General features: G+C 39.5%; 2 protein-coding genes across 4 annotated transcripts; one reads left to right on the forward strand and one right to left on the reverse strand.

Annotated features, from left to right (window-relative positions):
* Window positions 1-8,476: 8,476 nt before the first annotated feature.
* LOC754128 (brefeldin A-inhibited guanine nucleotide-exchange protein 1) lies at window positions 8,477-46,633 on the reverse strand. Of its 3 annotated transcripts, none has more exons than XM_030983099.1 (36): window positions 46,361-46,633; window positions 42,830-42,860; window positions 40,777-40,933; window positions 38,049-38,195; window positions 36,360-36,539; window positions 35,579-35,621; window positions 35,127-35,234; window positions 34,647-34,766; window positions 33,186-33,426; window positions 32,110-32,344; window positions 31,481-31,580; window positions 30,509-30,757; window positions 29,708-29,921; window positions 28,829-28,943; window positions 28,021-28,055; window positions 27,209-27,464; window positions 26,490-26,649; window positions 26,016-26,167; window positions 25,285-25,572; window positions 24,584-24,755; window positions 23,869-24,009; window positions 23,536-23,705; window positions 21,994-22,145; window positions 20,913-21,085; window positions 20,187-20,347; window positions 19,180-19,313; window positions 17,647-17,776; window positions 16,849-16,987; window positions 14,300-14,438; window positions 13,563-13,647; window positions 12,824-12,965; window positions 11,792-11,934; window positions 11,214-11,397; window positions 10,376-10,514; window positions 9,446-9,563; window positions 8,477-8,816 (listed from the first exon to the last, which is right to left on the reverse strand). In XM_030983099.1, exons 1-36 carry the CDS (start codon window positions 46,482-46,484, stop codon window positions 8,682-8,684), a joined length of 5,412 nt encoding a protein of 1,803 aa, XP_030838959.1. In that variant the 5' UTR covers window positions 46,485-46,633; the 3' UTR covers window positions 8,477-8,681. The 3 variants fall into 3 exon arrangements, with proteins under 3 accessions (XP_030838959.1, XP_030838958.1, XP_030838957.1); XM_030983098.1 differs by having other exon boundaries at window positions 16,849-16,984; window positions 35,127-35,237; XM_030983097.1 differs by having other exon boundaries at window positions 35,127-35,237.
* Window positions 46,634-53,528: 6,895 nt separating this feature from the next.
* LOC589801 (minor histocompatibility antigen H13) lies at window positions 53,529-63,583 on the forward strand. The gene is made up of 9 exons (XM_030983100.1): window positions 53,529-53,758; window positions 54,479-54,577; window positions 56,967-57,049; window positions 58,609-58,697; window positions 59,332-59,417; window positions 60,182-60,365; window positions 60,862-60,982; window positions 61,796-61,984; window positions 62,663-63,583. The coding sequence occupies exons 1-9, from the start codon at window positions 53,564-53,566 to the stop codon at window positions 62,748-62,750; spliced, it is 1,134 nt and encodes a 377-aa protein (XP_030838960.1). The 5' UTR covers window positions 53,529-53,563; the 3' UTR covers window positions 62,751-63,583.
* The last annotated feature ends 8,506 nt before the right edge of the window (window positions 63,584-72,089 follow it).

Consider the following 72,089-nt stretch of genomic DNA (forward strand, 5'->3'; position numbering starts at 1 on the left):
AAGGGGGTTACCGGTCTTCATTACAATGACATTTTTTTTTGAATTCGGGATGGGGGCCTCGAGCTGTCCTAAGGATCCGGGATCCGCGATTCTAAAAACAACAACACCTATGTTTCAGAAAGATTTCGTTGAGAGAAGTTCAGATTTTGCCTATGCTTACTCTAAGCACGTCATGCTCCCCCCTCTCTCTCTCTCTCTCTCTCTCTCTCTCTCTCTCTCTCTCTCTCTCTCTCTCTCTCTCTCTCTCTCTATCTCTCTCTCTCCCTCGCTGTATCTATGTCGTGTCTGTCTCTATCCCTGTCCCTCATTTTCTCTCACTCCGTATCGGAAAAATTACTCCTGAACAATTACCCTGAAAATTACCCCCCGGAAAATTACCCCCAAAGACAATAACCCCCCGGAAAATTAGCCCCAGTGGACAATACCCCCCACCCTGAGGACAACTACCCTCCGGAAAATTACCCCCCCCCCCCGGAAAATTACTCCTCACCCCTAAAAATTACCCCCTATTGGACAATTACCGCCACCCTCCCGAAAATCCCCCTTCCCCCTGTTCATTAAAGGGGAAGTCTACTCTGAAAATTAGTTGGTTTTGACAAGAGCAGAATTTATTTAATTGTCGCGGGAGGGGGAGGGGGTAATTATTATGGGGGGGGGGGGGGGTTCAGGTGGTTAACTGTCTTTGCGGGTAATTTTTCCGCTGTTAATTGGCCGGGGTAATAGAACCCTCTCCCTCATTCTCTTTTCCTGTCTATTATGTCTGTCTGTCTCTGTCTCCCTCTCCCTCTCTGCATCGTAATAGCTGTCTACCTGTCTCTATGGCCCGAATTCACAAAGGAGGTTTGTCGATCGACAAACCTTTTGTTATTTACAAACCAGATTTGTAAAAAAACGCGTCAAAACGCGTCATATGACGTACATAAACCTCGGTTTGTCGACAAACCTCCTTTGTGAATTCGGGCCTATATGTCTTGTCTGTCTCTCTTTTACGTGTTTCTTGCACTCTTTCTCCCGCCGCCCTCTCTCTTTCTCATGCACTCCCTCTCTCTTTTTCTCTTTCCACTCTCCCTGAGCGAATGAATGCTTCAGTCGATTGCCCTATACATAATGGATAAAATGAAAATATAAAAATTAATTAAGGACGAACAGTTCCGATCCACCCTTTCATCCTTGCTCCGTTTTTTTGCGATCAATCCTACATTCTGCAAGCAGGTCGCCTTGATATTCTCTCAGTAAGACAGGATGGGGAGGGGGGGGGGGGGGAGGGGAAGGGGGTAAGGTTGACACTCTCCCCTGAAAATTCTATACCGGACACTTTCAATTTATACTTTTATGGACTCTTGGCAAATCTATTTCAATTTGTTTTCTTCTTCTATTTAAATAATGCCTTTCGGCAATTTTTGATATCTGAGGAACTTTTTGGTCTGCAGCCCCCCCCCCCCCCTCCCCTCCATTCAAAATAGCCTGGTAATACCCCCGGATTCTTAACAAGGAGAATAATGACGTCAATTAACTGGAAGTTTTACTGGAGAGCTATAGTAGTTTATATCAACCCTATTCACTGTTTGTTTGATTTTGTCGTAACTGGTCATTTCTCGCCCGTGCATGGAGATGGAAGGATATCTATTTTGATATTGGTATATACAAGGAGACTTTGCCATAGCTGAGAATACGTTGCCATGCCAACTCTGAATATGATAAAAGTTAATCTTCCGACTTGCGTCATCGGTAGGATAACTATAGGTGACTAACTCTGATGTTGTTTTCATCTTTTTTGTTTACTCGGACTGACCAGAGTATGTTTAAGACCATGCCGTTAACGATTGTAGCAAAATTGAAATTACAGGCTTCAATTGCTTTCTTCATGCTCTAAATGCTTCTCTGCACAGTCGCCTACTTGCCGCATGTGTAGTTTTGTACAAAAAATATATAGGCACCAATTATTGATAGAAGGATTGCTTTGTGCACCTAAATGCCTTGCAAAATCACAATTTCTAGTCTTGATAAGCTATACTAGTAAATGACAACCATATTAACATTGGTATAGATGAATCTGGAATTAGAAACAATTACAAATTAAAAATCGTTTGAAGCCAGAAGGGCGTTATAACTCTGTGCACAATGATACGAGTCAGTAATCTTGATGCCTTTTTAAAAATATCTATCCCATGATAAATACAATGTGGCGCATGGAGATTATTTGTGTGGTGAATGAAGGGTTAATGTTATCATAACCATCATCAGCAATATCACCATCATCTTCATCATCACCATCATCATCACCATCATCATCACCATCATCATCATCATCATCATCATCATCATCACCATCATCACCATTATCACCATTATCTTCATCATCATCATCATCATCATCATCATCATCATCATCATCATCATCATCATCATCATCAACATCATCCTCATCATCTTCGTTATTATTACTAACAGAACCACATGCTTACAAGGCAATTGGGGAGGAGGGAATCGTAGATTGCATCCCCTGACGATTCCAAAAAAAAATATGATACAACCATGGTGAACCGTCATCTCATAATTGCATGGTGCAGCGACGCGTGCGAATATCTTCATAGTCATCTTTATATTCATCTTCATCTTCATATTGGGCAGCGAGGCGCTCAAATTAAGTAGTGTCTCATATAATATCTCATTTTCATCTGGTACATTTTGATGACGTGAAAACATAGTTTACCATATTGAATTGTCCGTTTTACGATTGCAATCGTCAGCCCCTGCCCCCCCCCCCCCCAGTGGCTCATCAACATCACCACCACCACCATCACCACCACTAAACCCTTCATCGTCATTTGTAAGGTCTCCGTTATCAGTATAGTCCTGGTCGTCCACAATATAACCAGCATTGTTGTATAATTACCATCATCATTGTCATCTTCATCACTATCATCATCATCGTCATCATCATCGTCATAACCATTATGATGATCACCATCCTCGCCTTCATCATCTTCTATGCTGTCTAAAACTAAAACCATCACGTCATGCTGCTCTTTCAATACAATTCTCTTCTTGTAAATATTGACATTTTTTCGCTAATGAAATTAAGAGCTAATTGAAGTGCTTATAATTGATCAATTAGAAATTGCGCAAATATCAGCTTGGTGAACTTTGTTCATTCTTTTACCCCGTTTCCTACGGTAGCGTCTTCAACATAACCCATTTGCAAAACTTATCACATTTTTTTGGTCGATGAAAGTCCATCCGTAACAAGTAAACATTAACTTTTCTTTTTTTAATGATCTTGTACCTTTTTGGCTTTAAATAACATTCCCCCCCCCCCTACACCAGTCAACACGATTTATTTTTGAATGAAGATACATGTAATAGTTGGATGTAGGGAGTGAATGAAAAAGTGAACGAGAACCTCTACTTTAGAGATTTAGTTTTAGATATAGTTAGAGTAATTAGTTGCCTGGGCCCTTACATGAAAAAGTAATCCTGATTATTTTGTCTGATGCTGAAATAAAAGAACATTAAAAAAAAGAAGGAAAAGACAAGAAAGAGAGAACATTAAACACATTGAACAATTTGGTTTCCACAGTAACATATTTATTCAAATTTCATTCAGATTTCTACACAAAATAAACAAATATTGTGTTTTTCTATATCTTTTATATTCACAGTTTCTAATTCATCGCTAACATTTCTATAACCAATTGAGAGCACAATGTATTCTCGATGAAAGAAATAGAAAAGTGGTAACAACTTATCTGTTATTTCTCTCTTTTTTCTTGATTTGGCAGATTATTATGATGTGTGGTTGACAAACAACTTCACCAAAGCCGGACAAAAAAAGGATACAAAACTAAGACATTTAGTTAAACAATACATCCCCTTACAAATCGTCATAAAATCAAGTTATATAATTTTGAATGATGAAAAGTAACTAGCTATCTAGAAAATATATTTACAGATAAATAAGTATAATTCTTGTCACTATTAATTTAAAACGATACAATCAATTAAAGACATACTACAAGAATAATTCCCTCATTTTATGAGGTTTCTGAGTAAACAACATCAAATGTACAGTAGGCTTGCGGGTGCACCATGTGAAAGAGAGAGAGGGTTGAGGAGTCATGGTGCACCCGCAAGCCTACTGTATATCTACATCACCATGCAAGCCGACACTTACAAGCAGCATCTAACATGAAATGTATTTTCATACACACCAAATTTCTGATGTGCTTCTGAAAATCAGGCAGGCTTCGTGTGAGACAGGGAATTTTTAAATATTTTTTATAAATCGAACATTAATTGTTCTTTTATCTTGGTTAGAAATATCAACTGTTGCAAAAAAACAATTTTAAGCTCAAGTTCAAATTGTTGAAACTGGTTTATTCAACCGTTCTTGGATGAAAGATAATCCAATATATTTGATAATCATGTACTATTTATCTTGTTATAGTTACCTGGGGTTACAATTTATTTTTAATAATTTTAGTATACATGCCACATGGAATAATCTTTTCTATCTCACACTCCTATCATATTGAAGACAGGTCCTGTGAACATAGCAAAACAGCAAAGTTTGATGAAGAATTAAGATTCTATCTTCAAAGTGGGTTTTCCTTTCTGCTGTTAGAAACTTTTCAACAATTCTCTTCATTAAATATGATATTCTTAATATTTCCCTCATTGTATCTCTTGTGTGTAGTCATAATACTAAACAGTATACATTTCAAAATAAAATAACGTAATGGGACACAAACGCATAATATGCTAATAAGGATACAATGAAGCATTAAGGTCACAGGTTGCTTATTTGGTCTTAGCAACAAACATACCATAAAGGAATACATCAGGAAAACAGTCTCTTCCAAACTTCATCACAATCATGACATCAAAAATTCTTACAAGTGCACTGATCTTAAGGTCTAAAAATAATACACTTCAATATTTCAACGTTTGCTTATGTACAATGGGGTGGAATTTTCAACATGTGAAAGACAATTTGTACACCAGCTATTAATTAGTACATATATAATGATTTTAATTCCATATAATCCTTTGTATAATCTTCCTCTGTGGTTCTAGAAAGTAAAACTAAGCAAATCTGACTAAATTATATGCATTGCGCTGTTCTGCTGAATGGGGACTTGCAATATCGTGGGAAGCAAAAAGTTGTTACATTAAAATTCAAGTTTGTGTGTGCTTATTTGTTACAAAACTACTCAAATTGTTTTGCTACAATCGATTATTCACTCCTTCATTAGTGGATAAAGAAAGATATTGCTGTCATGTTTAAATACTAGTTTAATAATAATAATAACAATAGTGTAAACAAAACGTCTAGGGACGTTCATGGTGCTAGCTCAGCAATAGTTCTCTTTAATACAAGTAAAATAAATGTTTATTTGCAAATAAAGATTTAATAACATGTATAGAGGAGTCAAAACCTGAGAAGCGAGTTACCAGAAATTTGTTGTATGGCATAACGGTACACACGTGCTAACTCCATTCAGTCAACTACATGGTTTGCAAATTAAATAATCCTTTTATCAGTTATAACAACTTAAGATATTTACTCTAAAGTACACATATTCTAAAAGTGCAAAGCATAAATAAAAAGTAAAAAGTGAGAGAAAAGAAAGAAGTCTCTAAACAGGCGATATTGTTCCAGGCAGCTTGATATATGTCTATAAAATAACAAATCATGAATGAAAAAATGAACTAAAATAATAAGGAGTTAAATACATTCATGTACTTTTTAATTTCCATGAAATTCATGGGTGTATGTGGAATGCAACATTTGAATAATTACAATTTAGTACACAATAGGTAGTTAGTTATCTATATGTGGGTTTCTTTGTCAAACGGCTCACTCAAAAAGAACAACGATAAGTCCTGCATGTTTTCTAACATGACTTTACCTATCCTCTCAAAATGCAGTCTTCCATCACCATAGAAGTGCATGCTCTGGCAAAACATCATGGACACTTCCATTTTGCAAGCAGGGGTGTTTAAGCATGGTAAAATGATGCAGTCACATGACATATATAAAACAAAAAATGGTTTCATTTATTTTTGATGACATGCACACTGCAATTCTGATTGTTTCTTTGTTTGAGTCCATTGAAGAACAAAACAATTATTGAACAATACTGAGAGTTGTTATCATGAAGAAACACAGAAAGAAAATGGGAGGGGAAGGAAGAAAAACAGAGAAACAGAGGAAAGAGAAAGATTTGATGGATTGAAGGGCGAAAGAATACAATAATGTTTCTCAATACTGTTATTTTTTGTCTTACATCGGAAGCTATAATGATTGAGACGTAAACAGACTTCATTTGGGCAACTCTTTACTGAATCTTTTTACTATTTTCATCATTCACCCAATTCGGTCAACTCTTCGAAATCATTAAAAAAAGGAAAACTTGTCTCATATTATCTTATAAAATTTTGTTTTTCATACAATAAATTTAACAAAACATAACACTTGAAACATCTCAACACTATCATCTTAATACTAACATTAAAACAGGGGGCCATTTAAAGCCCCTCTTTTGTTTGAAGTCTTCAAAAATCACCCCTGAAACAAAATGGTACAGTCACACATGCACATGTCTGCTCCATGAAATTAGGGAGATTCCATTCTACAAGATGGGTGTGAGCAGCTTCATGTAACAAAACTAAAATCTACTACCACACCGAAGCAATCCAGTAAAACATTCATGATATAAATCTCTATGATTGCATGCTTCCCTGTTGCCAATTATCAAAATACTCTCTTCACAACACATTTATTACATGTAGTCCTAGGATATATGTATTCACGCTGGGTTCAAGTATTGCATCAGTGTAACTCCTACTAATAATGCTCCAGTCTCCAGTCTCTGGGCTGCATTGGTTCAGTGGTTAGTGTGGTGGTCTTAAAATCAGGAGATCCTGGGTTCAAACCACATATTTCTTCTTGTTTTAAACAAAAAATATGAAACTTTCCCCTCACGTTAAGATTTTGAATCACACTACACAACTTCCAGTTCAAAAGTGCACATAAACTATCACTATGCAGTAAGGATTCTGTACCTGGGTTCTTTTCATATTTTTTTTTTTAGGAGGCGATGATGATAATGACAGCTAGGACAAGGGGGAGGGGGATGGGGAGGAGGAGGAGGAGGAGGGGGGGGGGGGGGATACGAGGCTACCATCACAAGGAAAGTAACTGGACTGGTTTTGGAACTCACAGGATCACTTCACTACCTAAACCTTCAGCGTGTGACCATATAACAAGGAGCACGACGTACATGACCTATCACTACGCGGATTACCAACGTATCCATATTTTATTCAAAATTTTCCTTGCAACAGACAGTCTATTCTGTCCATGTACAGTCAGACCTGTCTATAGCCACCGCCAAAAGGAAACGCAAAAAGTGGTCTTCGTAGACATGTTCCTTTAATACAGGTTTCAATGAGACACCATTTTCAAGGGAAAACAAAAAATGTGGTCTTTGTAGACAGGTGGTCACTAAAGCAGGTTTGACTGTACATATAACTTGAATGTACACCTATCAAAATTGAGGTACAGATATAACATATAGGTAGGGAGTTGCTCCGGATACTGTCTGTTCAGAGTCAAAAGGGCATTCATCAACAGAGTTAACGCCCTTCTGGCTCCAAACAGATGATATAATGATTGCAGTCACTATATCAACTTCCATGATTCTGTAACGGGAGTAGATTTTTTTATCAGTGGATAACAGCTTCTTACATCTTGAAATTCGTTTTCCATTATGAATCAAAATGGTGGGAGCAGTCAAATTGGGAATCTTGTTGGACTTGGATTGCTTGTTAGCAACAGCCCATCAGACTGACAGCCCACAAGATCGATGATGTCAGTCCCATGGAACTTCTGAAGGGTTATCTGAGGGTTCACATGAGTGACGGCCCACTTAGCCGGCAGTCCATCATCACAGACTGAAGTTTGTCCTCGCCAATATGCAATTTCAACTGATCTTTAAATAAATGAGAGAAAAAACTTTGCTAATACAGCCCATTTAATACCTATCACAGTTCTTCTTCACCCTGTTCTAAAGAAAATTTATATTGAATGAAGGATATAGTGTTAGCTGCCTGCAAGAAGGTCACAACTGCCTTTGATAATACATAGCACTTGTGACCTTGCGGGTAGCCGATGCTAAAGAGAAGGTTGAGTTCTGGGAAGAAGTGAAAAATAATTTGTGAGCATTACTCATTCTTATTATGCAAGTGTGGAAGAACATCAGTTAAGACATGTTCCCTGAAAAGCATGGCTCTTCAAATGCCTTCATATTCTAAATATGGCATGTAACAGCATACAGGTCAGGACAGATTTTCATGCCAAATGTTTGTGTAGTCCCATATACATATTTCTGTGTACAGTGCTTGTAACTTTACCAAGACTGGGCCAAATTTCTAATTATTCTGACGATTCCAGAACCTTGCAGTACACACCAATACTTATATGCTAGATGATCAACCTTTCCTGATCGATTCCACACCGTTTCTTTCACAATGCAATCGCATGACCAGAACTCAACTTTATCTTTAAGTTCAACTGAATACATCTATCATGTCTCCTCTTTAACTCGAATAGGTCCGTTACACCCTGGATATTCAATGTGTTTTGTCGGTAGGTCGGTTGGGTTGTCCAGATTTTGTCACGTGAGGGCGATGTGGCAGACGGCACCAGTCCTCAGGAAGAACTTTCGGAGCATGGAGCGGATTTCCGGTCGTAGCTCAAACGTGATGATCTCGCACATGTGGTTATAGCAGTGGGCAGCGTGGGTCTTGAACTGAAGGATATAAAATGAGGAACATGAATAATTTACTTAGAGTTTTAAAGGGCAGATATATGTAAAGAGTATTCAGTACTCAACACTAACATGCTCCAGGGACACTTGGGCCCCTCAAAATCTAAGTCCAGACCACCCCCCCAAAAAAAAAAAAAAAAAAAAAAAAAATCTGAGATTTTGACACAGAGCTCATGCATACAGATTGTAAAGTAAGTGTGGAGCCCTAATGTAATTGAAGGTCTCCACACATCATACATGTATCCCAGGAATCATGCATCGTACATCTAACAAACAAAACTAATAAGTTTTACACTGAAGATCAAATACAATATCAGCTATTGACTAGTTCGAGTTGAAAGATACTGTTTAATGGCTGTTTGAGAGGATTTTGTGATTCCCCTGTCACAGACCAGCTTTGTTACAGATACTGAAGATTGAAATGTTTACAACTTGAATCTATGACTAAATATTGTCTTAGAATCATATTTTATTAACCAGTATTAACCTGTGAGGCATCCCTTAGTGAAAATGTATAAACTCATAAATAATGTGTCAGTGTTAAATTGTATACTGTGCCCAACAGCAGCCACGTAAAAGAGACTGAACCAGAAGCTGGACCAGGAACTCACCCTCTCATCTGACATCTTAAGGATCCTTGTTAGGACCAGGACTAGTAGAGACTTCCAGGCTGTACGGTGACTCTCTGAGTCCAGGGAGATGAAGTAGCCCAGGGCTTCTTTCACAAGACTGTAAGGAGACATCAACGAGAAACAGCAGATGTTCGTGAATTTGGCACAGAGCATTGCATGCTTGTTCATTAGTGAACATGGTATGGTATCAGACTCTCTAATCAAAGATATCTCTACACATCTAGATGCACATTGATCTCTTTTCAACAATCCATCCACAGGATGCTTTCAGAAAACAAATATTGACTGTCCATCCATCCATCTAATCACTCACTCACCGACCCACCCACTCAATCACTCATTCACCCACTCAATCACTACCTACCCACCCACCTACTCACTCACTCACCCATGCACCCACCCACCCACTCACTCACCCACCCACTCAATCACTTACTCACCCACCCACTCACTCAATCACCCACCCACTCACTCAATCACCCACTCACTCACCTCACCCACTGACCCACTCAATCACTCACCCACCCACCCACCTCACTCACCTATCCACTCACTCACTTACCGACCCTCCCACTCACCCACTCACTCACCCATCCAACCACCCACTCGCCCACCCACCCACTCACTCAATCACCGACCCACTCACTCACCCACCGTCCCACTCACCCACTCATTCTCCCACTCACTCACCCATCCAACCACTCAAGCACTCATTCACCCACTCACTCACTAACCGACCCACTCACTCACCCACCCGCCCGCCAATGTCTAAAACTACAGCCTTATGGTCTCTGTGACATTGAGACTGGACTACTAATACAATCTTGGGGCACAGTACAGCACAAGGAGAGAGATTGGATCCAAAATTTCACATTCAATGAATCACATTTCTCTTCCTCTCTTCCTTACCCTATCAGTCTCTCTTCTATGACAGGTAAGCTATCCATCCTATTTTCATCAGCGTACATCTTGAAGAGTAACCGGAAAGCACAGGCCAGACTTGAGGTTTCCTGGGTCGATAGGTTAGGCTTGTTCTTTCCTCTGAATCCTGGTTTAAAAAAAAGAATTAATCACAACAAATAAAAGGTGAATCTGTTCTGATCATTAAGTATGTGATGTATAGCAGTGTATGCAGAGCTACATGTAAGTAACAACCAATTATGCTTTCTTAGTAGTCAGGTAAAATAACCACCACTACATTATAGTATACTGTTTGTGGGCCTATACCGGCGTGTCACTGAGCGTAAATATGTATGGGAATGGTTATCTTTGTCTCAGATTCTGAAACAAAATCCTGGATTTAGCTCTTGCTGCAATGATAATTATAAACCTTTAGGTCAGTCAGGAACCCCATGACTTTTACAAGCTGATCGCTTATCTGATTATTAAGATATTTATGATTGGAGATCGAAATTTAAAAAAACATTAAGGAATAACACTATAGTCTACTGGGAAAATGAGTATGGTACAACTGGTCACTAAAAGATTTTTAATTCTTTGAGGCATTCATGATCATTTTGATGCGCAATTTTTGTAGTGCTTCAATATTACACCATATCACAGCCCCTGATAACACGTAGAGCCATGCATCTTTACTGGAAACATTGTTAAGAGGTCAAAGCCTTAGCACCAGCTGATTTCCATTTCAGTTTTTAGGCTGGTGTTAGTGTTTATTAAACACTAACACCAGCCGTAAACACCCAACTTGAAATCACTCAATGCCTTCAAAGAGTTAATGTACACCCACCTGCTTGTCTAAGTGTCTCTCTCTGCTCATTGTTGGTGTTAAACTCCTTGGCAAACCGGTGGGACTCCAGTAAGCAGTCTAGCAGTAGGAACAGTTGTGGGGTGGAGAGATACCGGTACATGCCGGGATCCTCACCGCTCGACGTGGATTCGGAGGCAAGGGAGGTGTCGTCTAACGTGGTCTCCTAGATGAAAGAAAATGAAGAGATGATACACAGTTCTTTATTTTCTCCTCATAATAGTGCTGTGAGAACACAATTTTGGGGAGAAATTCTAGTTCTCTGCATTGTCAAAGAAAACCCCACTTGTATTTTACTCATAAATTCTATACAAACCATGCATTTATCTGCAGAGATCTCAAATTTGTACCTTCCTATATAGTAAGGCTGTGACGAGTAGTCGAATACTCAAGTAATCGCACTGTTGACAACTACTCGAGTACGATTTGTCGTACTCGAAAACATGGCGTCCGAATATTCGAGTATTCGCCTGTAAGCCTGGGAGTGTACTCAAGTACCTCATTACACGGTTATGCACAGCCTTACTATATAGTACTCTAATATATTACATCAATCTTACCTGTGCAGCTTTCAAGTTGTCTGCGTCTTCATGCCGGCTGGTGGCAGGGAAGAAGACAATATTATCTATGGTCTGTATTAATTCCAACTGGACAACACACTTGATCAGTAGAGATGTGAATAGTCTATGGTCAGCTGCTGTTTCTGGTGAAAAAAAAAACCAGACATAAAATACATTAATTACTATCTCTATATCGAAGGTTCGGTGACACAAAGACGTAACTCCATATGTTGCCAAAATGAGTATTTGATATCAAAATGCTAAGAAAAATGTGGGCTTTCCAGGAAACACAAAGACTTAACTCCACCCAACACCCCATTGAAGTCAATGGCTAGTGAAACATAGACTTTACTCCTTAAGACCCAAGTGCTCAGTGACACATAAACCCCCTTTTTTTTTAATGGCGAAAATGGAGTTAAGTCTTTGTGTCACTGATTCCTCGATATGATACACCATCATCACCATCGTCATTTTGAAAAGACAGCATTGTCCCTTTTAGGAGGACTTACTGACTTTCGCACCATGAGGTCTTCCTTTCTTTCTTATGCCATCCACTTCCAGATCCCACACTCTTTTCACAGGTTCATCATCTTCCCTTCTCAACACATGACCCATCCATCTCAATCCACTTCTCTTAACCACTTCTTCCAGACCCAAACTTTATATATGCTCACTGCTCTTTCTATCACACAGTTTCACACTGCACATCTTCCTTATCGTGGCCCTTTCTGTTCTCCTCGAGATACCTTCTTCTATTGTCTACAAGCTTTATAGTAAATGTCAACACATTAAGGCCATTAATTAAAGGTGGGGTATCTCCTTTTCACATTCCTTTCTATCTGGTTTTCCCTTCTTAAACTGTTTGAAGGGGGATGGTCGTAGGCATGTACCCTCACCCCCCCCCCCCCCAAAAAAAAAGAACCTGCAGCTATGCCATTGGGTACAAAGAAATCATTGGGAATGTTCGGTAACTACAAAAACCGATTAAAGCTAATCAAAACTGCCTAGAACCAGATCTTGCTGCTTTCTTACTCTGGTATTCTAAGGTAACCTTGCTGGATTTACTGTCGGTGCTGTTCACACTCGCTACGCTATGTTGACTTCCCATCCTCTTCAGATTAGATTTCTTCTCCGATGGCGATGATGGCTCGGGCCCAACATCGCTCCCAGCAGGCTACAAAGATTAAAACAACGTATTTGAAAAAATTATTTTACTTGATTTGTCATACAAAATATGGGCATGTAATTACATAAATGACTTAAAGGGGTTATCGACATCATGCATAAAGAGAGAGAGAGGGAGAGGGAGAGAGTGGAATAAGAGACAGAGAGTGAGAGACAGAGAGAGACAGAGAGAGACAGAGAGAGACAGAGAGAGAGAGAGAGGGAGAGGGAGAGGGAGTAAGAGACAGAAAGACACACAGAGAGAAACTAATGAAAAAATATAAAGACATGCAATACACGATGACACACAAAGTGGAAGTTGTACAGGAAAATATATTAAAAAACAGAGCAGATTGAGAGTACATACAGAAAAGAGATACACAGAGAGAAAGAGACTAACAGTCAGTAAAGGGAGTGGGAGGCAAAGTTAAACATAGACAAAGTAAGAGAAAAGAATGGAGAGAGACCTAAGAAACAAGACAAAAATGACAAGTATGATGAAGAAAAAAAACCCACACTTCTACCATCAAATTGGGAAGGCTCTACCCATCAATACGGCTGCCAACGAACGGTTTCAAGGGAATAACCTGGTATTTGATCAACTTACCTCTACTCCATCTGTCTCTGACCTCTGACTGATTGCGTCTGTCTCCGCTGTTGACAGCTGATCCTCGGGTCTCCAGGATATCAACCTAGTCAAATAAATCCAATGATGATGAGCTATGAGATATGTACATCCTTGTAGATATAACAGAAGGCCTGCCTTCATTAGCTCGAGTTTGCCAAATGACCCGCTATTTTCAGACTCGGGATATTGTCCTGAAGCTCGAAATTGCGTCTTCCCCAGACCGATAATATTTTGGAAACGAGACCAAAATTTCTCGTCCAAGACTGATGAAGATACGATCGAGATAGTTAAAATAGCAGGTTATTTGGCAAACTTGAGCTGATGAAAACAGACCTAAACATCCAAGATGATTCTGTAAAATGACAGAAAATCATTCTTTCTCAGAATCACAAGATACTTACCGTGATTGTTCAAGACCACAAATACATGTCGATGATATCTGCCAAATTTTGGTAGAAATTTTAGAAGGATTAATGGGCAAAGAAGCCCCCCCACCCCCATCGAAAAATCACCTGAGGACAATTACCCCCCCCCCCCCCCCCGAGGACAAATACACCCCCCAAAAAAAAAATTACTTCCCATTCATTAAAGGGGAAGTCCACCCTGATATTAAGTTAGTTATAATAAAAGCAGAATTTTTTTTCAGGGGGGGGGGGATGATTGCCCTAGAATTGTCCACGCTTATGTGAAATATGAAACAATAAACTGAAACTTACGCTTGTGGAATAGTACTTCTGAAGATCTCCAGCATGCAAGCACAGATCCTATCCCAGAGTTCAGGTTGGAAGTCAGGTCCATTACAGATCACGAGCTGCTCCATGCAATTTGTCCCTGACCTTGCGAGCTGTTCATTATCTGCAAAAGCATGGAAAACAAAAATTGGGGTTGATTGTGGATTTTTCACAAAGTAAAACCAAGCAAGAACACCTACATGCTTGTAAGTAAACATAAGGGGAGTGTTTCACAAAGACTAAGATTGACTTTAAGTTGGACTTAACTATAGCAGGCCATTCATGACACTGGTTGCTCTTACCATTATGAACTTTAGATAATATTTTTTTCCTTCAAAAATGAACTATCAAAAAATATAAATTCTGTAGATTTGTGACCATGACTTGCACGTCCCTTGAGAGACCAATGCCAGTAAATGGTGAGAGAAAACAGTGGCATGAACTGCCAACTTAAAGTGGATCTTAGTCTTTGTGAAACACTCCCCAGGTTTTTTTTCTACAAATATTAAAGTCTGCTGTTGGGTATAGGTTTTGTCTAAAGTTAAACAGAGGTCTAATATTTTTGGAATAAATGGAACTTATACAGAATACCCCAGATCAAGCTTAAAGGTAAAGACCAGTATTGGTAACGCCCCAATTTCAAAAAATGAAATGGAAGCTCTCATTACCAATCATGTGAAATAATATGTTTTGACTAATACATGATGATAAAAAATTTGCCGGGAAACCGCCTACTAATTCATATATTTGGTAAATTTATTTCTCTCATGGTCGTGTGAGAGAGATAGGGTAGTCCCATATACATCTTTCTGTGTATAGTGCTTGTAACTTTACGAAGAATGGGCCAAATTTCTTATCATTTTGATGATTCCAGAACCTTGCAGATGCTAGATGCTAGATGATCAACCTTTTCTGATCGATTCCACAACGTTTCTTTCACAATGCAATCGCATGACCATTACTGGTCTTTACCTTTAACCCTTACTGTACTGGGCTATTTTGAGCACCTCCTGACTGGGGGGGGGGGGGGGGGGCCTGGGAGGCCCCCCCCTATGATCTCGGCCGTCGGATGTCCGATGAACACGAAAATTTGCATGTTTGTAGATATTTACGTAACGAACAAGATGGTGTAATTAGTTTTTTGCGAATATGCAAATTTTTGTCGTTATAGCCTAATTAATTATGCAAAATGCTAATTTTATGCATTTTACAGAAAACGTGTCACACTCCACTTTTTGAATGTTGAAACTCATTATTCATATGAAACTTCTTTTCCAACACAAAATATTTATTTTGATGTAATTAATAATGATAATTTATACAAATTTGATGCGATTTTCAAATATTTATTTTCTAATGTATTTTATTGTTTTTTTATTTCTTATTATATCTATTGTTTTTATTTCTTATGTATTCTTTTGTTTTGGAATACATCAAGTTACTTTGAGAAACATATAAAAGCAATTCGATATCAATTCATATCACCCACTCAGGAAGGAACACATCTAAACCTGTATTCACATTTCTGCTTGTACATGAACATATGCAATTATAGCATATTTTTGATGACATGCGCATACTAATTGTCATGTAACACCTCACAGGTATATCCGATTGCGACGAAAATGGTATCAAAACGTGCGTAAGACTTGAGGGAAAAAAGTCATGAAACGGCAATTCAAAATTTCAAGCGGTTGCGGCGCAATCTCCGAAAATGTCGAGGGGGGGGCCTCCCAGGCCCCCCCCAGTACAGTAAGGGTTAACTGAAGGACTACCTGGGACTATCAGAGGACTTAGGTTGGATGGTGATCCATATTTAAAGGTAAAAAGGCACACACCTGGCCTTATCTGTGATTTTGAAAAAGCCCACAATACAAAAAAAATTGATTGTTGCTATGTCAAGCAAGCCTTGGGAAACCTGTAGGTTGTTAAGAACAACCTTTCTTTTAACAGTATGCATACAATTTGAATATGTTAGTCAACCGGTCTATTCAGCAAAACGGAAGACCATGCATCCTTCATGAAGTTTTTACATTGTACCATCTTGCACACACCTGTAGCAGTTGCTGCAGAAGGGCTTCTAAGAGAATATCCTTGAGGACATTAACATTTTGTGGTGGTACAGATAGGGATTAAGGATCCAATTCAGCAAAGTGAATGGCAAGCACTCTTTGAGCACACTGGACACAGATTTCTTCAAGTTCTCCTATTTTCCACATACATGCAAGGACTGGAATAAGTTACCTGATAGTGTTATCAACACGAGATCAATTGATTCCTTTAGGTCCCATGCGCTAAAATTCATAAAAAGATTGTTCTATTCCATGACCACGTGCCTCGTTTCCGTGTCTTTATATGGACTAACAAGTCTGTCGACATGTATTGAAGAAGAAGAAGAAGAGGAAGAGGAAGAGGAAGAGGAAGAGGAAGAGGAAGAGGAAGAGGAAGAGGAAGAGGAAGAGGAAGAAGAGGAATAAAAGGAATAAGAGGAATAAGAAGAAGTAGAAGAAGAAGAAGAAGAAGTTTGAGCTTACCTTGTTGGACACACCAGAGCAGTTGCTGCAGAAGGTCTTCTAAGAGAATATCCTTGAGGACATCAAAGTACTGTGTGAAGACATCTACAATGGCAAAGAGTGCGTGGTTGCAGGTCGTCATCATCCATTCTACCTTCTGCTGGCAAAAATCCAAGGAGAAATATGAATTTTAAAGAGTTCTGACTTTTATCAGCACGTTCTACCCACAAATCCACCTGTGACATTTTTTGTGTGTGTGTTTGGGATTGGTTTGTTTTTGTTCGAAAGGAACATAAGGAAATATATTATATGCTGTGCATCATCTTCATCTTTAAATCACCATCATCATCATCATCACCAATCCAATAATAGCTCATACCGGTACTATTCAATATATTGCACTTATATTTTTCAACAAATTGTTCATCTCACACTGGTACATCCACAAAGGACAAAGCTACATGACACGAGTGTGGCCAGGTGACATGACTGATCACGTGACTCACCTTGGCCATCTGGACCCCACATTTTTTTGTTTTGTTATTGAAAATAAAACTCAATACAGTTTTTGTTATAAGCTAGTGAAATCCTTGTTTCTGATTTGTTATCAGCAGATTTGTCACAGATTTTTTTTCTCCATTTGTCAATGAAAAAGGCCTTGTGAAACAGGTCCCTGGTCAGGAGGCTTCATGTTGTCAAATAGCCAGAGAACTTTTTCTGGTATCATCTTGATATAAGGGGGGATTTTATTTTATATGCCATCACATGACAGTGTGTCACAGTCACATGACTGATCATCTGACTGGTCACCTGACTTACCTCTGCCATCTGGTCAGGGAGCTTCATATTGTCAAATATCCTGAAGACAATCTTGAAGAGATCTTTCCACCAGTGCTTCTGGAACGTGCTACCATAGCTCTTCATGATCTCAAACATCACAGTCAACCCTCTGCAAAAAAAAAAAGAAGGTTATTTTCATATATCATTCGGCAATTTCCTTTCATTAATTTAAAGGAGCATCCTTAACTGATCATATGAATTCTTTTTTAACCATCTAATGTTTTTTTAGTTGGATAGGAAATGCCAATGTTATCATGATGGCTTTTCTCTCTGTATAATGATACATGTACATTGAGAATATGCAGGTGTGCCATTTACTCTATGCCTTTTTACTCCATCCATTTCTTGAAACCAAGAGATTGTGGATCTCCTGTACATGGCAGACATTTAACAAGCTGTGAGGGATGACTGAGCAGTACTTCAAATGACTACCAAACACTTTCACTTAACCCGGGTTCAAAGATTTTGGCAAGACCAAAGGCAGACCAAGTTAAAGGAACTATGTCCCATTTGCAGGCCAAAAAAAATGAAAAAGTTAAATTCCAACTGCATTTGAAAGATAATACTAATTTAGAACTTCCCTAAACAAGGTGGGGCTTGAAAATGTCTTCAAGTGGGAAAATAACGACTATTAATTGTCAAATCGACTTTAGGGCTATAGAGCCCAAAAGTAATAGTCTTGATTTTCAGACAATTGTACCGAATGGTCATACGTTTTGTGCTGCGCAAAGATTCAATCAGTTTAATCTTGGCCATCACAAGAAGTGGGTTATTGATGTAGACAAATGCTCATGTACCCTTTACAACTCTTTTCATGTATGTTATTACCAAGGAAGAAAAAAAGCCAGTCAGTCACTCAATAGTGTCTGACAGTGAAGTCTAGCAAGTAAACAGGTTTCCTTGCATAATTTGAATATGAGGACACTGCCAACGTTTAAATTTCACAGATAGGACATACATGACATATTCATACTTCCTGCAAAGTTCTACAGAATTTGAGGTTGGCTGCAAAAGGGACATAGTACCTTTAAACCCGGTTGAACTTAGTCCATCAATTTATGGAGCATCAACTGTCAACATCTCTAGTCTGTATCATTACTGTGATTCTAATAAAACAAATTATTTAATCAATTAACAAAATGAACCCATTCATGAAATAAAAATGAAAAAGTTGATTTCACAGAGACGTGATTTTTTTGTTAGTTTATTAAGTTTAAGTGGGACTGCACTACTTGTAGCTACTTGCGCCATCTATATAGCAAACAATGCCTAAGCGGTATTTGTTGGTCCCCCATGATACTCTTTTTCTTATGTTGAATTGAGAGCTGAGTTGATGAGATAGCCTCCTGTCAGTGACCGTGCAGGGAGGTCTAATCTCTCCTGGCCAAACTAGTGCAGATAGGCTTTAAGAGAGTTTTAGTTATTTTTACAGGGAGAAGTTGATGTTTGGTACTAACTCAATAGAGTCTATATATCTTATTTTTATATTTTCACTTCATCAACGTAACACACCTTGTTCTGACATCCAGCTTACACCTGTTGATGACCCTGGAGAGTTCAAAGAGAACCGGGAACCAACCTTTGACCCAGATCCTATCATCCTCCGTCACCTGGAGTTCTTGGTCTCCTATATGGTCATGGAACATCTAGAGAAAGACAGAGGCAGAGGCAGAGAAATGGACAGAAACATTACTATCAAAAGCTACTATCATGAGCTATGTACATAATGCAAATAAAGAATAGGATCTACTATTTGAAGTTAAATTACGTTCCAAATTTGAAGGGAAGAGAGTTTTTTTTTGTTTTTTTTCAGTCTCGATACATTATGCCCCTTCACAAAGCACTTTGCCGGCCGAAGCTCTCCTGTATCTTCAGCTCACTCACACAGGGGATATTGACTTACCACTCAAAATCTAGCCTGTCCAACTTTCTGTTTGGACTGGGAGGAAAATTTCTCTGTCATCTTTAGTTTTAAAAAAACATTGTTACTATTATTTGTGACAAGTTCACAAGCAACTCCAACTGTGCTTCGTAATAAATAAAAGTCCTTCCCAATTCCCTGCATGGCTTGGGTTTCCAAACGGGACCGAACGCTGAAATAAGACGGGATCTGATCTGGCTTGCTGCCTTCGGTGTCGGCAAAAAACCAAAACCAAAAGCAAAGCAACAAACATTTTTTTTTTGGGGGGGGGGGGGGGGGTTCTTGGTCCCATACATAGGGTGCGTCTTATACACAGAGATTTACGGTATTACAGTATCTTTGGTAAATAAACGTATAGCATATGGGTGATTCTTTAGGTTTTTGGTCATCTACCATAAAGAAAGACAAATAATACCCGACATATTCAGCAACATTTCTAGACAAGGCCCAGTTATGATATCAACTTTGACGATGTCAGTAACATAATGGGACAAAATACATTTGACTTGCCCAAGGACTTCTAACACTTCAGTAGTTATACTTGCATCATCCTTGGAACTCTTAGATCTGTACCCTCACCGTATGGTCATTGACTTACTTGGGGTTTTTCCATGACGTATTTGGCACAATTCCTGATGAGTCTTATCGCTTCCATGCTGGTGTCCGGGAAGGCAGCGTTGCAGGCAAACTCCGACAGACACTTGACCGCGTCTTGGAAGGAATCCAATGTTGCTGAGAAGTACTTCTCAAATACTGATGCTGTGAGGAGATAGAAGAGGAGAAAAAGGGTTTTACTAATACTTGAGCAATAGTTAAAACCTCCGAAAAATCTTAGGTGTAACCAGACTAGATAAAATACGAAATACAACAATTCGGGAGACTCTAGGACTGGACATATTAGCAAAAAAAAAAGGCTGCGAGTCTTTGGCCACGTTAACAGGATGAGACCATTACGCTAACAAAAGATACTCCTAACTTCTAATATTCATGGTGATAGACCCGGGGCAGACCAGCCAAGAAATGGTTAGATTGTGTGAAGGCTGATTGTGCTACTAGATGTCTGGGCTCCCTCACAGAAGCGACCAGAACATCACAAGACAGGAAGATCTGGCTTGAGGTCATGAAGCAGAAGCCATCACACATCTCCCAGATGGTGTGGAAGGCTGAGGTCAAGGTCACGTTAGAACTTGTGTTCTTGAACATGTACTTGTAAAATTCTTAGCCCCAACTTATAAAGGGTTGCAAATTGACTGCAATCGACTTTGTTTAGCCTGGTTTCATCGATTCTGTTTGTGGGCCTTGATGTCCGTTGTGCAATACTTACAGATGATATTGCCTGTAGTTTGGAATGCTAGTTCAACGATGCCTTCCTCCTGGTCCGACGCAGCCAGATGGAACGCTGAGAAGACGTTCTTCCAACCCGATCGGATGTTACCTGCTTGGGAGTTGACCATCTGAGCGATGCAGCGCACCACCATATCACGGATGGTGGGAGATCTAAAGATAATGAGACAGAGTTAACATGTAATCTTGAGTTATGGTAATGATGAAGAAAAAAATTCTTAGAAAATCGATTGGAACCTTCATTGAAGGTCCAAGATAACAAATAAATATCATTCTGCAAAATGATTAAGGACCTTTCATCATGCCTCCTCGAAGAGTCATCTTTGTTGCTCAGTGGTAGATATGTGGTCTTTTAACCGGGAGGTCTCAGGTTTAAAACCAAATTGATGTGCTTTTTGGTAAGACATTCATCCTCATTACAAAGTCCCTCGGATAGGAATTACAGCTGTACGTCTGTCTGGTTGCTTACTTACAAGCATACACATGTTTTCTTTAAAATCCTGTCTGTACTACTTTGGCCAGGAGGGATTAGACCACCCAGGGTGGTCACTGACAGGTGGCTATCTCATCAACTCAGCTCTCAATTAACATAAGAAAAAGAGGATCATTGGGGAACAATGGCATTGTTTTCTATATAGAGGGAGCAAGTAGCTACAAGTAGTACAGTGGGGCTTTAAAGCAGTCCAGTAAATTGAATCATGAAATATATCATCTACGGTTAAAATACCACATTTTTGCATCATTTTATATGTCTACCGGTAGTTACAATCTAAGCATAGGTCAAATAGAATGTGCTGCCACCAAACAATACTTCCTGAATTCCTAAATGGCTATGGTCAGTGTCAACAGACTTAGCCCTACTGCACTACTTATAGCTACTTGCGCCCTCTATATAGCAAACAATGCCTATAAAGCAGTGACCGTTGGTCCCCCATGGTCCCCTTTTTCTTTTGTTAATTGAGAGCTGATTTGATAAATTAACCACTTGTGACCACGCAGGGAAGTCTAATACCTCCTGGCCAAACTAGTGCAGATAGGCTTTAATGCAATTACTGACTTACTTATTCCTCTTCATGATGTACTCAAAAGGCCTTAGGAAATCTTTCTGGAATTTGAAGTTTGGCAGTTCACCTTTCTCCAAGAACTTCATGGAGAGTTGGCGGAGGGAGTCGATTGCAAAGAAGGCCACGTCCTCATTGGGGTTACATCCAACCTATACAAAGAGAGTAAAACAGATTAAACATATGATTGAAAGGTTGCGTAACTCCTGCTTTGGCACCAAATGTACCCTGGTTAAGTTCCTACCCTAACGATTTCCTTCAATTCAACCCTGTCCCCAACACTACAGCTACATGTAACAATTAACTCTTATGACTTTTTATCAATATTGCTTCTTAAAGACACATAGTAGAAGGCTCTCATAGGGAATTTGACACCGTTCAGGTGTTTACCCAATAACAGGTGTTGTCAATCACCAGGATCAGCCTTCAGTTTTATAACCAACAGGCCTTATGTAATGTTCTGCATTTTCCACCCATTCCCCCACATGGTAAAGTCATTATCTTACATTTCACTCAACCAAAGACTCTCCTAGAGACTAGGGGAATTTCTTGATAGGACTATGGGTTTGCTGTGTGCAGACTTGTACACACATTAATGGTATTTCCACCAAGTCTGGTGTCAGCGAATTATGGCCTTCTGCTAATGGAAACTGACGACCCTCTCCCTTTAAGATCATTGGATCCTCTCACCTTGTTGAAATGGGTTCCAAGGACTTTCTACAAGTACATTCTGCATTAATGGTTCCCAATAATTATGGGAACCGGATTGATTCTGTATCATGTCTCAGGGAATAACAGCATTTGATGGTCAATAGGTTGTTTACCAGGGGGGTGTTTCACAAATATCTGAAGTCTATATTAACTCTTAGTTGGCCTTAAACATTATGGAGAGCCATTTGTAGCCTTAAAATAAAATATATTCAAAAGCAAATATTCAAGTATTTTATACTTTCCATAAATTCCACATCACGAACATGAAATCTCCTTGATAATATAAAATATGAATGCTTTGAATCAACGTTTTATGCCTTTTAAAATTAATTTTTCTAAAATATTATTGTTATATAATTGTTAAGTCAAACTTAGAGTCAAGTTAGACTTAGGATCTTTGTGAAACACCCCCCAGGAGTTCAAAGAACAGAAGACCTCACCTTGATGAAATGGGTTCTAAAGACCTTTACAAGTACATTCTGCATTACTGGTTCCCAATATATGGGAACCAGATGGATTCTATATCATGTCAATGGGAATATCAGCATTTGATGGTTAACTCATATCCTGCCATCAGGCCGCATGTATGCATGCTCACATTCGTAATAGCAGTTATTGTTTATGCTCATTGTGCTGTGCTGAGTGCTTTGCACACGCTATTGATCGCACCATCAGATTATCAGAATATCTCAAAATAAACTTGGCACAGGGGGGATTTGTGGCTTGGAACAATTGGGATTAGCCCTGTGGCACTGGGCTGTATTCATTATGACAGGATAAGAGTTAATAGGTTGATTACCATGAGTTCAAAGAACAGTAGACCCTTCTCACCTTGTTGAAATGGTTACCCAGGACAGACCATATCCTGGACCACTGCATCCTGACACGTCCCATGTTGTAGTATGAGATCTCGACGATCTTAGTCAGACTGAACATCCTTGGACCGTTCGGTGACTGAAGCTCCTCCATGGAAACTTGACACAGCGCCTCAACAAAGTCAACTGCAAGCAAGCATACAAAGAAACATATGCTATTTCAGCTGGCTAAAATTGGTGAGAAACTTTTTTGATATTTTTTAATCTCCTTCAATTGCCAGGACCAGTTATTGGGTGACATAAACGCATTCAAAATTTTGTGTGTGTTTCATCAAGGTGCAGAACTTACCTATGGCATCTCCGTCTAGCCTCGTTGAGCTGGTGAAGATCCTGTCCACGGCCACAACGAACCTCTGGGTAGACGTCTTGTTCATGGCTTCCTGCAGGCTGGCTATCTGCTTCTGATCTAGGTTGGCCATTCGAGATGGAACTATAAAAACAAAACAAGATTTTTCAACATGCTTTTAAAACGACCATTTTCTTGGTTTCCTTTTGAACCATGTAATGACAACCAAATCATCAGACAAATGAGCATGTACACTGTGCATCAATGGAATACGACAAAATATAACACTATTTTAATGCTGATTATCTGTGCTGGAAAAGAAACCCAAAAATTGAAAAAAGTAATTTAATTCTTGTCTATCATTGAAATAATTTTTCATATAAAAATTTCAGACAATCAGGTTTCAATCGAGAACTTCAGGCAATAATAATTTCCAAAGCTCTTTTGAAGTGCATAGAGATGTCATTTCATGATGTATTATGCGCTATACAAGAACTGAATATTATTATTATTTATCGAATATCCCTTTTACAATAGTATCTACTTACATCATGGTGAAGTCCCTTTCACATTCAAAGAGAGAGGGAAAGTAAGAAATATAGATGACAACGTGAATGAAGAATACACGAGCATAAATACGATGAATAGGAAGATTATGAAAAGGAGTGAAATGAGGAAGTAACTTTCCATCCTACGCAAATAGCAAATATAAACTTACTGTCTCCTGACTCCAGCATGTCATTCTGGTGACCTGGACTTGACCCCACCATGACAGAGCTACCTTGACCCCCTGACCCCGCTGACCCTGATGAGGTCGTTGACAGGAACTTTGTCTTGACCCCCGTGCCTATGAGTTGAGCTAGCTCCAGCTGAGAGATGCATTTCAACATCTAGGAATAACAAGAAAAACAAACAAAAAGGGATTTAACATGAAATATTAATCTTGAATAGAATGATACTAAACAGATTCTGTTTTTTTTTAAATAAAACAAAAACCTCCACACATGATCACTAGCAAGTATACACAAATATTGTTCTTACAAAAAAATGGTTAATAATACACTCATACAGGGTGAATATTTTGGCTTAAATTCACAAAGTAGGTTTATATTCAAATCAAGGTCTAAACTATAATTTAAAAAATCCACAGTGAACTAAATGATTTGTAATAGTGAATCAGTGAAGTGTTTTTAAAACATATCTGTTTCATTCAGCATAAAACCAATTGTTCTGTCATTTTTGTATGTTCTATCTTACTTCTGTTACTTGTGTTCATAATGCAGATGCTTTTTCATGATCTCTTTTTCCCATTCTTTTTCTTCTTCACAAGTACACCTCGAGGTTTTCAAGCGGATTCGGCACCTTAAAAATCTCACATATTATCATATTTTTTACCCAGAAAAAAATCAGGTCACATACCTCAAGCCACGACTTCCCGAGATAGTTGCCGTCCGTGTGCGCCACGGTGATCAATGTCTTGATGGTCTCGATGTTCTTGGTCTTCATCTCGACGATGGAGGAGTTGGTGGTTAGGAGGGTGAACCTGGAGAGGGCCTGGACGTAGGCGTTGCGCTCCATCTCCATGTGGAAGATGCAGGAGATGCGGATGGCACAGCAGATGCCGTTGAGGCAGTTGTTGGCGATCTCGGGGTCGTCGCAGTCCTGGAGACCCACGCTGAAGGCCGCCAAGAAGGGCGTCCATGCCTCCTGCAATATTTGTAGGAGTGGATTTGAAGAGTTGAATTATCAAGAATTATCAATATTCAAAACCATGCTTTCTCCACTAAATCAATTCTTCTGGTCTCACTTTTTGTACTGCACTCAAACATCTCTTCAAAAAGGATTCCATGTACTATATTCATTCGTGACCAAAGATTGTATACTTCTCTTTAGAAATCTAGCCATCTGATTGGTTGAAATTGAAGTCGTGATTTTAGCCATACCCGCCTACCAGTCAATAGTCTTTTGAAAAGTGCCTTCATACCCGCCTACCAGTCAATAGTCTTTTGAAAAAGGCCCTCATGCTGCGATCCCTATTGGTTTACGTGTTAAAATTGTCTTTGCTAGAACTCTCCATCAAACTCTTCTCTGTGAATATGGGCTAACTTCATCCATCCATTCATCCCCCATCCATCCATCATATCTCTTACCTTAAACATTGGCCTGACATGCTCTAAATGTGTAGCACAAGTGAAACTTGACGGCACATGGCTAACACTCTCCATCAAACTCTTTGCTGTGGAGGAGATTGCATCCATCTCAATGTTGTAAAACAGTTTCCTCTGCTTCTCGCTCGTCACAGCTACAATCAGATCAAAACAAAAGAAAGCACTAATGACCAAAAAATGTACATGTATGCATTTAACAGCGATTTAATGAATTCTTTGAAAGGTTGCTATCTGCAAATACAATTTCTCTAAAAAAGGCCAATGCTGAAAGTTTGCAAAAATATCCCATTTTACACCTGGGTGGAGAGTGGCAAATGTAGATCAGTGTCTTGCCAAAGGACATTAGTGCCGCGGCGGGACTTGAACCGCGGACCTTGTGATCCACAGTCCGGTGACATATCCACTCGACCACGATACCTCTAGTTATGATTATCACCATCTAACTGGACGACTCACCTGCTTGGTTTGGCTTGCTGCTTGGAGTCTGTTTCATCTTGATCTCGTTACCAGCTATCTCATCATAGACATCGGACAGGTAATCTGTCGGTAGATCCTTACTGTCGTTTATACCACGGTTCATCCTGATGTACTCCTCTTTGGACATCTTCTTTTTCACCTGGATAATAGCAAGACATAAACAACGGCACTATTAAAGCCCCACTGCACTACTTACAGCTACTTTCGCCCTCTATATATCAAACAATGCCTAATCGGTGATCATTGGTCCCCATTGTCCCCTTTTTCTTACATGTATGTTAATTGGAGCTGATTTGATGAGATGCCCAGCTGTAAGTGACCGTGCAGGGAGGTTCTAATACAAGTGACAGTGATCTTATCACAGATATCTGAGGGGCACTCAGTTGGTAGATCCTTTCTGTCGTTAATACCACGATAATCTGATGTACTCCTCTTTAGACATCTTCTTCTTAATAATAATAATAATATAGGATATTTATAAAGCACACATATCTACCATGCATGGTGCTCAAGGCGCTCCAACTATTACCCCGGCTCTGCTAGGCAGCCGATTTTGGCGCTCACAGCATTCAAGGAATTCCTTCCTACCGGTACCCATTTAACACCTTGGTGGAGAGTGGCAAATGTAGATTAACATCTTGCCAATGGACATCAATTGTAATTGTAAACTTAATGAAGAAAAGGGACACATCTCTTACTTGAGCACTGTGAAGATCTGTGGTGAGGAGGATGATAGAATAGGCCAGCACGTAGGCTGCGTCGGCACTGGCAAAGACCCTCTGTGTCGGGTTGTATTCAAAGTACCGTGAAGCAAACTTCTCCATCATACGATCGATCTTCTGTGCCTCCCCGGGCAGACGGAAGCCTGCTAGAAACATGCGTAGCGCCCCCACGAAATCAACCCCGCTGAAGTCGAATTCATCCACGTATGCGTACATGCATTCTTTATTGAACCTGGACGAGATAAAACAATTTATCAGAGTATGAAACGAGCATACATGATAGTGGAATTTTTAAATACGTACAAGTAACATTGACAATGAAAAGGCACATTAGTGCATGGTGAAATAAACCAAACCTTTAAAGGCATCGTTTAATCTGTTAAATCTGAGATGCATGGCCCTACGTGTTAACAGCGTCCGCGATATGGTATAATATTGAAGCCCTAAAGAAATTGCGCTTCAAAATGACCATGAAGTGCCTCAAAAAAGTAAAATCTTTGAGTGACTGGTTTTACCATACTAATTTCTCCCAATAAACTGTTGTGTTACACTATTAAACCGTTAGGAAAACGGTATTTAAAATTTCGATATCCAGTTATAAATGTCTTGATAATCAGACAGGCGATCGGCTCGTAAAAGTCATGGGGTTCCTGACTGACCAAAAGGTGTAATTATGATTGCAGCATGAGCTTAAACCAGGATTTTGTTTAAAATCTGAGACAAAAATACCTGATCCCTTTAAAAGTGCTTCCTATGTGTAAAGTATTTGTATTTTTGTGTATACTTACATATCTCTCTCGCCCATGAACTCTCCAATCATCGTCTGTATAAGAAAATAGAAAAATTATAACTATTTGTAATAAAACAATAGGTACATAATACATTTACATGTACTTGTAAGAAATCAAAACATTAGGTACGTGTATTCTTAGGAAAATACAAGCTATTACCCTTGTAAAGTGCAATGGGCAAAATTTAACAAAAACATTAAAGTTCTACATGAATAAGCAAAACAATTGCATGCATACAACATAACGTGCACTGTATATTACAACAAATTGTGAGTCATTTTGAGGATATACTGTGTAAATATATAGGAACAGTTCTTCAGAAACAGTCACTGAAGTAGTGAAAGAGAGTACATCTTTTCCAGCTATGTTATGATTCAAAAGATGTAAACTTGACGCATTCTTACAAAGAGATTCACAGCTTTTTTCATCACGTTTCAGACCAAACTTTCAAAGCATGCAATGATTCCCATTGCTCCTATTCCTTCAGAAAAATATCAAACATAAGTTTCTCTGGTCTTGATATACTCTCATCTTATCCCAATTTCATATTTTCAGTTTAAGTTTTTGTGTAGGTGGCACCACTAATAAGGCATTTCCTTTCTAGCTGTCTCCTCATTCTCATAAATACTCACTTTCCCCTATATTTTGTCTAGATTACCTTTATGATGCATATTGTGTTGTATGATTATCTTTGTAATGTATGTTATTTTGTATTTATATGTATGCGATACTGTATGTTATTTTATCTAAATGTTTTTATGATGAATAAAATAAGTTTGACTATCTATCTATTTATATTTCTAACCTTTTCTAATCTCTCATCTTTGTGGAAGAACCTTGCAATGTCTTCGGGCCTCTTCCCCAGTAAACCGTGCTCTTGGAGATAATGGATGCCTTTGCCGGGTTTCTTCTTGTTGAAGCTGCAAGCGAAGAAAACAAAACGAAAAAATAATAAAATTAAATGAAGCAAACAATGAGTGTATCATTTCCTTAATTTCTTGTTGAATTTGGTACTTGGTTGGGTAATCCCTTTGGCAGCTCACTCAGGAAGCTATACTGGGATGGTAGGTGAGGTGAGTAACTACAAGGAGTGTCACAAAGTGCAGGAATGGTGTGTGAAAAAAGCACTTGTTAATTAACAGTAAAATATGCTAAGTCCAGTGAAAGTAAAAACCAAGCTAGTAGGCTTATATGATGTGAGATCCTACAGGGGGCTGCATCATTCTGATGGAGGGTAAAGCAGCCTCCTTGAAGTGGGTTATTCCTTGTGCATTGACTGCATTGCTCCTTTAGAATCTGCAAAGTGGAACTTAGCAGCACTGCAAGGTGTGGAGCAGATGAAGAGTGACTCATTGATTGAGGAGGCGAGTTGGCTCAGTCGGTAAAGCGTCTGCCTGTGGAACCAAAGATCGTGGGTTCAAATCCAACCCAGGAGGATGACTAAAGCCTGCTTTGTTAGTTAATGTACATGTACCATTGGACATGAGAACTACAACATCCAAGTTGAAAGCTTTCTCTTACATGTATTTTTAGCAAAGCTTGACATGAGGACTCTATTGGACTCTTTTTTCACCTCTTTTTACTTGAAGTGTGCCTCAGAACAAAAGTTCTAGGTAGGCAGCGCAATACAAGTGCTTATCATCATCATTTTCTGAGGGACTAAGTAGCGCCTTCACCAACTTACATTTCAATTCCCTGTTCCATGATTTCCTTCTGCTGTTTGATTGTCTCAAACTGCTCGGGACTGTCCGAGGGTAGGGTCTGGCTTGAGTTGAGGTTGACGGCACCCAGTGAGCCGGACGGGGTGGAGACAAGAGAGTTCTGGCTACCGGAGCTGGTCATGGTGCCCTTGCCGCTGTCAGCATCGGTCTGGTCCATTCCAACAGCTTTCTCTTGACCTACAAGTATAATCATATGCTTATGTAAATATATTATGTTTATTCAGATACCCTAATTTATATACAAACCTATTAACTCATCATGGCATGAAACTTGACAGATCTAGGAGTTTCTGGATTTAAATGAACATGAATATTTTCGTTACCCAGATCAGCTTGAGGATTTGAATTAACCTAAATGAAAAGAATAATGTTCATTGTTCACTGGCCTTAGGATGAATTAGAGGTCTTTTCTCATTAAAATCAGCTTTGAGATTAGGATTAATGTGGATTAATGTGGAGGTCTTTGGTGCACCTAGATCAGCTTCAAGATTAGGATTAATGTGGAGGTCTTTGGTGCACCTAGGCCAGCTTGGAGATTAGGATTAATTAGGATTAATGTGGAGGTCTTTGGTGCACCTAGGTCAGCTTGGAGATACAGATCAGGGATTAAGATTAATTAAGCAGCAGACTTTGCTCACCTAGATTAGCTTGTAGATGAGGATTATTTAGGATTAATGTGGAGGTCTTTGGTCTACCTAGGTCAGCTTGGAGATTCAGATAAATTTTCAGGGATTAGGATTAATTAAGAAGCAGACTTTGCTCACCTAGATTAGCTTGTAGATTAGGATTAACATAGAGGTCCTTGCTCCACTCCACCATGCACTTGAGGATGGATACCAGACAATCTAATCCCTTCACCCTCATCCTCTTCTCCTGCTGGGGCGTGGCTCCGAGCTCGATGGCGTGACGACCCTGAGCGATCTTGGACAGGTCGTTGACCAGCCGCTCGAAGATGTTGGCGCTTGAAAGGTCGCAGTCGTAGTTGAGGTATATGTCGACAACGCACTGGGCATCTGACGAGGGGAGGAATGATAGAGATATTGTGATCGATTTCGAAGAGTGTAACACCAATATGCTTCAAACTAGCATGTAATCATGATTTTTTAAAGACCAATTTTGATTTTCAGAATAAATATGATAACTGAAAGGCTAAGAATGTAGGGCCATTGCCTTTCAGATTGATCACTTCACCAGGAATTGAACCCTGGTACGAAACTAATGTCCTCAGCGAGGCATCTATTACGTTGCTTCTCTACACCCAGTGTTAAATGGGTACCCCGTAGAATGGAAACATCACTGTGGGTGGATTGACATGTGCATGCCTGTGAAATAGCAACTGGCAGGAATTCTCCCCATTGGGGGTTTAAGTGTGTATTGCAAAGTGCAGGATCATAACTGTTATAATAATAATCTTTTAGTCTACTCCAAATTTTATCAAACCGAAATGAAAATTCTTTTTGCCCAATTGATCGTGAGCCCGGCAGCCACTGAGCAGCGCCAGATCGACGTTGCTCTATCCCTTATTGTTGAATGCCAAACAAGGTAGCAGCAACTCCCAGCTTTTAACAACTTTTGGTATGACGCGGCCGGGGATCGAACCCACGACCTCCCGGTTGTGAGGCGGACGCTCTACTGACTGAGCCAACACTCCGGGTGCTTTGAAGAGTTGAACCCTTCTCAAATTTGAAAGCACTGTATCTGAACAGATCAATATCATAACTGCTAAGGCAACTAACCTGCACATATCCTTGTAAGTGCTTGAACCACCATCCACTTCTGCTCAAAGCTGCTAGTTGGAGTCTCCAGAATATTCAGGAAGATTTCCTTGAAAAATACCTGATAAAACACCAAAGAGTAGAACATTATCAAAGAGTTCTTGTATATGTAAAGCAGATAGAGTACTGTAGGACCATATTCATCATTAAGACAATTGAAGAAAAACAGAAAAGAAGCCACTGTAAATATGTCATTTCTAGATGGAATTTAAAACACATATTGCTTCTCTGAAGGAGACAATACAGTGCGTCTCAGAAAAAAACTAAAACCGAAAATTATCAATGTTTTTTCTCTTTAAAATTAAGATACTGTCTGCCAAATGACTTTTGGGTTCCGTTTCTTTGAATTGATTTTAATCAATCATGCGTGAAATATGCATTATATGAGTAGCATCAAATGAAAGAGGAGGATCTAAGCTTTACAAATATGTATTATTTATTAATTATAATTGTGATTAAGATATGATAAAACATCAATAATTCTCGGTTTCGATTTATTCTGGGATGCACTGTATAATAACTATTATAGTGAGTTGGCCTTCACAGAGAGGGGTCATCAGGACAGGTTTGAATGGAAATAGAAGTCATACCTCAATTTGCATCTTTAGATGTGTCTTGAAGAGGCTGAGCAGGGTTAAGAAGATGGCCAGGGAGCACTCAAAGACCTCTGGAACTGAGGATACTCCGTTCTTGGAGAGGGCCACACACAAGTATTGCTTGATGGCCGTGATGAACATCTCGTTGGTCCTGAAGACAGGTCCGGCATTCTGCAGGACGGAAAGGAGCAGCTGCAGGGACAGTATCTTGGACCGAAGCTCATGCGACCTAGGAGGAATGAATGTTTAAAAGGGAGTGAGATCTTTAGTGCAGGTACTGCGTGATGTCTGTGATGAACGTCTCATTTGTCCTGAAGACAGTTCAGGCATTCTGCAGGACGGACAGGAGCAGCTGCAGGGACAGGATCTTGGACCGAAGCTCATGGGACCTGGGAGGAATAAATGTTTGAAAAGGGAGTGAGATCTTTAGTGCAGGTACTGAGCAATGAACATCTCATTGGTCCTGAAGACAGTTCCGGCATTCTGCAGGACGAACAGGAGCAGCTGCCACGACAGTATCTTGGACCGAAGCTCATGCGACCTGTGAGGAATAAATGTTTAGAAAGGGAGTGAGATCTTTAGTGTAGGTATTGCGTGAGGGCTGTCATGAACATCTCATTGGTCCTGAAGACAGTTCCGGCATTCTGCAGGACGGACAAGAGCAGCTGCAGGGACAGGATCTTGGATCGAAGCTCATGGGTACAATCCAGGTGTAAAAAGGTACGGGATAAGCCAGAGCGCTCCAGATTTAACCGCCAGATATGACCGGGGTAATAACGTTAGAGCGCCATGAACTTCAGGATGGGACGACCATGTGCGCTATATAAGAAGCAACCATTAGGCCTAAAAAAAAAAAGATGTTGTACTGCCCTTTAGGTGCCAAAACATGGGTCGGTCAGTATTTCTCAGTTTTGAATACTTTACAACATTTTTTTCTCTAAAAAATGGTAAAAAAAAAAAAAAAAACTTTTTTAAAAAGCTGACCGTAAGTTTGAGATTTTTGGGTCGGTCGCAAAGGGCAATACAACATCTTTTTTTTTTTAGGCCTTATCATTAGACCAGCAACTTACTTGGGGTCGGGATGCCCGTCTGGTAGGGGCTTCATGGAGAGCTTGCATAGCGACCTGAAGACCAAGAAGGCATCCTTCTGGAGGATGTGGGAGAACGGCTCGTTGTCAAGATCGTCATCACCGATGGGAGGGATAGTTGGTGTTGAGGCGGTGCTGGGCGACTTCAGGGAGCCAACAGAGGGGGCTGCAGATAGACTGGTGCTTGTGATGGAGTCCGGTGTCTTGACGGCATCTTCTGCACCTACATAAGGATAAGTGAGATTAAAACTAGATTTTCCTTTTTTTGTTGCTTGAAGCAAGCCAATCTTGGTGAAAGGGATTGTTGCAAAATGTCATAAGAAATTATCATGCAAGGTCAAATCAGGGCCCTGATTCTTAAAACTTGTCATCAATAAAAAGTTACAACTGTTATAAGCTACTGAAATAGTGGCATTTGATTGGCTGAGAGCAAATTTGTCATAGAATTTTAGAATTTGTTATTGATAACAGGTTTTATGAAACAGGCCCTTGGAGTTGCTGCAGAGATACATGTAGACTTTGGTTTTAACCAAAAAGAGGTATGGTTTAAAGCTACATGTATCTTTAAGGGTGGCCTTGGAAATGTTACGACTGTGCAAATCAAGCCTAATGAAATTAAAAGACAATGCCAATGCAATAATAATCAAGCACCTATTAAAGTCTACCACGGAGTTACGGGCATGGATGAGTGTTTGTTAAAAAGTGTGTGTAAACCTGAGATGGAAATGACATAACTAAACATGATTGAGTGATTCACATTGTTAACTACCAGTTATATTCATTCATTTTATTTCATTTATTTCATTCTCCATAAAAACATTAAAATATACAAACATGATATACAAATAAAGATCGATAACAAGAAAAATACAAAGGGAAGGAGCAAACAAAATTTTATGGGAATGTGGGGTTAACAAAAAGGGCAATTAGCCTTATGAACGTCAACCCCTTAAAAAATATACACTGTATTGTTGAGAAAAGAAAAGTAGAGATAAACCTAAACACTAATACAAAAGGGGGGAAAAAGAAAGGGAAAGGGAAGGGGAGGGGGAATACATTACAAAGTGCATTAACTGAAATGGGACGTAATTTATTTTGAGATTGAATACAATGCTACAATGATTGATTAATATATGATAATTTCAACTTGTTTTCACAATATATCAACCTACAAAATTGACAGACATGTAAACAAAAGAACCTCATTCCAATATCTCATGGTAAAGTCCTTTAAAGCCTACCTGCACTAGTTTGGCCAGGGGGATTAGACCTCCCTGGTGGTCACTGACAGGTGGTTATCTCATCAAATCAGCTCTCAATTAACATACGAAAAAGGGGACCAAAGGTGACCAACGGGTACCGCTTAGGCATTGTTTGCTATATAGAGGGCGCAAGTAGCTACAAGCAGTACAGTCCTGCTTTAAATCATATATACAAACTTACTCTCAAGATCGACAGATTTTAAGAGGTCATCCATGATCTCGTTAACAATGCTTTCAACATCTTCTCCATTTTCTACGGTGGCTGGACTTTCTTCTGTCTTCTTTGAACTGGTGGGTCCATCTGAAGAAGAAAGAATCATAGATGTTAGCAGTAGCAGTGTCCTAATATTCAAATTATGCTGTTTTCCCACTTAAAGACATTTTCAAGCCCCCCCCCCCTTTTTTTTTTAGGGAAGTTCTAAATTAGTAGTATCTTTCAAATGCTGCTGGAATTTAACATTTTCATTTTTTGGGCCTGCAAATGGGACATACAGTAGTACCTTTAATACATCAACGATATCTCTAAGCGCTTTACAGATATAATATTAACCGGGTCATCAGATTAAGGCTTGCTCGCACACAATGTATGCACATTCTCCACTCCCTGGGAAGCAATCCAGCCTAAATTATAATTCACTACAGAAAGAAATCTAAAGGTCACCTGTGGTGTCCTCTGCATCTACTTCCAGGTCAAGTCCCTCTGGAGTCCCATTGGTCAGTTTTTCTGTCTCTGTCTCCTTTGCACCGTCACCCGATCCACCTTTCTCTTCTTCTGGGAAGTTACGAAAATCACACAAATAATAGAGAGTTTAACACCGATGTTCACTGAAGATAAAGGACTTTGAATTTTGAGAGTTTGATTGCTTTACTTGAATGCTAATGTTTATGTTTAGCAACCAGGGGAGTGATGGCTTTACATCTTCTCCAAGAGACTTGGTAACAACGATTAAAGCCTTACCAAAGGGCACGAGCGCATTTAATTGGTTTCAAACCCATGACACTTTACGGATTAAAGTATCAATACCTTTTATGCACCCCTGCGCTTTATCACAACATTGTAGGTTGTGTTTTTAAAAGAAGGAGTAAATATATAATTATTCTATTCATACAAACCTTCTTTTAATGCTTCATCAGCCTTCAGCTTTGCCTCATATATCTATAAAAATTAAAAAAAGGAGCAGAAGAAGAGAAAATAATTCAGTGAGTGTTTAAGTAGAATGAATTGAACATAAAGCATTTATGATGTTCAACATGGGTACCTCTTATTTTGTGGTTTTGAGACAGGTGTGTGGATATCTTTCCTTCTTGTTGAAGAAAACAGCTTCTCTAAAATCTATTACAATTTTTTTTCTCAATTCAAAACCACAGAAATGTGCTTCCTATTTTCTTTATATCATTTCTTCTACGTTTATCTCTATATCTGCTCTGTTGCTGTCTTAAATGTACCAAAGAAATATTGAAATTAACTCAATGAAGAGCTGTTACATTTACAAAGGCATTTATCTGTTTTCTGAATACAAGATTTCTGACAATGGGATTTGGGAAGCCTTCTTAAACAAATGGCTTTTCAAGCTCCAAAATTTTTGTAATTTGTTAAGTATGTGAAAAATTGATTTTTCCCAATTTATGTTCATTAAGAATGTGACATTAAAGCTTACATCTAAAAGTATTCAACAAAACACCTCATTCAACTAGTCCACCTTTCGAAAAACACCAAAAACACCAAATTTACAAGGGGTATGAAGTTTTTAACTGTATATATTTTGTTGTTTACTGTTTTGCTGTTCATAGTCATCAAGCATGAACAAAATTCAATTCAATATTTAAGACTAAAAGAAAAGAGTAATAATAATAACAATGAGAAGAAAATCAACCAATCCTGAGGTACACTCACGGCTTGCTGCTCCATGCGAGAGAAGATAACGTTGAGCATCTGTGTGAGGGTTGCCTTGGCAGTGGTCTGATTGATCAGGTTCTTACTGGCAAGGTAGATGTTATAGCAGGTGCGGACGACCTGCAGAAGGGTGCCCTCGTGCACCTCACATGTCGGCGATGTGACGGCCGTGAGTAGGGCCTGAGAAGAAAGAGGTTACAAAATCAAAGTTTTATGTTTGAAAGTTCTGGTGGACGAGACTCTTCCTAACAAGTAAGACGTTAGGCCTAAAAAAAAAAGATGTTGTATTGCCCTTTAGGTGCCGATGCATGGTCGGTCGGTCAGAAATCTTTTTTTTAAAAACTTTTTTTCCTTTTTTTTCCCTCCCTGTTTGGGCTAATATTTGTCAGTTTTGAATGCTATAATATTTTTTTCCTCAAAAACATGGTTAAAAATCAACAACACTACTTTAAAAAGCCGACCAAGATTTTTGGGTTGGTCGCAAAGGGCAATACAACATCTTTTTTTGTATAGACCTTATAGCAGGTGCGTATGACCGGCAGGAGAGTGCTCTCATGTACTTAACAAAACATAGGCGAGTTGATTGCAAATACATGTATTTTACAATCTACTGTAATTTGAGATCTGCATAGAATCAGTGATAGCATCATTCAAACGTGCATAACTCTTTTTATTATTTGTCCAATTTTTTTTAAACTCGTATCATTCCGCTTCCCTTATTTTTCTGCTTTCATGCAAATGAAGTTTTACAAAGGATAGATTTGCCCTTTGTACACTGAATGCTACTGGTTTTCGATGGATGAGTATACAGCAATGGAGACCAGTTTGGAATGTGCAGCTATGGGGTCAAAGATGGCTTTCATAGAGGACCAAACGCTGAATAACTTCATTCATTCCTATCAACAAAGTGCGGAGTAAGTTTGATTTGACGAGTGTGAGTTGGAAAATTAAAGATAAAGTTGAGTTCTGGTCATGCGATTGCATTGTGCAAGAAAAGGTGTGGAATGGATCAGAAAAAGTTGAGCATGTAGCATGTACAGTGTGTACTTCAAGGTTCTGGAGTCATCAAAATCATGATGATTTTGGCCCAGTCTTGGTAAAGTAACAAGCACTGTACACAGAAAGATGTATGGGACTACACAAATGGTGTTGGACCTACTTACCTTTATTTCCTCATCTGTCTATGCTTAGCCAGTATACACTTTCTACCAAAATTGTTTGGCAAATGACATTCATTTGTAAACTTGAACATTCAGTGTAAATTTTGTTTGATTCTGTGAGAATTCATTTTCTTTTTTTTTTTTACCAGAAGTCAAGTTTATCTTTAAGCTACTGCCTCGTTGAAAAGAACAGCTGCATCTTTCACCTCAGGAACAGTCTTACTATCGAGCATGGTGGCTCAGTCGTTAGAGCGCCCGCCTCATGAACGGGAGGTCGTGGGTTCGAACCCCGGCCGAGTCATACCAAAGACTTATAACAATGGGACCTTCTGCCTTCTAGCTACATGTAGGCGCTCAGCATATTAGATTGGAGAAGGGTAGTAATAACATATTATGTTATGCAGGGCCCGCTGGAAGAACAGTTTCATAACTGAAGTGGCTACCCTGGGTAAATAAAAGTTATTATTATTATTATTATTATTATTATCTCACTCATAAATAGTAAACATTTGTTAACTATTCTGCTTACCTTGATGATTTGAAGCTGGACCCCTTCATCCGTCTGGGTCCCTATGAAGCACCCACATATTGTCTCTACTATCCTATCGATCAGCTTCTTGCCCGGAGCAGTACTGTCAGGCCCTTCCCCTGTCAGGTGACCGTACGCTATCAGTTTCTATGGCAACAAGAAAAGAGGAAAAGTTAAACATTGAGAGATGAAACGAGATCATTTTATCAGAATATCATTATGAATATTGAAAAACAATCTCTAATGTCTAATCTATCAGTTTCTTCCCCATAGTAATGTCAAGTGACCATATGTGATCAGTTTCTATGGTAACGAGATGAAAAGAAGAGCTCAGGTATGATTGAGAATTACTATAAATTCTTGCAATTAAATATGTTTATGATGCATCCATAAATAGTTTCATCTATCCAGTATAGTGGCTACTTCCCCAGAGTGATCCTGTCAAGCTCCTCTCCAGTCAAGTGACTATATGCTATCTGTTTCTATGGTAACAACGTTTAAAGAATTTCAAATATTGAAAGATAAACAAGGCTGTTTCATAAAAGTTCAATTGGTAATATTGCAAGACACTGTTTTGTTATTAACATGATACTATCTTGTTAATAACATTCTCCTTGAAAGAAGTGCTGTCTCTCCTCCAATGATCTATCAGTACCTTTAGGCAATAAGATAAGTACACATGTTCAGAAGCATAAGTGGTAAAGATAATTATAACCTTGTTTCTCACTGAATGCTTAACTTGTTTAGTTTTTTATCTTCTGAATCATTAATTGAAATGTCATAGTTTTATAATGTGTTTATTGCCCATTGACTGTTTATACACATCGTTTTCATTGATGTTGTCATGTTGGAATTTGTAAATAAATTATTTAAATTGATTTGAATCACATTTATATTCTCATTAATACTTCAACACTTGAAAATTTTGTTGTCTTGTTTTGTTTCCATGAGTTCACAGTGGTTTTTCCAGAGCTTCCAAACAGCTTATTGCCATGTACTTCTGCATAACTTTTCACTCTATCAACAACACATGCTTTCTGTTTGGAGCCAGAATGTCATTAAGTCATATCATGTACCACAGAGTTAACACCCTTCTGGCTGTAAACAGACAATGCACTTTTACTGAACTTTTCCCATTACAAGAGTTCAAGCAGAACCAAACATGTGCTTTATCTGCTGCTCACACGCATTTCATAATCATAAGGAACATTGCTAATTTGTATTTATAAGTCAAAATTACTCCATTTCCTGTTGTGCATTTATCACTAGGGCAACCTACAGGTGTAACTTGATTTGGGAGAAAAGTGCCAAAGGAAGACATGGCCTTTTGAACTTTAAACCTTTATTATGGTTCTCAATATTATGTGTCAAATGATGTGTTTTTCTACAATATACATGCCTTTTCAGACAGGAATTTATTTAAGAGGTTATTTGATACATTTTTTTCTTCAAATTGGCAAAAGTTTCTTTTTCTTTTAGTGCTACATTGTTATAGAACGTCATGTCTCTGCTTTACAATGTCAGATTAGAGGTACATGTATGTTGGAAAGTGAACAAATTGAAATATATCTATAGACGTAGAGTGAATTTGAACATCTCAAAATGTTGCCAATTTAAAGATCTAAAAACTGATTTTTCATTTTTAAATTTCTTGGCAGGAATTTGAGGTTATTTGATACAATTTGTTCTTTTAATTGGCAACAGTTTTCTTTTCCTTTCAGTGCTACATTGTTATAGAACGTCACGTCTCTGATATACAATGTCAAATCAGACACAGATGTGCAGGAATTTTTTCTCATTCTACTCATTTAATTTTCTGGACTCGGAAGTAACTTAAGCCAAACCACAAAATGTAGGCTATTGTCATAAAAGGGGAGTGTTTAATTTTAGGGGAAGAAAATATAATTTCCACAATGACATCTACATGTACATGTTGCAGCAGGCAATGTACACTACACGTAGCTCATACAAAAATATGTCTTCATTACTTCTGTTGAGAAAGGGCTAATCTGTGTAGACCTTGACTTCAGAATCCAGGGGACATGCAGTATAGACCACTTGAGGTGTCAGGTTTCCATAGCAACAGCTTTATTTTCTTTCTAATAGAAACATGTACTGATTTAACCTGTAACACAACGAGCACCTGCTTATGAAGACTATATTTCTGGTCTCCTTTTTTACGGTCTTTATACACAGGTTTCACTTATCTATACCTTCTATTTTCACTGTAAGCTCTTGGGTCCTTGCTCCTCATATCATTAAAAGGATTGGGTATCTTTGCCTCAGATTCTAAACAAAATCCTGGATTTAGCTCTTTCTGCAATCATAATTATAAACCTTTAGGTCAGTCAGGAATCCCATGACTTTTACAAGCCGATCCCCTGTCTGATTATCAAGATATTTATGATTTGAACTAGAAATATCAAAAACTGTTTGCCAAACGGTTTTGAACAGTTTGTTATAACCCTACAGTCAATTGGGGAAAATGAGTACCGTATGGTAAAACTGGTCACTCAAAGATTTTTACTTTTTGGAAGTACTTCATGATATTTTGAAGCACAATTTTTTTAGGGCCTCAATATTACACCACATTACAGACACTGATAACATGTAGGGCCATGCATCCCAGATTTATAAGGGTGGAAACAATGTTAAACAATGCCTTTAAGCATACATCCACTCCCACTGAAGTGTGAAGGGAGTGCAATCATAATGAGCTGGAACTCACCTGCAGACAATCAAGGGCAGTGTTCACAATGCGAGCTGATTTTGACTGACAGGCGAGCTCGAACGGTAAGAAGTGTCTGTCCGCTGCGATGGAATTGATGTTGCTCTTTGGGAGAGGGAGGGCAGACGAGGATGCCTTCACCGGAGAAGATTCAGCACTTCAAAAAAAAAGAAGATAAAATAAAACTGATTGTTATTTCTTTCATAGTACTCTTTTCAATTCACAAATGAGGAATGATCTACAGTGCACCAAACCAAATTCATCATAACATGAAAAGTATACGTCAAACCTGTTTTAGTGACCACCTGTCTACAAAGACCACATTTTTTGTTTTCCTTGAAAATGGTTTCTCATTAAAACATGTACTAAAGGAACCTGTCTACAGAGACCACCTGTCTACAAAGACCACTTTTTGTGTTTCCCTTGGGCGGTTGCTATAGACAGGTTTGACTGTATCAATATAACCATCCCGTGGCATAGGAGGTTCATGTAAATATAGCCAAGAATTGGATTAATGAACAATGTGATTGGACAAACAAGATCTACATTTTCTTTAAAAAAATATCCCATCAAGATGCAGAAATAGTTCTGCTATGGTGTATAATCAATGAACAATGCATTACTTATGTTAATAGTTTTTTGATGGGTAATCAAAAAATAGCATGGAAAGAGGGAAAGAGAGAAAGAGAGAGAGAGAGAAAGAGAGAGAGAGAGAGAGAAAGAAAAATGTGAGTTACACTGTCAATATGGCAAGTAGGGAAATATGTTTTAAACAAGAAATCTGGGACAGATTTGAGAAGATGCTGGTACTCTGAGTGTGAATTTCAATCTGTGATTCTGTGCACATCACTACATGCACATTGAATCTGTAATGCTGTGTAAAAGAAAACATCTAAAAATGCCCTTTTATGCTCAATATCTCTTTTAGAATGATCTAAACATGGCAATATGTAAAAATCTGAACTTGAGATTTCCCAGAGCCAAGCCAAACTGCTTTAACCTTTCATGTTTGTTGTTCACTCATCTAATTACCTGTGATATAGATTTTTAAGATACATGTTCAAGCACAAATTACCTCTAAAAAAGTAGAAATTAGAAGTAAATGTACATGTTCATGTCTATAAATAAATGCCAACCTAAAACTTCATTTAAATATTATATGTAAACACAATAGACCTGTGTATTAATGTATTTCAATTGATGCATGTTTCGGGTTACCATCTATTTGATTCATCTGCGATACAAAATGACATCTCTATGGTTGGATTTCAATTTGAATACAATTAGCTGTTGTTATGTCAGGCAACCCTCTGGCAAGCTATTTCAGTCATCATGAGAATTTAAAAAAATAAGATATGCATTAACTTTAGTAAACAGGTCTATCCCTTGTAAGAAATGTACATTTACTTCCTACTTCCTAGCCAATAATTTCAATAGATATTTATTCATCTTGAAAAAAGGGAGGAAAAGCTGAATGATTAACTAAAATATAACACTGCAAATATACACTTTGTACATTTTATCTAATTATTAATTCCTTTACAAGTTTTACTCTTTCTTTGTTAAATATTATAATTACAATATATTCCTACATGTATTTCAGCAGAACTTCACTTCCAAAAGCTGCTAACACAAGGTTTGAAATTTGAGGTTTGAATCCAAATATTTAACCAAGACCAATTTATACATGATGTGTAATTGAAACTAATTTTGTTTATTTACAGTTCATATTTGACATGTATGTAATGTACACTACACACAACAGTGAACAGTGCACATATATCTTTATGTTTATTTTATCATTCAGGTGTGAATACTATTATCATTCTTTTTAACATTACATTAGCATATTACATCTTTATCGATCAGGTCTGTCAGGGCTTTTGATTGTATATTAAATTCCAACGTATTTGACTCCCCAAATTATTTTATCATTCACGTGTGACCACTTTCATCATTCGTGTTATTGTAACATTAGTAAGCCTATAGTTTATCTGTTTTGTTCGGGTATGTCCATCTTTCGAATGTAGTAAATTAAAACTATTTGACTCACCTTCCACTCTGTAACTCAGCTTTGATTTCACCTAAAGAGATGAGAAGAGAAAAAATAGAAATATAAGTACATCAGGCGCTAAACTGGAAACTTAATGTAGCGTATTTTCCACAAGGGAGATGAATGTACCCTCCCCTCCTCATTGACTTTTCAATTATGCAGACATATATGGCTTTAACATGTGTGCCCAACATGAACTGTAATGTGGACGATTCTGAGAGGGCAAAAATCATTCTAATGATATCAATACAATGATAAAAATGATTATAATAATTATAGCAAGCAATTTCTCACAGGAACCAACCAAATAAATTTACACAACATATCAAGGATATCCTCTAAGTCTAAAGAACTGCGGTCACAATAAAAAAAAGACTTGCATAAAATCAACCTACACACAAACATTTGTACATGTCTGGCAATTTCAATAGCTGTGTGTGTCCCCTATTGAAATGAGTGAATATGACAGTGACATAAATATTTTACCATGACATGATTTTAATCTCTAGAAGCTAGCAATACAATATTGGTATTGACTATTGAATTTGTGACATTTTTCTTGACATAACTGATTTCTTGATAGTCTTTGCTCCATGTATTTCTAGTAGTTATTATTCCTACTGTACGTTTACACAGACATGCAATTCACAAAGTGTCACTCATTTTGGCACTCCAAAATAATACCCAATTTGCAAAACCAGGAGGTTAATAATTTCTTGGTAAAAAAAATTGAGCATGTGGCAGACAGCTGGATTGGAATTAAACGAGAGGTTAGCTCACAAATAAAGCACATCATTTTATGTGTATCTTTCTGAAAGCATGTACATACAATGAAAAACTTGAGTGTTAGTGTCGAGACCTGCATACATACACGTAGAGTTACAGTATTGCTCTTGAAATAAAGTAGACACTCTCACACTGCGTCACGCATGACTGAACGTATTATTCCATAGACTTTGGTGTGACTTGTGTTAATATACCTTACTTTACTTTAATACACGATGTTGTAGGTCTAAGCCTGTTCATCAATCCAGGATTCTTCCATGGTTACTTGATTTTACTTAATTTTACTTAATATCAAGCAATACTGTACAGTATTGGTTTACCCCATGATTAAGTTTCAGATTAAAAAGATTGAAGGTGAGGAAGCTCCAGACAATGACAAACATGTTGGTCTACTTTATTTATTAATTCTGTCACACTTTTCTTGGAATTTAGAAGAAAACAAACATTTTTTTTCAGGTGGAAAAATAGAAAAAAAGAAAAGCACAAAAATGTAACTTTAGCAATATTTGTCTAATCAGGATTCATACTGTACATGAACATCTCAACAACACAAGCCAAGTTCATAACATCTTCAGAAGACACTAACACACTATGCAATACATGACCCCCCGGCCCCCTCCCCCCCCCCCCAAAAAAAAAAAAAAAAAACTTCTTTTTTACTGATAGGTGAAAACTAGCTCTCTGTTTTGTTTCTGTGTTTTGTTGAAAATTAAAACCAGATCTTAAGTTCTTCATGTGAGTCTAATGTTGATTTAATAGGGAGATATACATGTAAGTTGGTCACTTGGTCTGCTCTGAGCTCTCCGTTTTTGCCTACAAATTGTCCTAGTTGACCCAGGTTTCAAAGCTGAGTCGTGTCTTTTGGATGGTGAGGTTAAAGGTCCCAAGACATATTAAAATAATCATATCTCATTGATACAAGTCTATACAAACCCGATAACACACACCTTTCATTCAGTATGTGTATGTTGTGGTTTATTGTTTGCACTAATCATATTGACACTGCATGCCACATACAGATTTCCATATGGAGACATACTGTACATGGAAAGTACTGTATATTACTAACAGGACGGCAGTTTCCATGTGCAGTATATAACAGCTGACACCAGACTTGGGAGAAATACCATAGATGGGTGTACAAGTTTCGTACACAGCGAATTGGATGTCCCATCAACAAACACCCCCAGTCTCTTATAGATTCTTTGCATGAGGGAAATTTATGATGATAAGTTAGCTTGCCTTTCCGTATGGGGCGATTGGTGGATATGATGCAGTGCGTTTCATAAGACTGGTTGGTCGCGAAATCAATGGCTACCTACTTCCCCACAGAAAAACTTACCACAAATAATTTAGCCGATAGGTTACTTTCTGTGCATTAATATTGAGACTTTGGGTGGGATTCCGATAGCGCGTACTAAGTTAAGACTGGCTTAACTTAGTCCACACTTTTATGGAGTGCCGGTTGCCAACTCATTTACCCTGTACAGATTATTTTGATCCTACAATTAAAAGTGTCCACAAAATTTATTTTGCAATGAAATGGGGAAAAAAAAGATAAAATAAGTATGAACTGAATTTTAACAAAGTCTTTGGTAGATTATCTTTGTCATGAATATTGAAGAAGGAAGATGAAACCTAGCATTCCATAGAAGTGTGAACTAAAATTCTTGTTTAGCCTGGACTTAGTCCAGCTTAACTTATGAGAATACCACCCTTTGACTTTAGGAAACTCCCTGGGCGGGCCTTTTCACACCGGTAACCGCTATTTTTGTAAGTATCAAGTTGGCAATGCCAAAACAATCATTTACTGCATGTATTTTTGTTTGAGGCAGAACCAACATCGCGAACTCTTGTCTGAGGTCATAATCTTTCTATGTAAATCGCATCATCAGGAACACATGGTAGGCAAACGAAGCGCTCTCACTCCAGTAACAAATTTCCAAGTGTTTTAGATCTATATCAGATGAAAGAGTCCACTAGTGAACTCCAAAGGTTATTTGCAATATTCGTCGGGTGCAGGAATTGGTGTTTATTGATTACCGGTACGAACACATTTTGCGTTTTATTTACATCACTCTTCACGCAGGCAAATGGATGCCAAATAAGGCTTGGTGGTATCAATATTATCACCAAGCCCTTAGCCTTACCATCCATCCATTCTCGTATTAAATGTACACCCAAATTTTTTTAAAATTTTGTTATTTATACTTTATAGATCTAGAACTAAGCGGAGACCAAAGTTTTAACGTTCAACTTCATTTATTTGCAATTTCTGTAAATGAGTTTCTATACATATAGACCTAATCTGGGTTTTGATTTGACTCTCTCTCTCTCTCTCTCTTGATCCTACTCCCCAAAATGGCAGGATCCAATTGGGCCTCAGAAGTGAGAGTCAGACTAACAACAGTTAGAGTAGACTTGGAGTTGGAGTGAAGTTTGTTGGATTGATTCACAAATAACGAAACAGATTTTCACTAAACATGTGAACAGTTAATGACAGAAAATGATTACTAAACCTCTATTTACCAAAATCTTAAATTTATACACCTTAATCTAATTAGGAATCAACATGATTGAATAGTCTACTAATCATTATTAAATTACACATTGCACTGACACACACCCCCTCCTCACAACAGAAAGCCGCATACACAAAACACAGTACATACACACACTCGATGCGCCACTGCACCGGTAAGTTTCGGCTGGCTTCACTGGTTTCTATCCGGCTTGAATATTTACCTAGTGCGACTTCACAGGCCTTTTTCAGCTGTGAGTTGTACGATTTCTTCGCCTCTTTATCGTTCAGGATCTTCTCGAGGGCCCGCCGAAGGAACATGTCCCTTCCTTGAGAATGCTCCGCCATATTTTTGGCTCAACTGACTCTCACAAAACCAAGCGAAATCGGAAATTATCGCCGAAAACACGAAAACATGTACCGGATTCGTAACTTCTATTTACAGACATACGTGTAGCACTTCGCCATGTTGAGTGCTATGACATCGCCCCCTCGCCAAAATCGCCGCAGATGGCGATATTCTAGAATAAAAACTGGGGTTGAATCACAAGGTAACTGGAAAGTGCAACCCAAATTGGGATCGCAATGACTTTCTAAAAATCAACCTGAGGCAGTTTTTGTCATCCTTAGTTTGTCCATCGATCATTGAAAAGTCCTAACAACACTAAATGGAACCGATCTGCATATCTATGCGGTATTCAATAGAGTGTTTAATTTACCCTTGAGTTGATTTCTAGAAAGTTTGTGCGATTTTGTATTGACAAGATTTTAAAGACTTTTACTTTGCTTTCTCCCTAGGTCCTAGAGCCGTTATCATGGATGTTTTGTTTCTCCTGAAAGTGATACTCCTTTGAGAATATTGATATTTGATTCTTATTTGGTTCAATTAAAGCTCATCCATTTATCATCAAAGGCATCATTTAATTTAAAACAATAAACCGGTTTACTAACAATTCAAATTCATGGATGTAAGTTCCTAACTGACTATACGCAGTGACCTATTTTGTTACCAATGAATGAACTACTATACATGGAATAAAAAATGCATATATAACTTGCTGCTATGTCGAGTAAGCCTCGGACAAGCTTTCAGGTTGTCAAGAGCAACCTTTCTTTAAACAGTACATGCATAGCAATTAGAAATGTAAGTTTATTATGTCCACCCATCCAATAAGGGGGGGGGGGGGGGGTAATTGTCACAGATCCCTTTCTCTCTGTACCTCACTCCATTATGTCTATATTTCTCTCCATCTATCTATCTCTTTCTCAGTCTCTGCTCCCTCGATCCGCCCACCCACCCTCTTTCTCAGTCTCTGCTCCTTCGATCCGCCCCTCCCTCTCTCTTTCTCAGTCTCTGCTCTCTCGATCCGCACACCCACCCTCTTTCTCAGTCTCTGCTCCTTCGATCCGCCCACCCACCCTCTTTCTCAGTCTCTGCTCTTTCGATCCGCCACTCCCTCTCTCTTTCTCAGTCTCTGCTCTTTCGATCCGCCCCTCCCTCCCTCTTTCTCAGTCTCTGCTCTTTCGATCCGCCCCTCCCTCTCTCTTTCTCAGTCTCTGCTCTTTCGATCCGCCCCTCCCTCCCTCTTTCTCAGTCTCTGCTCTGTCAATCTGCCCCTCGCTCTCTCTTTCTCAATCTCTGCTTTTTCGATCCGCCCCTCCCTCTCTCTTTCTCAGTCTCTGCTCTTTCGATCCGCCCCAGCTCTTTCTCAGTTTCTGCTCCTTCGATCCGCCCCTCCCTCTTTCATTCTCTCTCTTTCTCAGTTTATGCTCCATCTGCCTCTCTCTCTCTCTCTCTTCCTCTCTCTCTCACTTTCTGTCTCTTAGATCTATCTTCTTGCCCCCGTATTTCTTTCACCACCGCCTTTTGCCGGGAGCTTGAATACGTTTCATATTTTGAAAAGCAAATACTATAATAGTATAAAAATTTCGTAGGCAATGGCAAACAGTGATGTCAGTTTCCCAAAATGATGAACAACTCAAATAGTGTCTGCAAGTCTGAAAAGCATTGTGTATATTTTCCCATTCAAGTTGTTAGAAAGTTATTTTCTCAAAGGTCAATACTGTCCGCATTTCCCCGTGCTCTCTCTTTCACATTCTTGATTTTCTATCGAGTGTCCCCTCCCCCGTTTAGTTTCCAACCCCCGGTACAAAATGATGACAACTTAATACAAAACAACTTGTTTGGGGGCAGCGGGGCCTTATTATGCTATTCCTATACTATGTCTTATTTAAAAAGTGTTTTAAGTTTATTTGGTGCTATTTTAAGATCAGAGTTCGCATGATGAAATTTCGGGCCCTATTAGGTCTTTAATATATGTACATGTATATACAGCAGTTAACAACTAACTTATTTGTAAATTGATATTACCCCATGTTTCTAGTAATTAAAAAATCAAAGGTGGACCGTGATTGAATTATAGACTAGAGCCTTTGTTGAATACTTTTAGATGTAAACTATGATACATTCAGTTCAGATTAATTTTTATTGGTCCATTGTGACATTCTCAAGAAACATATAGGCCTATATAAAAATGCATATAGATCTACTGAAAAAATTACAAAACTTGGTAAGGGTATGAATAATTTAGTTGTTAACTGTTTATTTGAAAGATTAAGTAGACGTTCACCCTTGTATCTTCTTTGCATGTTTTGTTTCATTATTGAGCTCTGTCAATTAACGCCGCGATAAGTGGTACAGCGCCATCTGCGCTAAGTAGCGGTACATTCTGAAGTAGCCCTGGTCTATGGATCATAGGCTACGTAGTTACAATTCTTAAATGCTACAAATGAGACAAAGAACGTTCACTTACCGGTCTAGTTACTCGGAGTATATCTCAACGTGTACCAGTCAGTCTGTGTCAGTTCTCAATCTCCTGTCCCACTGCGTGAAGGCCAATGTCGCCCTCTTGTGCTAGAAGCTTGTACGAGCTTGTCGTCCCAGTGCGAGAAGGCCAATGGCGCCCTCTTGTGGTAGGAGGCTTGTATGGGGGTGGGGGCAACTCCTACTACATTCCCCCCCGTTTTAAAAAACCCAGGACCAATTGAAATAAACCCAGTGAAATATCTTACCCGCAACCGGATAGAGGGAAAAAAAAAAAAAATTATGCTTTACCCTCCCTTGTGGCCGTACAACATCCTAATCTAAAAACATGTATTAAACATGCCAAACTTGACCCCAAACGAGCAAAACACGGGGTAATACAACATGAAAATATTTTTGTTTTATTCATTAAAAAACCAACATACTTAATGCTTAACACTACAATTGCCAGGGGGAGATTCCCTACCCAAAACAATCCACGCCCCCATAGCGGGGAGCCATCCGCTTGTCCTCCCAGGCTACGACGCCATCTTACCTACCCGAGAGGTATATTACTCAAGTTTTTCGGAGTGTGACTGGAGAACCAGAAACCCACCTAGGTCACTCCGGCGCAGGAAGGAGGCGTCAGTTCCGCTATAGCACGGAGCGGGCCATTTGGAAAAAAGTCCCCCTGGAACAACCAAAACATATGCCAACGGGCATTTAGGGAAAAAATACTAAAAATCCAAAAAACTTACTAACATACGGTATATGTTCTTGCTAATGTAGCAAAAACAAGGTGATAGGGACTAAATAATCCCCACCTCAAGTATACCCTGAAAATTTAACGGACCCCTAGTGCTACAGGAACAGAAGTTCCCGTGCACACCCGACCTAACGGGCCATAGAGCGCTTGGGCGTTAACCCGAGTCTGCTCTAGGAAAGCCTGGAGACGGTTACCCCGTGTCCGGGCTACCAACTCTCTTACCTCCGCACTCTTCCCCGCCCCATGTAAGGAACAGGGTTTAGCAGTGGTCCAAACACAAAATCCCCTATCCGTTGGTCGATAACCCCAGTCACCCTCTTAACGGCATTGGGAGGAAGGATTACCCTCTTGCGGGCATACACCCTTGCTACACCCATCCGCCTGGGGTTATCCCCATGCTGCATGGGAATTTCCACTTCCCCTAGCAGTAACCTGGGATGATGCATGTGAATCACCGCCCTATGTTTATGGAGAAAATCCCTTCCCAGCAACATGTCGTCTGAAATGGGTGCAACATACAACTGCTTGGGGAACTCTTGTCCCCCCAACAGAATGCTCACCGGCCCCACTACTGACCCCCTCATGCTTATATCCCTACCTGGAGCATGTAATACGGCCTTCCGCAGTCTTTTGGGCTGCGTTTTCAGATGCTGAAGCACCCGATCCGAGATGATAGTCACCTCAGCCGCCGTATCCACTATTGCCCTAAGGGGGAAACCCCCTATCACTATAGGGATATTAAGAGAGGAACTGGAATGCAGCCGGCAAACCACTACCTCCGTTTTTTCCTCCGATCCCGACTCCGGATCCGAGGTGGGACCCGGCATCGGGTCCAGCGACCCGACCACCTGTGGAGGAATTGGAAGTTTCGTGGAGGTTTCATTCAACCCAGTTTCACCGGAAACAGGCTCCCCCACATGCTTAACAGCTGCCTGGGGAATAACTGCCCGTCCTCCCGGCGTCCCGGTCACTAGCTGGCCTAGTTCGGGTCGGGGGCTGGTCTCCTCCTCCGACCCGCTGGGGCTTTCCACTTCGGGGCAGTTGACAAAGGAAACACGCACATTCCCTCTGTCGCCACGAGCTGTGGGACATTGGTTCCGGAAGTGCCCGTGCCCCCCGCAAGCATAACACCGGTCACCCCCCGGGGACTTGGCTCTTTCCCGGGAAGCCGCCGGCCTTGACTGTAGGGTATCTAGGATCCTCCGGACATCCCGCTCTATGTTAGCTACCCTGGGCTCCATGTTAGCTACCCTGGGCTCCATGTTAGCTACCCGGGCCTCTAGGCGGCCCTGGCGCTCCACCATTCGGCGTTCTACTGCAGCGAGTTGTCCGTCTTCAGGTCGACTAGGAGGTTGGGGGGATAAATCCACTTGGCGGACTTCAATTTCCCCCGCATCCTCAAAGGCAACCGAATTAACAGGACACCCCCGCTGGTACATGGCTCGGTGCACATGCTGGTGCCACTGTATATGCCCTACTGCCTCTTCAACGGTGGCGGGATGTTGAGCCAGCGCGTGACATCCCGCCTCCCGGTTCAAACACCCTCGACACAGGCGGAGGACCGCCTGCTGGTGCGAATAGGACCCCTGGACCCCAGGGAATGCTCGGAGAGCTAACCCGAACACCCGATCAGACCACTCAAGCAAGGATTCCTCTGGCCCCTGCCTGGCATACGCAAACTCGAGTTGAGCAGATTCCGTCAACCCGCCGTGATCGAAGCGCTGCGCCAATTTTCGGACCAGCGGGAAATACTTCAGACCCGGCTCTTGTTCCAGAGTCAGGCTCACATAATCTCCCGCTTTCCCCTCTAGACACCAGGTTAGCTGATTCACTCTCTGGGCCCCATCCCATTCCTGCTGGTCCGCAAACGCAGTGAATTTATGGAGAAAAGCCCTCCAGTTTCCGCGCCCATCAAAAAAGGGGAGTGGCTGGTAGGATACTCTACCAGCGTTTCCCCCCTGCCTATCCCTCCTGGGAGCAGGACCCCGACGGATCGGTTCTTCGGGAAAGGGGAGGGGCCCTAAGCCTAGCCGACCCCTCTGATACCCTGGGATGGGACTGCCCCTCTGGGGCCTACCCGATACATCCCCTCGGTTAACCAAGGGAGACGGATATACATCATAGGGGTATTGGTGTCCCCCCACCTGGGCCTGGGCCCCGCAGGGGGTGCTGGTGCTCAGGGCACGCTGCCCCGACGAAGTGACAAAAACACTCTGATTGGGAACCCCCTCTGCCCCCCGGGTACTCTCCCGAGGAGCAAAGTCGAACCTGTCTAGCAGCCCCCTGGACTCTACTAGCCCTGGGGACGCCCAAAATAATCCCGGGGTAATATTCCCGTGTTCAGTCCGGAGACCCAACATGATCCCGGCCTGCACAGGAGCTAACCCCGGCACGTCCGCGAGGAGTTCTTCAAAAGAACACCTATTAATAGGGATCTTAGCCTCCCTATATGTCATAGCGACCCCATAATCGCAAAAGCCTTAGGCCTAGACTAGTCTACTAAAATTACAACTAAGTTACGTCGGGGAAATAACCCGACGGAAAAATAAATTCCCTGAATTCTTAACTAGGTGCTGTTTACTCACATCACTCCAACACGGATAATCACACCGCACGATTTTTTTTATTTATTTATTTTATTTTTTATTTTTTGAAAGGACTCCCGCACTACAACGAGTGGGTGGGTCCACACACAACACGCACAAAAACCATACACTCGCGCACCTAAATAACTACAGACAGCCTCCTGCTATCAACTACTAAAAGCAGGTCTAGGTCCTAGATTTAAGAGATCCAGGTCCCGTCGGCGAACAGCCAACAACCAAAAACAAAATGGCGTCGATCGTGAGGAGAAGGACTAAAAAATATCCCTCCGCCGAATCAAATACGCTGTAGTGTGTAACAAAGCGCTGTGCCACGACCGGCAGGCTCCAAAACCTGCGCGCTCAAGAAAAATAGCACGCACTTGAAAAATGTTTTAAACCGGGCTAATATTACAGCCTGGCTCGAACTCACGTACAAAACAACCGCTCAACACAAAAAAGATGCCTAATCAGACACCCCACACCACAAACAAAGTTCAAACACTCGCTACAGAAAATTCAAACACGCACACTCGAATCGCACTGCCCTCAAACCCCCAGTGAAAAAGTCCAGTCACGCATACAGCCGTGACGGAACTACACTTGGAGTTTGCGAGAGCAGACGACCGACCAAAAAAAATTACAGCAAAAATGTCCCAAACCGGGCTAATATTACAGCCTGGCTCGAAACACCCACACGAAACAACAAAGAATTATACACCAAAAATTACGAAATAGGCAAAGCAGAGTAATCCGCCCTGCCCAAGACGAAAATTCGAAATTCAACTTAAAATCTAGTCTACTGATTATATCAAATTCACAGCGAGCAGCTTAGCCCAGCGCATCGGACCGCATATGTTTTACCTATGCTTTAGGGCAGCCGTGCTCGCTGTGCAAAAATCACAAGTCCTAAAAATCACCGCAAATCCAAGAAAGCAATTTGCTCGCAGCGCCAATGAAGTAGCCCTGGTCTATGGATCATAGGCTACGTAGTTACAATTCTTAAATGCTACAAATGAGACAAAGAACGTTCACTTACCGGTCTAGTTACTCGGAGTATATCTCAACGTGTACCAGTCAGTCTGTGTCAGTTCTCAATCTCCTGTCCCACTGCGTGAAGGCCAATGTCGCCCTCTTGTGCTAGAAGCTTGTACGAGCTTGTCGTCCCAGTGCGAGAAGGCCAATGGCGCCCTCTTGTGGTAGGAGGCTTGTATGGGGGTGGGGGCAACTCCTACTACATTCCTCTAAATCAACACGTCTTCATTCATTTCCAATCATGGCGGAAGAAGCAGCAGAAACAATTTCGGCGACTATAAACGCAACTTTAAACGAAACAGCTGGCAATGTTACGGCTAGAATTCCAGCAACTGCCGAGGGTATGGCGCTGGCCTATGGCAGCCTTGTCATCATGGCGATAATTCCGATATTTTTCGGCGCGTTTCGGTCAGTCAGATTCCAGAAAGAACAGCGGGTAAGAATCATGTCAAAGTCAATGACAATGCAATGTTAATGAATGAGTGTGATCATTTACGTTACGGGCAATACGGCACCAGCTGTTGGCAAAGTCAATAGCATTCAATTTATTTGTTCTTTTGTGTCTTGTACACGTAAGTTCATGAATTTACACTCTTTACCATGTACTAACACCATCTTATCTAGTCTGTAAGTTTAGAATCTTTCACGACATGAAGTTTTTGTGATTTTTTGGATGGACATTTTTAATTTTAGTTTTTACAAATTGCAAAATTTCCTGTTTTTTAATTGAATGTGTCAATTTATTCATATTATTTCACAATGTTTTTTGTTCTAGTTGAGAACCGGCTGAGTACCGGCCTCGTAAATAGAGTATTTTTTAACATTGTGTGGTGCTTTTGTGCAGTGTGCAGGGTTTGACTGGGAAACCACGTACAACTTTACGAATTGACTTGAGTGTTGTACTTGTTGTACTTGTACACTGAAATAACGTGCTGCGGTCCCTTTGCCCGATCAACTAGAGCGGCTTTGAATTTAAGTGAGAGAGAGCTCACTTAAGCAGAGAGTGCAATGACCCCTGGTAATGACAATGCCAATATGTAAATTAACAAACATTTCAGTATAACCTGCCAGTTTGTACCTTGAATATGACAGGAAAAAAAATATCTTGTATCCTTAATTCAACTGACAGATTTGTTTTTTATTTCTTGTTTCACAGGAGAATGGAGATACCCCAGAGATTATGTCGGACAAGGATGCGGCCATGTTCCCCATCATCGCCAGTGCTACTCTCTTTGGGATCTACGTCGTGTTCCAGGTACAGTGAAACCTGTGTATAAAGACCGCTCGAGTGAGACAAGGAAAGTGGTCTTTATAGACGGGGGGTGTTTATGTAAGGCTTTTTTGATAAGTGTTTCAATGAAAATTACTGTTCAGGTCAAGCAAGAAATTCGGTATATAACGACAGGTGGTCATTGTATATAGGTTACCATTATAGCATGTGCACAGTTAGACCGAAAGCTTCAGTCTCTATAATCGTCGGTTGTTCCACTGAGACTACGTCTGGCTCCACTAGACCTCCGGTTATAGAGACAGAACGACTGCCTATGCCAGCCTGTGTTGAACTTATTCCGCTAGATTTTAGCCGCTAGGCCCCTCCCACAAACTTGCCACGGCCGTATTGTTATGCCCCCAAAATCCCCCAAAATGTCATTTTACCTCGTCCATATCCAATTTTAAATTAGGCCTAGGCTATAATACATCGGTTCCACTTACTAATTTGATGTAAATAATCCGTTTAATGGTCCCTTTTAAGGAAATTATGGGTCAAAATCGACATCCATGTTGAAAATCTTGCAAGCCGTGTTAAACTCTCGTTGCCGTCAATCTCATCCCTTCTAGTCTACGCCGAAGGCAAAATGATTATGAAGGAAAAAAACTGTGATAACGCCATTACGAACGTGTAGATGGCGCACAGTTTTTCCTTCATTATCATTTTGCCTTCGGCGTAGACTAGAAGGGATGAGATTGACGGCAGCGAGAGTTTAACGGACGGCTTGCAAGATTTTCAACATGGATGTCGATTTTGACCCATAATTTCCTTAAAAGGGACCATTAAACGGATTATTTACATCAAATTAGTAAGTGGAACCGATGTATTATAGCCTAGGCCTAATTTAAAATTGGATATGGACGAGGTAAAATGACATTTTGGGGGATTTTGGGGGCATAACAATACGGCCGTGGCAAGTTTGTGGGAGGGGCCTAGCGGCTAAAATCTAGCGGAATAAGTTCAACACAGGCTGGCATAGGCAGTCGTTCAGTCTCTATAACCGGAGGTCTAGTGGAGCCAGACGTAGTCTCAGTGGAACAACCGACGGTACTATAGAGACTGAAGCTTTCGGTCTAGTGCACAGTAGTCTCTTGATCCATGTACAATAGGATTTTGTTGTTGTTAGAAATTTATTTACTTTTAATAGTATTATTAAAAGTATGATTTTTTTTTCTTTAGGAGGGGGGGGGGGGGGTGCTGGCAATCAATCAATCAATCACCTTTTCTTTAAATTGGAAACACTTGAATTACATGTATTTCTCTATTGGCACTTCCTTACATGTATATAAAAAATGCATCTGACAAGAATGAATGTAGTGAAAAACTACATGTGCCGGGTATGTTGAGTTATTGAAAAACTGCCGGTTGTATATCTGGAAAGGCATTGATTTTGAGCTTTTCAACATGTGGCCAATTTGAGGGTTTTAATGGCTCAAATATTCAATGTACTTTCAAACAACATATGTAGTAGTGCAACAAATATAGACATTGTGTGTGTTAATATTGTCTCTCTTTCTGCTTTTAAATAAATGAATGCATCTGGTATATTCTTTAGGGCTTTGCATGAATATATTTATTATTGCCAAAACCACGAATTGTGGGCAATTGATCATGAACACTGGGTGATTTTATTTACATTGTGGTTCAAGAGACTGATTTTATATGTATGGATGATTGGCGATGACATGATTGAGATAACTCATGAGTTATGATGGTTGCTTACTTGAATATAATTTATACATCTACCGGTACATAGTGTTCTTCATGTAATGGGACATGCAATGTGGTGAATATTGATTTAATTAGAAATACTTGAGTTTCAAATCACATCAAAATTATTCTCGCTCACTTATAAAACCATTATACCTTTTTTTCTCAAACATTATACGATTATTACTTGTGGCAGATTTATCACATAAAAACCCAATCGATACCAGCATATTGTTACTAAAAATCAATTGCAGCTCGAATATCCCTTACGTTTTATTTCCTCTGTAATCAAAATTTTTGATTAGCTAACCATTGCTGTAATTTAGAAATCAAATCACTTTTCAAAATGTATCAAATTATGATACATGTACCAGCATATTGCGTATGAATTTCAGGAATAATTTATGCATTTTCAGAAATTGATTCAGTTTTCAAAATATACTGAGCAATTTTGAATTTCAGGAATGTTTTAGGTTTTCAGTAAAACTATTTGAATGACTGCAAATTTATCTATATTGAAGGTTAACTACTTCTCCAATCCTGGAGGAAATCAAGAAGAAGAAGAAGAAGAAGAAGATATTTAAGATGATTCATGTAATCATGTTACATACATTCTGTTCTCTTTCTAAACCATATGCTTGTTTTATTTTTGTTTGTTTGACAGATTTTTTCAAAGGAATACATCAACCTTCTTCTGACTGTTTATTTCTTTTTCTTGGGAGTGCTTGCTATAGCGCACATCATCAGGTGAGTGGGCGACCAAACACTTTCTCTGACAATAGACCATTTTTTTTAAACTATCATATTCAAATTTATAAATGTTTCTCCTCCTGGGGACCTCATGACGAGTTATTCCATTAACCTGTTATGAATGAATGAACTACAATACTTGGAATCCAGTCTGCATACGTTATTTGTTGCTCTGTCTGGAAAGTCTCAGGTAAGCTTTTTAGGTTGTCAAGAACATTCCTTGTTTTAAAATTGTTCATCAAATTTGAATATGTTAGTAAACAGTCTTTTGGATTTAAGATTTTGTTATTACAAAAAATTGTGGCAACCAATTAAAGCTTTTGGCCATGCCAAATACTCTTATCATCATCATTATCTTTTAGCACATATTCTTATTTCTTTTTTTCTGAAGTAAGGAGAGATATTTAACTGATATCATGCCATATTACAGTTCCCTCCATCATAGCTCTATCCTGACAAACCTGTTCAAGATTTAGGGTTAGGGTTTAGGTTTTGTGTTTGAAACAGAGAGAAAGTTTGGAATTTGGTTAGTTCAGGATTTTGACCACAGAGCAATTTTTGCTGGAATAGGATCTGTTGCATAAAAAACTTACTATTGATGGTAACTTTCCAATCAATATTAACTACATGTATCATGGCAACATCACTCAACATCTAAACAAAATCAAGGTTTCTATGAATAGATACCATTAATAGCAAAATGACAGTCAATGGTAAGTTTTATGCAACAGGGCCCTGGTGTTATTATAATTTGGTGAGTGGCATTCTTTTGTAGATTGCAGAATGATTCATGAAAATATAATCCTTGGTCCTTGGCTCATTGATTATATTTGTTATTCAGTTCTGTGTTGATCTGTAAATTTTCAATTTCATGCCCAGTCCGTAGGTTTAACCCTACAATTTATATTGAATTAGTAGCCACCATCTCTTTTCCTCTCACTTTCTCCCCTTCCTCTCTCTTTCTCCCCTTCCTCTCTATATCTGTTTGTCTGTGTCCCTCTCTCCATGTGTATCCCTCTATCTGGAATCTGGCTTTCTATCTCCATTTCCTTCTTTCCCCTTCCTCTTTGCTTATTTTCTTCACACTTTATATCCCTTGCTCTGTCTTTCTTTGTCCCTTTTTCTAAATCTCCATCTTTCTCTTCTCTTCCTTCACTCTCTACCTTCACTCTCTGCCCCTCTCTGTCTTTCTGTCTGTCTTGGGCTATCATACATCCCCTTTTCTCCCTCTACCCTTCCTCTACCCCCCTCTCTCTCTTTCTGCCCCTCCTCTTTGCTTCTCCTGTCCCATCTCTCTCTCTTACACTTTCTTCCGGTTCTCCTCCTCCTCCCAAACTCTCTGACTCTCCCCTTTGCCTCTCCTGTCCCATCTCCCTCTCTCTTTTACACTATCTTCCTTTCCTTCTCCCCCTCTCGCTCTCTGCCTCTCCTCTTTGACTCTCCTATCCCATCTCTCTCTCTCTCTCTCTCTCTTCACTTCACTATCATCCCATCCTCCTCCCCCTCCCCCACTCTCTGGCTCTCACGCTCTACCGTTTTTATCCTCCACCCTCCAGTCCGGTAGTGAGGAAGGTGGTACCAGACTCCATGCGTAACGACCCGTATCATCTTCTATTCACCAGAGGAAAGGGCGATAAACAAGAAGGTGAGCATTTTCACGTTTTTTTAAAGGGAGTGTAGCCTGACGAGACTGCGTGTCTTTACCATGGCCTGACTCGGGGCCAATCGGGTAATAAAACGACTACGACTGACACGACCGCAGCAATCATGTGCGTGCAACATACGCAAAACCGAAGCATAAGGAGAACTTTGGTCTGTTACTCGGACGCTGACTAGGTAGAGATTAAGTCACTGACTACTGTTAGTTTACGTGCAGTTCTCCAAAAGAAGACGTAGATGGCGTTAACCAGTATTTTCCAAGCTACACTCCCTTTAAAAGAAACTCAGACCTTTTCACTGCCTTGAAATTTAAAAGAAAATTTAGCACAACCAAGTTTTCATGAGCTCAAGGTTAATCATGAAAACTTGGTTGTACATAACCACCACTTCCTATAAATGTACACCTTTTATGTGAATTCAACCACTGTGTATCTAAAGGAATTTTGCTTGCCTAGAATTGGTTAGGGGGTCATTTTTAATGAACCAATTAGTGCTTTTGCATGATCCCGCCACTATTATTCATATGTATTTGTTATTGATTTGTAAATTGTTTTTAAATTGGTAATAAATTGAACTGAATTTAATCATATTACTTTGTTATTTTTCTTCCCTCTTTTCAGAATTGATGAACTATGAGTTTGACAACAAAGATTTGATCTGTCTCGGTGTGGGGGCAATATTTGGTGTTTGGTATCTCTTGAAAAAGGTGAGCAATAGATGCTTCATAAAAGTAGGATTTAACAGCTTCATTCTATAGCATTGGATGGCGGAATTCTTAATGGTAATATTTTAACTACCATTCTTAAGTGTTAACATTAAAAGAAAATGTTAATGAAAATAGTTGAATGGCTTACAAATATGTCTTGCAAAGTATTAGAAATAACATCCTTTGAAATTCTTAGAAAACTGGTCAATGTTTATTGACAGGAAAATTGAAGAGGATTCTCATTCAAAGAAAAATGAGGATTTTATTTGTACTGTGGCATTTCTAAACTTTATAATATGTATAGAATTACAGATGTCACAATAGAGAAGTAATTTCAGAGGAATTCCATAGGACTGTCACCACCTGTATAATTCTGAATCCCATAAGAGTTTGGACTTCAATGAGAAGAAACATACTCCCAAGTAGAAATCAATATCATGAATTTGATTTGTTTTCTATAACTCATGAGTAGTAGTAGTAGTGGTTATTTTACCTGACTGCTAAGAAAGCATAAATGCTTGTTAGTAAGCAACCAGAAGACCGACGGCTTTAGGTCTTCTCAGAGGGACCTGGTAATTAGGATCAATGCCTTACCAAAGGGCACTAGCAAATCAACTCGGTTACAAACCCAGGTCGCCGGATTACGAGACCACTGCTCTACCAACTGAGCTATTGCGCCTCCATCATGAACTGAAACATTGATGTACTTAAATTTTACTACCTCGGTTACAAATAAATATATATTTTATCATCCCTTCCCATAGCACTGGGTTGCCAACAACATATTTGGACTAGCGTTTGCTTTGAATGGCGTGGAGTTCCTTCAGCTTAACACAATCGTGACTGGGATTATACTATTAGGTGGGCTCTTCATCTACGATATCTTCTGGGTGTTTGCCACCAACGTCATGGTAACGGTTGCCAAGTCGTTCGAGGCTCCCATCAAATGTGAGTAGTCCTGTTGTCTCCGGGAGATGTTGGTGGGAGGGGAGGGGGGGGGGGGTGGTGGAGGGGATTCGTGGATGTGTTGTCTCATTTGTTCAGTTGTGTTGAGGATCTTGGAATAAACTGGGGAAGTGAATTGTTGGAGGATCAGTAAACTTTAATATAAGTTATTTGTCTTTAAAACTTATAGTCACCCCCCTCCCCAATAATAATATACATTCCAATAGTTATGGGTGAAAGAGTGTACTGCTTTTTTTTGTTTTAACAACCCAAATTTCGATGTTGTACAGTAAACTATTCATACCCTTACCAATAACTATGGAACCTGACAAAGTTTTAGCACGATCTAAGCTCTAATAGGGCTTTTAATTTCATATACTTATCAGTGTTGTAATCATAAGCATATGGACCAAAATACCATAGACTTGTCCTATTGTAAGCTTGTTAGCTCTGATGGGGCAAATGAAGACTGGTGATCATATCTATGATTTCATTTCAGTGGTCTTCCCACAAGACATCCTAGAGAAGGGGCTAGAGGCAAACAACTTTGCGATGCTGGGTCTGGGGGATATTGTCATTCCAGGAATCTTCATTGCTCTCCTGCTTCGCTTTGATGTCAGGTTAGTATGATAGTGAGGAGGAGGAGGAGGAGGAGGGGGGAGGGGGGAGGGGGGAGGGGAGGAGAGGGGGGGGGGGGGGGGCTGGGGCAGCAGAGAGAGAGAGAGAGAGAGAGAGAGAAGGGGGGGGGGGAAGAAGAACATTTTGGTGGTGATGATGGTAGTGGTAGGAGTGTGAGTGACATCCAGGGTGGTGTTGATGATGATAATATAATAATAATATTAATAATAATCTTTTAAAGTCCACTCCAAATTTTATTAAGTTAAACCGAAAATGGAAATTCTTTTTGCCCAATTAATCGTGAGCCCGGCAGCCACTGAGCAGCGCCAGATCGACGTTGCTCTATCTCTTATTGTTGAACGCCAAACAAGGTAGTAGCAACTCACGTCTTTTAACGTCTTTTGGTATGACGCGGCAGGGGTTCGAACCCACGACCTCCCGGTTGTGAGGCGGATGCTCTACTGACTGAGCCAACATGCCATTTCTGTAGAGTGCATATTGCATTTTAGGAGGAGGGAGAGGAGGAGGAGGAATGATATGATGATGATGTTCATGGTGGTGATGATGGTAGTGGTAGGAGTGTGAGTTAGGAGTGTGAGTGACATTGAGGTTGGTGATGATGATGATAATATGCCGTTTCTGTAGAGTGCATATTGCGCTCTCAAAGAACTTTAGGTATCATTAGCATATTGGTGAGGATGATGATGGTGGTGGTGACTTTGTTTTCCTGGAATCTGCATCGACTGACTGCTGCACATTGATACCAACTTGACTTTGCTAACCATGTTATTCTTCTCATCTCCCTCCCCCCACAGCCGGAGTAAAGGTTCCCGCACCTACTTCAATTCTGGTTTAACAGCCTATCTCCTAGGACTCGTGGCCACGATAGCCGTCATGCACTGCTTCAAGCACGCCCAACCTGCCCTTCTCTACCTTGTACCTGCCTGTATTGGCTTGCCTCTCCTTGTAGCTCTCATCAAAGGCGACATCAAGGATATCTTCAAGTAAGTCATTAGCTTTGCGGTTGGTAAAATACACCATTCAACTTTAAAGAGAAGGTTGAGTTCTGGGAAGAGGTGAAAAATAATTTGTGAGCGCTATCACTGTATTATGCAAGTGTGGAAGAACATCAGATAAAATATGTTCCCTGAAAAGCATGGCTCTTCAAATGCCGTAATATTCTAAATATAGCATGTAACATCATAAAAATTGGGACAGATTTTTATGCCACATGTTCGTGTAGTCCCATATAAATCTTTCTGTGTACAGTGCTTGTGACTTTACCAAGACTGGGCCAAATTTCTTATCATTTTGATGATTTCAGAACCTTGCAGTACTCACCAATACTTATATGCTAGATGATATACCTTTTCTGATCGATTCCACAACGTTTTTTTCACAATGCAATCGTATGACCAGAACTCAACTTTATCTTTAAATGCACATGAATTTCCTCTTCTTGAGTCACTACACAAGCCTGGTCCAGTGGAGGTCGCAGGTTTTGGCCTTGGGGCTGAAACCCTCTAGATCTTTAGGGAGGGAGGGGGAGGGGGTACAGGGTTCTGGGAGGAGGGGGCAGAATAACAGGTTTTATCATCATCTGTTCCTCCCACAGTCATATTATGTGCAATATCAATGTAGCTATTATTATAGCTATTAATAAAATAATCATTCTTTTGCAGATACGAGGACAATCCCTCCCCAAAGGAAGAAGAGGTTTCAAAAGAGAAAGAGAGCAACAAAGGCACAGAGCCAAAGAAGGTTAAATGAGCAGCTCTTATCTCGGGGGAAAAAAACTACACAACGACAGAATCCGGACGACACAGCGCCGGATAATCGTCCCGAGGACGTCCCTCTTCTTTGATGTTAGCGGTTTTAGTCTTATCTTCTCACCTTTATTTTTATCATTCACAACTTCTGCAACCTGCAATGAAGCAAACTATATGGGCTGTCTTGGTAATTGGCGAAGTTCTTTTGTGCGCGCCCTTTTTTAATGATTTTTGTTAAATTCAATACTTCCTTTGATTGAGAGAGTACAGCGATGCTTTCGAGGTTGAAGAGGATTTTTATTGTTGTTAGTAACCAGTGACTTTTTAAAATGACTGCATGTACTCCCAATGTCTTTAGAGGCTCGATAACAAACATATCTTGTACTTCTCCTCCCCCTCTATCTCTCTTTTCTCTTTCTCCTTATAGTAAATGTATCAGCTATCAAATCATATTTGCATTCCTCCTAAACAAATTTGCTGTTGTTGAAAGTATAACATTGGTTTGTTGCTTTAATGTTCCCATAGCTTCCTGTTGAAATTGGGATATAAGACAACAAGAATTAGGGGATGTCTTCACTGGGATTGTTTTGTCTAAAGAGAAGAAAAGAAGATGTATCGAAGTCCCCCCGTCTCCCCCTCTTTCTTCCTCCTCTCTTTTTCCTTAAAGTAGATGGAGATATCAAAGCATATTAGCATTCTTCTTAAACATAATTACTGGTAAGAAAAAAAAGAGTTTTGAATGTTAAGATGTTTTCCCAAACATACGACTATGCAAATTAAAAATCTTCCTGTCCCTCAACAGTTTGAGTCTTTGAGAAGACAAGGCACCCTGACTTAAAGGCAAAACATTCCACGTTTTTTATTAATCAAGCATTGACAGAGGTAAAGTCTAACACCCTACTTTCATTCACCTGGTACAAATAATTGTATTTGAATAGTGAGGATGCGAACTGTAATCATTACTTGTTCCTAGGTTGAACAAAATTTATGCCTTGCCTGACCTTCCAACACGTAATGTATGCAATTTGCATGCTGACTATTTAAATACAGTCATTTGTAACGGGTGAAAACAACATTGTACTTCCTCAAGACATATCATGGACTCCAACATTGGTTTATTCATGGAATTTTGAGTTTTTTGCTGAATCCTGGAATTACTTGCCAGAGCCTTGCCCCATGTTGCAGCAGCATCGAAGTGTGCATTGTAAACAACGTTTGAGGGTTGACCTGTAACTTTATTCATTTCTTTACTCTGTCAAGGTGTAGTGGTTAGGACAAAATATCTTGGATTTATCCAATAAGGATCATAATCAAAATCAATTTAAATTGTTTTCTATAATATTTAATCTGGCCCCATCTATAGGAAGGCAACCAATATGATAAACTCATCAGCCTGAATTTACAAAGGAGGTTTAGATTTAACCCATGGTTTAAGCCCTCATTTACATAACCCATGGTTTGAAATAAGCGCAAAATAAGCGCGACACAGTCAAGAGGTCCAATATTAGACGCGCGCAAGGCAAGGTAAGCTTATTTTACGCTAACTTTTAATCCATGGGTTATGTAAATGAGGGTTTAAATCATGGCTTAAGTCTAAACCTCCTTTGTGAATTCAGGCCAATAGGTTTGAGAAACAGTAATTGTGAAAGATTTGATATAGGAGATTAAAGGCCTTGAAATAACCCTCATTCTTTCTGTTGCCAATTTCAATACATTTCTGCTGATTGGGTTATTGGGTTATATTTTAATATTATGTTATTGTTATGAATTATGGATAAAAGTGATGAATATTGTCTCGCTGTCAATTTAATTTGAATTTTAAAATACTGAATGGATTGTGCTTATGAAGTTCTGTTTACTTTGAAGTCTTAAATCTTTGCCATCGGAAAATCCACCTCTTCAAACTGAATTATTCCATTGTCTTTGTGCTGGTAAAAGTCCCAAATGCCCTCACTTCTGTCCCAATGTTTGTGAATTTATTGTTCATACCATATCATTCCTGTTTATGCTCTTTTGTTGGGATTTTTCCCCTTGTGCTTGATCCATCTTTCACATCATCTGTTTGGAGCCACACAAATGTTAAAGGGGGTGTAGTATGACAACTACTGGTTAGCGCCATCTACGACTTCTTTTGGACAATTGCATGCAAACGAATGGACTTGATTAACGCTCCGCACGCACTACAGTGTTCACGAAACAAACCGAACTTCTCCTTTCGCTTAGGTTTCGCGTATGGGAATATTGCGGTCGAGTCATCTGTAGTTGTACTGTACCTGATTGGCCCCGAGTCAGGCCCCAGGAAAGACATGATGTAGTCTCTTCATGCTACACACCCTTTAACTTTGTGCATGAGAATAACACCGGTTTGCTTCCAAACAGATGATATATATGTAAAAATTACAATTGCTGCGATACGTGTACAGTTTACTACTGAATTATAAGGGAGTTTACAGATACAATCTGCGCATGGGCAGATAAAGGTCATTTGTACCAAAAAGGTAAAACCCACCAGAGATGAATACTGGATATAGGCTCATGAAAGTTATGTAACATTATTCATTTATGCACCAACGGTACATTCTAAGATACGCAGGTGGAAGTATTCTTTTCAAGAGGGCAAACAAAAGGTATTCATGAAGCACATCTAGGACTTTGGTAGTTATTATTCTAAGATGCTCAAAGTGGAACTTCTGCATGTGTAAAAGATCTGTGGATATTTGGGCCATTTTGGGGTCCTTTGTACCATGTGCTATCTGTAAACTCCCTTATTCATACCCTTCCCGAGTTTTAATTTCCCAAAAGTACGGGCAAATTTGATTTGTCCTGATTTCTGTTTCTTGCAAATGTGACGGTTTAAAGCTAACCGGAACATTTAAGGGTACCGGTATTCAACAAAGGCCCAAGTCGACCAGTCCATCTTTGATTCTTGAGTTATGAAAAAACAAAAACAAATAATGAGGGGTATGAATGTTTCAGTTGTTATCTTTTTTTTAAAATTTATTTTTTATTCTGTTTGACTGTGCCTTTATCAATGATCAATGTTACGTTACCTTCCTACGTTCATGCATAACTATGAGATACATTCAGATATATTCTGTACTGGGGGGGGGGGGGGGGGTGCCTGAATGAATATTCTGTAAATGATCTGGGCTCTGGGGCCATATTCAATTCAGAACGTGTATTAAGTCAGTATGTTCCTTAGTATTTTGCTTTGCTAAGTGTATGTCTTATCGTATTCAGATAACATCTGAGCATTTTATTTAAGCAAGCTGACTTTAAGACAGAATACTTACTGATAAGCATTGTGACGTTGCAAGGTTAAACCAATATAATGTGTAATTAAGGTGTCAAATTCAATATGTGCTAATACAATTATTCGCAGCTTATGATGACTTCCGTATGAAAACCATATGCCTGCTAATCATGGGCTCAAAAGTATTTGGCCGAAGTTTGCTAGACTGCTGTCTCTAAAATATTTGGTCAAAATCTTTGTTGGCTAATCATTTAACCTCACCCGAGTAACAAACTTATATTTCTGAGATAAGTATTGAAGTGAATACCGCCCCTGATGTTCTATTTGGACCAAGAAATGCAAACAGTTCTAATTATTATTTATTTTTCCCCCAGGAAAGGGAAGGGGGGGGGGGCAGAAGGGATGAAGATTCATGTTTTTTAACCCCAGTATTCAGGTGGAGCCTAATTTTTAACCGATGCTCGCATTGTCTGGTAGAGTGTTCATATATCATGAGGTCACAATTCTAACAGATTTGTATTGAATGTGTATTTATTGTATATTTTGATTACTCTTTTTGTGTTTTACGAGAGAATTAATCATAAATAAATCGATACGTTGGTCCTTTTACTTGTATTTGTTACATCCAATTCCTCTAAGAAAAATTTCCAACAACTTTATGGTGCCTAAACACACAATCCATCTGTTTTACTATTAACAATTCCTTTTCATTTGTTTTGCTTGAATGTTAGAAAGTTAATATTTATTATGGTAAAACTTTTTCTTGTCTAAAGCATGTCGGAAATTAAAAACGCCTCAAGCATATCCAATATCTACTGTAGAATCATTTTGTTTCTGTGTCTAGACTTTATTCTGTTCAGTGAGGGGTGTTCTTGATGTGTATGGAAAGTCCTGTGTTTGGCCCCTTGTTGCTTTGGCTAAAAAATGTATCAGTCCTTATCACAGTGTAACAAAGAGTTGTATTGTCTTTATTGGGGTGATTTTCTGGCAAAAAAGAAAAAGACAAAAAAAAAGAGCGGAGAATGTATGAGAGATACAGAAAAAATGAATAAGGCAAAGAGATCCATGGATAAAAGATGTAGAGTAAATACAATGGGAGAAAGAGAGAGAGATATGGGTTTTTTTTTTTTTGGGGGGGGGGGGGGAGGGGAGGGTGGAAGAGATGAAGTGAGAAAGAGAGATGGAAAGTAGATAGGGGAAATCATAAATGGAGATAGAGGGAGAGGCGTGAATGAGATATAGTGATCCAGAGAAAGAGGGAGGGAGAGCAGATGGAAAGAAGAGAGGAAAACGGAGATAGAGAATAATAGTTTGTGGTAAAGTATAGAAAATATGGTGTCTCTACTTGTGTTTTTTCTATAATCATTAATCTCTCTCTCCCAACTTCCCAAGGAAATGTTACATTTCAAAGTTGCTTCTCTCTCATCATCCCTCTCTCACTCTCTTTTGATCTCTCTCATATTCTTTCTTTATGAGATCTATCACTCTCTCTCCCCCACTATCTCTCTCTCTCATCTCTTTACTTCACGAGATCTCTTTATGAGGCCTATCCACCTCTTCCTATGATCTCTCCCCTCTCTTTTCTCTCTCCAAGTTGTTTGATTCACTAAGATTCACCCCCTCCAAATTTGAAATTTGCAGTTTTAAAAATCCACTATAATTTCACAGCTGGAGTGGGACTGAACCTTGTTCTGTAGCACAAAACATGGCGAGGAAAGTTGACAAAAAATAAAGTCAAACATAGAAAAGTCTTTGATTTATTAGTAAAATAAATAAAATATATAGTGAGCACACATGCACAGGTTATGTTACAAACCGATAATTGTTCACATATTCTTTATCTTAGGTAGCTCATTGCTAGAAAGAAATATGAGCATAATCAATATATGCATAACAACGTAAACAACATACACACAGAGGCATGATGGCTCAGTGGTAAAGATGTGGTCTCGCAACCAAAGGGTCCTGGGTTCAAAACCAAGTTGATGCACTAGTGCCCTTTGGTAAGACATTAATCCTCATTACCGAGTCACATACTTTCTTAGCAGTCAGGTAAAACCAAACAACCAACCAGAATGTACATGTATACACTTACTGTGTAAGTAGAGGCAAGTCAGTGCAAAAGTAGCTATTGATTTCTCTTTTCAACTCTTCACTTTTGATTTGAAATGAATTCTAAGTGTTGGAGATATACAAAAAGTTTGGAACAACAGTTACTTGAAGTACGTACTAGACCAAAGTTAAAACATGATTTGAATTATATACATGTCAATGGATACTTCACACAGCATGTGTTTTACTTAATTTGGGCAGTGATTGTTACATTGTTTAAAACAAAAAAGATATCACACATTAATTATGTATTGAGTTATATCTAAGAGCAAGACTGGTATAACACATACAAAAATTATGTACATCCATGGAGTGCCATTCCAACTCCCTGGTACATCTATATCATGAATGAAATCAATGAATAAATCAAATTATCATAAAGTGGCAGGATTGTGCTTTAAAGGAAGAGAATAAAAATAAAAATAAAACAAAACAGAATAAATGAAACAGAATAGAACTAACAAATATGTATGTACATGTACATTGATACATAATAGAACAAAACAAAATAGTTATATACAAACAACAACAAAGCATTCAGACACATGAAAAGAAAGACAAAATGATACTATTTAGTATTTACTCAAAAATTTTTTGAGTGGGCCATTCGAGTGGGTGAATACTAAATTCATGTCATGCACGGATTGTGGTCCTTTTTGAAGACCAACCGCTTTCCCGGAGTTAGAGTAACTATAAACCCAACAATGCCTATCTTTAAAGTTAGCCTAAAAGACCCTGTATGAAGGGAAAATGAAATAGAAACCTTGAATACCAAAGCTTCTGGAAGAAAGCTGTCTCCAGCTAAAAACACAATCATATATCAACCGAAAGCTTATAAGCCACAATAATATATCAATGTATTTGCTATTTTAGTGTCTGTCAGAGGAGTTAACAGCTCTCTGAAAACTCCAAACGTGCAGTTTTTAATATTGATGACGTCTTGTCTGTATCTGTATCATACTCCATTTTTATAACTTCCCACACTTCTTCCTCTTCATCATCTGATATCAAATGTATAACTTCTTCTTGGTCCTGTTCTTCTTCATCCTCCTCCTCCTCCTGTGATTCATGAATTAGCATCTCGCTTTCTTCCTGTCGCCACTTCACTCCTCTCGTCTGCACAACCTGCTTCCGTCGGGCTGAAGAAGTCTTTGGTTTAGAGGGCCTCTCCGTAGTAGTAGGGGTAGTGGGATTCTCCAGAAGAATCCCGGACACGGGTAACTTAACAGGGACAAGCTCAAATATAGGCACGAAAATAGGAGCAGGTAATTGAGGTTTAGGAAATGTGGGGTCTTGGGGATTAGGCTTTGGAGCAATACGCCGGAATGATGGCTCAGGAGACAATGGATTTAAGATAGGTTTACCTTGTGCAACAGTCTCCTGCAGTTCAGCCTGATTTGGCTTTGGTGGTTCGTCTTTAACTTGTGATCTCGTCACCCTTTTATTTTTGTCTACTTCTAAATCATCTGTTTTGCTCTTTTCATCTAACGTGCTTTTCAAAGTTTCCAGAATCGGGATCACAATGGGAGTTGGTTGTGAAGGCCCTACCGGAATCAAGGCTAGGAAAGTCCTATTTTCAGGTTGTACTGTCGGCTTAGGCTTAGGCTTAGCCTTAGGCTGGTTACGCCTAAGTATGCGTGCTCTATTTGAAGGTCTTGGCTCCTGCTTTTCACCTGGATCATCTCTCTCTTGATTGGTAACCATGTTTTCTTTGGTTGGGCTGTGCGTGAAACTTTTTAATATATATCCACTGGGAGTAACACCAGTTTGCGCAAGAGTTGCTTCATCAGCCATTTTCACTACTTGATCCAGCCATTCCAGGATTGATTTATACTTTTGTTGTGACTGGTCGGGTATAACATCTGGCAAATTTGTGCTCACATCTGAAGACTTTGGATCTATATCTCCACCAAGGGAATCATCTCTGCCAGACTCCTGTGGTTGTGCACGTGGAGACATACTCCCGATCTGGCCGATGCTGTTAACCGACAAACTTGGATCACTTGGCACATTTGAATCACGTAAACCTGGTTCCTCTGAGTCTGAGCTTGAAGTAGTGACTACTTGTAGATCTATGCCATGTTTCCTCTTTTTGTTAATCTGATAAAGCCACTGGCCATTGTTCAAACCTTCTGCATGTCTAAAATTTCCAAGGTTGAGGATCTTTGCACTTCCTTGAAGTTCAACATGGTTCATAATATCATCAGACAAAGGCCTTTTAGTTTTACTGGCAGTAGTCGAACCTGTGGAACTGGAAGTGGTGGAAGTTGTGCAAATGGGGCCATCTTGCCCCTTCTCTCCGCATTGTCCGCATACATTCAGGTCTTGTCCTGGCTCATCCCTGAACCACCCATCATCATCAATTTGACTATCAATTTTATCAAAAGATTCACAAATGTACTCCTTCAATTTCCTCTCCGTGGCCGTGTCAGACTCGGATATTGAATGATGTTCATGAAGTCCATCGCTGGAAAGCAGAGGCTCTTTTTTTATTGCTGTCACAGAAATCTGTTCATCGAGACATCCAGTTCCATTCCCTGTCAGTGAAGGCCAATCAACTGGTTCCTTTTCGAATTTAACCCGAAATGCCTTTATTTTAATTTCTGGTGAAACTGAAGGCAAATCATCTGCAGCATCGCTTCGCAAGTCCCCAGCTTCTTCTGACTCTAAATGTGTGCTTTTCGATCCCTCCATTTTGCTAATATCTCGCTTCTCAGCTAAGCTTAGCACATTTGATGTCAAAATAACATTTAAATGCAATGAAAAGCAGCTAGCATGTAGCAGCACCTGAAATATTTGCACAGAGAATCACGCCTTACCCAGGCCGACGCAGCAGGCGGGCAAGTTGGATCGTACCCGAACACCTCAAAATATCCGTGCCTTAATTCTCGGTTGCAAGTTGCAAGTTACAACGATGACCATTCCGTCCTCCGTTTAAAGAGTTCAAGCTCATCTTCAATGTCATCTAGATCTAGATGCGATTCATCAATATCCGTAGATCTTTCAATAAATGATAAAATTCAAAAAAGTGAAAATGTGAGTGGTGAATGACAACAATCAGCTCTCTAGAACTATGGTTGCATGATGGCGCTCCAGTTTTTCCCTGTCAAGGCAAAAGGATAGTCTTTAAGCGCAGACTCTAACGTAAAACTTTACCACAATTCCTACAGCGTTCAGTGTGCAGAGCCTAGATATGTCATTTTCTTTCAGAGCAGCTCCAGTACCGAGAACAATGTAGTCTCATTTTGCAGACCATTTTCAATTATAACTATTAACAAGGGTTTGTGCCTGCAAACTATTTTAAAGAGCGCATCTCAATTGAAAGTGAGACTAAACCCGCGGGACTACTATTATGCCTTGAAATCATTAGGATTTTTGTTTGAATTCGAGATGGATATACATCAGAGCCAGATCTAGTTTCAGGGTTGCATAGGTCTATATCACGACAAAGGTCAGCTTTTTTGGGTCACCCATTACCACAAATGTTTTGATTTTGTATTATTAATATTGTTTATTAAGTTAAAAAATGAGTTGGGGGGGGGGGGGGAGGGGGGTTTCCTCCAAAACACATAAAAAAAGTTTAAGGGGGGGGGGGGGGGGTTACACCCCCTCCCCCCTGCGTACGCGCCTGGATGAGAGCTATAAGGAAGCCGATAGAAGAGAGAGAGAGAGAGAGAGAGAGGGGGGGGGGGGGGGAGTAGTGCAATTTCAATTCAGTTTGTTTTTTAGTTTATGCAGTGCGGCACAAGGGCAGCTAGTTTATTATGATGATCAAGTTTAGTGTATCATAATTATATCAGCGGCTTTAATAGCACTGTATACGTATACTGTATTTCCATATGAATGGAATTAGCTAGATAATTCGTTGAGAATGGCTTCCTCTGTCAATTCATTTAAGAGATTGTTTAAACAAGGTTCTGTAATATTAACATGACTTATTTACATAATCAATATTATTATATTATTATTATATAT

This window comes from Strongylocentrotus purpuratus, unplaced genomic scaffold (assembly GCF_000002235.5).
Source record: "Strongylocentrotus purpuratus isolate Spur 01 unplaced genomic scaffold, Spur_5.0 spur5_scaffold_13, whole genome shotgun sequence".
Classification (NCBI taxonomy): Eukaryota; Metazoa; Echinodermata; class Echinoidea; order Camarodonta; family Strongylocentrotidae; genus Strongylocentrotus; species Strongylocentrotus purpuratus.

Excerpts from the sequence above, each read along its gene's own strand:
- LOC754128 (XM_030983097.1), bottom strand. The coding sequence starts at position 46,484 with ATGGCGGAGCATTCTCAAGGAAGGGACATGTTCCTTCGGCGGGCCCTC. Across the intron at positions 27,465-28,020 it reads TTCATGGGCGAGAGAGATAT|GTTCAATAAAGAATGCATGT; the intron begins GTAAGTATACAC and ends TATCTCGTCCAG. Across the intron at positions 13,648-14,299 it reads AGAAGTACTATTCCACAAGC|GTTGATATCCTGGAGACCCG; the intron begins GTAAGTTTCAGT and ends TTATTTGACTAG.
- LOC589801 (XM_030983100.1), top strand. The coding sequence starts at position 53,564 with ATGGCGGAAGAAGCAGCAGAAACAATTTCGGCGACTATAAACGCAACT. Across the intron at positions 54,578-56,966 it reads GGATCTACGTCGTGTTCCAG|ATTTTTTCAAAGGAATACAT; the intron begins GTACAGTGAAAC and ends TTTGTTTGACAG. Across the intron at positions 60,983-61,795 it reads CTGCTTCGCTTTGATGTCAG|CCGGAGTAAAGGTTCCCGCA; the intron begins GTTAGTATGATA and ends CTCCCCCCACAG.